Raw genomic sequence first — 72,089 nt, forward strand, 5'->3', positions numbered from 1 at the left:
CTGTTAAGATTTTCTATTTCTTCCTGGTTCAGTTTTGGAAAGTTGTCCTTTTCTAAGAATTTGTCCATTTCTTCCACGTTGTCCATTTTATTGGCATATAATTGCTGATAGTAGTCTCTTATGATCCTTTGTATTTCTGTGTTGTCTGTTGTGATCTCTCCATTTTCATTTTTAATTTTATTGATTTGATTTTTCTCCCTTTGTTTCTTGATGAGTCTGGCTAACGGTTTGTCAATTTTATTTATCCTTTCAAAGAACCAGCTTTTGGCTTTGTTGATTTTTGCTATGGTCTCTTTTGTTTCTTTTGCATTTATTTCTGCCTTAGTTTTTAAGATTTCTTTCCTTCTACTAACCCTGGTGTTCTCCATTTCTTCCTTTTCTAGTTGCTTTAGGTGTAGAGTTAGGTTATTTATTTGACTTTTTTCTTGTTTCTTGAGGTATGCCTGTAATGCTATGAACTTTCCCCTTAGCACTGCTTTTATAGTGTCCCACAGGTTTTGGGTTGTTTTGTTTTCATTTTCATTCGTTTCTATGCATAATTTGATTTCTTTTTTGATTTCTTCTGAGATTTGTTGATTATTCAGAAGGGTGTTGTTCAGCCTCCATATGCTGGAATTTTAAATATTTTTTCTCCTGTAATTGAGATCTAATCTTACTGAATTATGGTCAGAAAAGATGCTTGGAAAGATTTCAATTTTTTTTAAATTTATCAAGGCTAGATTTATGGCCCAGGATGTGATCTAACCTGGAGAAGGTTCCGTGAGCACTTGAAAAAAAGGTGAAATTCATTGTTTTGGGGTGAAATGTCCTGTAGATATCAATTAGGTCTAACTGGTCTATTGTATCATTTAAAGTTTCTGTTTCTTTGTTAATTTTCTGTTTAGTTGACCTATCCATAGGTGTGAGTAGGGTATTAAAGTCTCCCACTATTATTGTGTTATTTTTAATTTCCCCTTTCATACTTGTTAGCATTTGTCTTACACACTGCGGTGCTCCTATGTTGTGTGCATATATATTATAATTGTTATATCTTCTTCTTGGATTGATACTTTGATTATTATGTAGTGTCCTTCTTTGTCTCTTTTCACAGCCTTAGTTTTAAAGTCTATTTTATCTGATATGAGTATTGCTACTCCTGCTTTCTTTTGTTCTCTATTTGTGTGGAATATCTTTTTCCAGCCTTTCACTTTCAGTCTGTATGTGTCCCTTGTTTTGAGGTGAGTCTCTTGTAGACAACATATATAGGGATCTTGTTTTTGTATCCATTCAGCCAGTCTTTGTCTTTTGGTTGGGGCATTCAATCCATTTACATTTAAGGTAATTATTGATAAGTATGGTCCCGTTTTCATTTACTTTATTGTTTTGGGTTCGAGTTTATACTCCCTTTTTGTGTTTCCTGTCTAGAGAATATCCTTTAACATTTGTTGGAGAGCTCGTTTGGTGGTGCTGAATTCTCTTAGCTTTAGCTTGTCTGTAAAGCTTTTGATTTATCCTTCATATTTGAATGAGATCCTTGCTGGGTACAGTAATCTGGGCTGTAGGTTATTTTCTTTCATCACTTTAAGTATGTCTTGCCATTCCCTCTTGGCCTGAAGGGTTTCTATTGAAAGATCAGCTGTTATCCTTATGGGAATCCCCTTGTGTATTATTTGTTGTTTTTCCCTTGCTGCTTTTAATATTTGTTCTTTGTGTTTGATCTTTGTTAATCTGATTAATATGTGTCTTGGGGTGTTTCGCCTTGGGTTTATCCTATTTGGAACTCTCTGGGTTTCTTAGACTTGGGTGATTATTTCCTTCCCCATTTTAGGGAAGTTTTCAACTATTATCTCCTCAAGTATTTTCTCATGGTCTTTCTTCCGGTCTTCTTCTTCTAGGACTCCTATAATTCGAATGTTTGAGTGCTTAATATTGTCCTGGAGGTCTCTGAGATTGTCCTGATTTCTTTTAATTCTTTTTTCTTTTTCCTCTCTGTTTCATTTATTTCTACCATTCTATCTTCTACCTCACTTATCCTATCTTCTGCCTCAGTTATTCTACTATTTGTTGACTCTAGAGTGTTTTTTATCTCATTTATTGCATTATTCATTATATATTGACTTTTTTATTTCTTCTAGGTCCTTGTTAAACCTTTCTTGCATCTTCTCAATCCTTGTCTCCAGGCTATTCATCTGTGATTCCATTTTGTTTTCAAGATTTTGGATCATTTTCACTATCATTATTCAGAATTCATTGTCTGGTAAATTCCCTATCTCTTCCTCTTTTGTTTGGTTTGGTGGGCATTTATCCTGATCCTTTACCTGCTGGATGTTCCTCTGTCTCTTCATCCTGTTTATATTGCTGCATTTGGGGTGGCCTTTCTGTATTCTGGCAGTTTGTGGAGTTCTCTTTATTGTGGAGTTTCCTCACTGTGGGTGGGTTTGTATCAGTGGCTTGTCAAGGTTTCTTGGTTAGGGAAACTTGTGTCGGTATTCTGGTGGGTGGAGCTGGATTTCTTCTCTCTGGAGTGCAGTGACGTGTCTAGTAATGAGTTATGAGATGTCAATGATTTTGGAGTAACTTTGATTTGCCTGCATATTGAAGCTCAGGGCTGTGTTCCTGAGTTGCTGGAGAATTTGCATGGTATGTTTTGCCCTGGAACTTGTTGGCCCTTGGGTGATGCTTGGTTTCAGTGTATGTATGGAGGCGTTTGATGAGCTCCTTTTGATTAATGTTCCCTGGAGTCAGGAGTTCTTTGATGTTTCCAGGATTTGGACTTAAGCCTCCTGCTTCTGGTTTTCAGTTTTATTTTTACAGTTGTCTCAAGACCTCCCCTTCTATACTACATTGTTGATAAAACATCTAGGTTACAGATGAAAAGTTTCTCCACATTGAGGGACACCCAGAGAGTTCACAGGGTTACACGGAGAAGAGAAGAGGGAGGGGGGAGTTGGAGGTGACCTGAATGAGATGAGGTGGAATCAAAAGAGGAGAGAGTGAGCTAGCCAGTAATCACTTCCTTATGAGTGCTCCACAGTCTGGACTGCTCAGAGATGTTCACGGAATTATACAGAGAGGAGGAGACAGAGGAAGGAGACAAAGATGGTCAGGAGAATAAAAGAGGGGAATGAAAAGGACAGAGACAGATCCAGCCAGTAGTCAGTTCCCTAAGAGTTCTCCACCGTCTGGAACACACAGAGATTCACAGAGTTGGGTAGAGAAGAAAAGGGGGAGGGAGGAGACAGGGGCGATCTAGTGGAGAAAAAGGAGAGTCCAAAGGAGGAGAGAGCAGTCAGGCCAGTAATCTCGCTCTCAAGTATAAATGGGTACTGAAGATTGGGTTTTTGAAGGTACAAAATTGATAACAAATACCAAAAAGCAAAGATTAAAAATCTAGAGTAGATGTTGGATTTTCAAAAATACAGTATTAAAAAATAGAAGAAGAAAAAAAACCAAAGTCACAAGAATTATTAAAAAAATAATAAAAAATTAAAAATATATATATACAAAGTTTGCTTTAAAAATAGGGTCTTTTTTGGGGGGGAAGTAATAGTAGGTTATAAAAATGAAAACTAAAGGAGAAATAGAGGACTTAAAAATTAAAAAGTGTTAGAAAAAAGAAGAAAAAACAAACATTGAAAAAAAGAATGATCATAAACATGGTAAAGATATATCTAGGACTTTCTCTGTTGTTGTTGTGGGCAGTGTGGGGTCAGTTCATTTTCGGATAGTTCCTTGGTCCGGCTTATATTTCTCAAGATCTATAGGCTCCTTCCTATGTAATAGGTACTAACGACAGGATTTTAATCTGTTGGACCTGTCACTTTCAAGGCGGTTCCCTCTGTTTTAGCACCTTCTATTTGCTGGTCTCTTCAGTGTCTGATTTCCGCCCTGACACAAGGAGGGTGGTGGAGGACAGTTTTTTAAGACTCACTTGTTCAGTCACGCTGTGGGGAGGGAGGGATGCTGTAAACAAGTAACACTGGTGAGTGCTCACAGTGTCCCAGCCACACTGGGCCTGCCCCCGCTCATGGGGCACACAGCTCAGCCTCTAGGTTGCCCCGGCAGGAATCGTCTGAGGCCAGCCCTGGGCTGCATGCACCTCCTAAGTCTAAGCCACTCAGGGTTAGGCACTCCGGTAGTCCCCAGAGGCACAGACTGGTTGGGCCTGTGTTTTGTGCCCTTCCCAGGTCCGAGTAGCTCAGGTGTTTGGCGAGCGCGGTCGCTGCGACTTATTGCCTCTCCCGTCCCTGCTGCTCAGTTTTCTGGGTGTACAGCTGATGTACTTTCTCAGGCGGATGATGACTGTCCAGAACCCCAAGAAGTCTTAGATAGCAAAGAAGCGTGTTTGCAGTTTCATAGGTAATGTCTCTCTGGGGCTGCGATTGCCCCTTTCCAGCCCTTCCAACTCTGGCTGCCTGTCACTGGAGGGGGATGGTCTGCAGCCGGCTAATTCTGTTCCGTCCTTTGTTCTGTGCGCTGTCCTGGCGGTGTCTTATGTTAGAGCTTTTTGCGTGGTAGTTATCACACAGCCTGGTTTGCTAGCCCAAGTTAGCTCTCTCTGGTTATACTTGGGGCATTAGGCCCGATCCTTGTAAAACAATGCTACCTATGCCTCCCTGCCCAGCCCCCACTTGCTAGTGGTGGATGCAGGCATCTGTGCTACTTCTCCGCTGGGGGGAGAAGAGCCATTGGGCTCATAATCTCTGGGTTTTAATTATTTATTTATTTTTCCTCCCTGTTATGTTGCCCTCTGTGCTTCCAAGGCTTGCCACAGACTCAGCAGTGAGAGTGTTTCCTAGTGGTTGGAAACTTCTCTCTTTTTAAGGCTCCCTTCCTAGGGCTAAGCTCCCTCCCTATCTCTTTTGTCTCTTTTTTTGTCTTTTATATTTTTTGCTACCTGTTTTCAAAGACAATGAGCTGCTTTTCTGGGTGCCTGATGTCCTCTGCCAGTATTCAGAAGTTGTTTTGTGGAATTTACTCAGAATTGAAATGTTCTTTTGATGAATTTGTGAGGGAGAAAGTGGTCTCCCTGTCCTATACCTCCACCATCTTAGGACTGCCCCCCCTTACTTTTAATTTAAAAGGGTCATTCTCCTATTAAAATGTTCTTACTGTGTGAATAGACAGAGAAAATGAGTTAAAGTACAATGACAATGACAATTCAGGGGAATAAGTTAGAAGACTATTGCAACAATTCAGGAAAGAGATGATAACAGCCTGTATTAGGATAGCGCTTAGTGCTACACATGGTCTGTGGCCTAATCCAGGATATATTTTAATAGTAGAACCAACAAGATTTGCTTGAATTGAATAAATATCCCAGATATCCCAACATGTCTGGGATAATTAGTTTGAGGGTTCAAAAATATTCCCCTAAAGTGATATCCCTAATTATATCAACTCCAAGTCTGTATTTGACCAAATTAGCAAAAATCCTAGATCTGCTTCCCCCACATATCTGACCCCAAACCCGAGGGATACCTTTAATAATTAGCAATCTCTTCTAAAGTTTTCAATATTCATGAGTAGTACCAGAATGCAACTGAATCCCTTTCAGAGCCAGCAAAATCCACGACTGCTCTCATATTACTGGGGGTTCTTCCCTCAGTTCATTCTTACCACTTCCATGGTGGACACTCTAAATTAAGCTTCTGACTTAATTTCCCTTTGCAATCTCCCTGGTTATTCTGAAAATCCCTCAGATTCTTCTGAAAAGGGGGCCACCCTATGTCCCCAACCACTATAAATTTTCTACATATGCTCTTCTGGATTCACATTGATGAATATTTACCCTAGATTCTAAAGTATTCAATATCATCAATTATAAAACCTATTTGAATATCTAGAAAGGCATAGTAAGTTCTCCCCTTGGCTTGGTGGTGGAAGATTCCTTGAATTCCATCTTCTGTTTCACACAGTGTGAAAGTGAAAGTTAGTAGCTCAGTCATGTCCGACTCTGCAACCTCATGGACTGTAGCCTGTCACGCTCCTTTGTCCATGGAATTCTCCAGGTAGGATACCGGAGTAGGCAGCCATTCCCTTCTTCAGGGATCTTCCTGACCCAGGGATCGAACCCAGGACACTTGCCCTGCACGTGGATTCTTTACTGTCTGAGACACCTTCAGTTTTGCATAATCAGTTTCAGTATCCCCGTCTGAGACTGAGATGGAGTTTACACTGGAGATCCTTCAAGCAGAACTTGAATGGGAAGAAGAGATGGAAAGAATTAATATTTTGAGCCCCTACCTCAGGCTAAGCCCTGGAATTCTCATTTCATCAACACAACGAAAAGTAGCAAGAAGAAATGTTACTGAATGTTTATAAACTTGAGTCCACTAGCATATGGAAAGCCAAACTACTGACAAAAAGTTTTGGTGAAGGAAAGTGCAAGTGAAACTCATTCGGTCCTATCTTACTCTTTGCGAATATACCCATAGAGTATACAGCCCATAGAAATCTCTAGGCCAGAATACTGGAGTGGGTAGCCGTTCATTTCTCCAGGGGATCTTCCTGACCCAGGAATCGAACCAGGGTCTCCTACATTGCAGGCAGATTCCTCACCAGCTGAGCTACAGAACATGCTGCATTTATTACAGGGCCATACAAGGAGTCATATGGGCTCAAAAGGTCCAGATTCCCCACTAGATTTAAGAAAGCCTTTTTTTTTTTTTTTAAGGCAAAGTGAGAGAAAGAATCACAGGTGTGTGAGCACCTTGTGTATAATTCTCTGATTGATTGATGGTGATATAACAAATTGGTGTCATAGTGGTTAATATGCTCAATCCTCAGACTCCAATCAGTTTGGGGACCATGTTCTCATAGTTCATGAGGTTAACTTCTTACATCTGCTGGAGGTTTTATAGTATTTGCAAAACAACTTGGGAAGTTGTATCAGACACCATTATCGATGTACTTCAGGAAGGAACTAAAGATCCTGTGACTTTGCCATATAGCTGATCCACTGTTTAAATTGTTACCCGTTCTCCTGCCCCAGCTGATATTTTTTTGTCACTACAAATTCACAGTCTTTAAATCAGGCCTTGAGCCAGCCTTTTGTGACTCAGGGGAGACCTGGGAGATTAAAGCTTTTCTACAAAGAAGCAGATGGAGCACATGAGAGGGTGGACAGTTTGGTTTTGGGAAAGCCCTACAGGGTCCAACTTAGTTACTGAAAAATGGAGAAAGATTAAATAAGTGACCAAAGTTTGCATAATTAGAAAGTAACAACAATGGAGTTTGGGTCTGCTTTCCATGTAAATACACACCTTTAAGGAGACTAGTATTGATAGCCATTCCTAAACTTGACAAATCAGCCCCAATTTTTATATCCCTGTCATCTGCAAGGATAATGCCACCTAAATATTTACTTAGAGATTCATGTTTTCTAAAGGGAGTAGACTGGAAGTAGGATCAGACAGCAGAAGCAGGAAAATCTCAGGGTTCACAGGAGAAGAGGATGCTCTTCCTTTCTACCTTTACCTAGGGCTAGCAAAGCCCTACTGGTTGTAGCTGGGCACTGCCCTGAGAGAGAGAGGGAGAAGTCCACTGAAGGCAGGATCCAATGCCTCTGTGTCTTTCCTTGTGTAATATAGTTATTTATAATAAGGAATGTATAGTTGATCTTTGTCCCAATTCATAAAACAGGGTTCTTGAAATGCTTATAAATTCCTAAGTAGTAAGAATGGTAGAAGCACTTTGGTTCTAATGAGGCAAGTCTGGGTAGGCCCCTGGATGGGAAATGGTCACCAGAAAGACAAAACTATGATTAGAAGTTTCATATTTCCAGGCCTCTACTTCCCATTCTCCAGAGAGGGCTGAAAATTAACTTAATAATAGATAAATCCCATGTGAGAAAGCCTACATAAAATCTGAAGAGCATGGGGTTTGGAGAGCTTTCAGTTTGGTGAACACATCCACATATACCAAGAGAGGGATGGACCCCTACTCCACAGGGACAGAAGCCACCCAGACTTCAACCTATGTGTCTCTTCACCTGTCTATTCATCTGTATCCTTTATTACATTCTTTACTCAACTAGTAAACATACGTCTTCCCTGAGTTTTAGAAGTTTCTCTAGCAAGTACATCAAACCTGAAGAGGCAGCTTTCGGGAACTTCTGATTTATAGCCAAGTCATACAAAAGTTGAGGGTAATCTGGGGATCTACTGCCTGAAATTGACATGTGAAGCCAGTGGCAGTCTCCTGGGACTGAGCCCTTAAACTGTGGGACCTGACAGTATATTCAGACAGATACATAATGTCAGAATCAAGTTAAATTTTAGGATACCCAGATAGTACTGCACAATTGCTTGTTGAGGGGAAAGCCCCACACACATCTGACATTGAACCAAAAGCACACTGTTTTATTTTTTTCTAAAACACCTATGTTGTCTCTTTATTTCCTTCTCTTCTTCCTCTCTTTTTATAGGATACAGTGCAGGTGACCCAACATGTGCCACGTGGATGTGTAGATTATTTCAACCTGAAGGTAAGGAAATTCTAAACTCAGAAAGAAACTTTAAAATTCTACCTAACTGCCTAAGAGAACAGAATATAGAGCCTGTTCCAGGAGGGAGATACCACTAAAGATAACTATACAACACTATATATAACTATAGTATACTATGAACTAGGTGCGCTAAAAGAGGGAGGAACTTAGCAAGGCCAGTTTGATCAAAGTCCTCTCTGTGTCCTATTCTGTCCAGATTGACCAGCAAACATTTGTTTAACAAACATTAAATCTCTGTTTTCCTGTGAATTACTTTACTTCCCTTTGAAGTACCAGACTCCTACCTCTTTCTCCTTAGTCCAGTATGATTTATAAATGTACATCACCTTGCCTTACTATCTTTCAAATTTCTTATGCCTATGTTAATTCTCAAGACATATATATTAAACTTGATTTTCTACTGTGGATGTCTTATGTCATTTTAATTATTTGACTAGCCAAAAGAAATAAAAGGGGAAAAAGAAAATACCACCACCCCTTTTTTGTTGACAAGTATCACCCACCTGATTTCAAAAGAAGCCAACAGAGTCCTTTAATGGACATATTCTCTTAGTCAAAGAAGATCCTATTAGAAGGAAAGAATCAGGGGGAAATGTCAGACAAGAGAGACCCAGTGATCTCATTTGCCCTTTTCTCTGTAATCAGTGGGTTAGAGATGCATTGGTTCATGCCAGGATTTTTAGCTGAAGCTAAAAGAAGGGCTGAAATTAGGGTGAAGCAAGTGAGGCACCCAGACTACAAAATTTAAATCTCTCTCACTCTCAAGTTCCCTTGTACCCTAAACTCTTTTCTTGTCTCACCCTAGTTGCAGCCCTGCATGCTCTTCTCTCTCTAGTATCACTGTGGAGGACTGGATGATTTCCTTTTTCCTCAGTTTATTCAGAATAAGGCTATAATTTTTCAAAGAGAACTTAAGTTAAAAACTGGCAAAAAAAAAAAAAAGAAACAAAAAAGCCTGGATAAAACATCTTTCAAAAACATTCACTAGTCATTTAACCAAAGTTCATGTTAAATACAAACATCCTGAAATTGAGAGAGAACTGAAAAAGAAAGCAGAAGTCTGTTTCCTGTATTGGGCGTTGACACGGAGTAACGGAAGGTAAAAGTGTGGTGAAATAAACTTGGTTTCAAATCTGATTTTATTCTAAGGGATTGCTTTTACTCCTTCATTAATTTATACATTTACTGAAATCTTACATATACAGAAAGTTTACTCACCTGTGAGAGAATCTGAGGTGCATCAGACAGACTCTCTGATCTCTAGACCCAAAGCATAGCAATAGAGAAGACACGGGCACTGACACAAAGCCCAGCACAAGAACACAAAAACACACACGTACACAGAAACACTCAGAGGTGCAGGCTGAGCAGTGGAGGCGACTCTGCCGCTAAAGACGCTTCCCTTGATATTTCTTGCTCTGACAGATTTGATCATCAAACAAATTGTATGCTGGGGAAAAGAATTCATACGTGAACGTCTACTTCAGGCCAAGCACTGGGTGAGATTAACCTACCTCATTTTATCCTCATTAATATTCTGCGAGTGGATGGTGCTACTGACACAAATTCATTCCACTCCTCGACTGCTCGTCATTACTTAGGTCCCCCTCTCCACACTCATAAGCAAATATAGCTAGGAACTGCTGGATCCTGGACTCAAACTGATGGCTGACATTTACACTCTGGCCTACTAGAAAACACTTCCATTGCTATTCTAAAAGTAGGAAAAGCTAAGTGTGATGGAAGGGTACCACTTCAGCCCTTCTTATACCTTCTGTGTGTTTCATGTCACTCACTGAAATGCCTGTTAATATTCTCACGAATTACTGAAGACACAGGCTCAAACAGACCAACCATTTTCATATTCAATCATGAAATTTTGTTCATATGGTTCATGCACTACCTTTGGGATACAAAGATGAATAAGACAGATCCCCCACAACTGGGAAGAACAAAGGGAGGTGGGATGTTTGGTGTTGGGGGATGAGAGAAATGAGGCAGACAGGCAGCAGCTATAGTGCACACACTGTGATGGGGCATCGGCAGGTGGAGTCAGGGCTCTGAGAGCAGCACAGACAGCTCAGTCCAGGCCTGTGTAGGGAAGACGGACAGGGGCACCGGGAGTGGAAAGGGGAAATATGAGATGACCTGGGTAGCATTTCTAGAGGTCCTGGGGAAACTGAGTATGAGGTTCTCCTCCAAGAAGACATGTGCAGACATACACAGCTTGAAACAGAGGAACAATGGAGTAGGTGGTACTGTTTACAAGCAAAATTATAATGAATTAAATCATGGGATAAGATAATAATCTATGAAACAAAATGCTTTACATGAGATGTGTAAGGGAAAACAGATTTTTAACATTACTCATCGCAGCACTGTTTATAATAGCCAGGACATGGAAACAACCTAGATGTCCATCAGCAGATGAATGGATAAGCAAGCTGTGGTACATATACACAATGGAGTATTACTCAGCCGTTAAAAAGAATTCATTTGAATCAGTTCTGATGAGATGGATGAAACTGGAGCCGATTATACAGAGTGAAGTAAGCCAGAAAGAAAAACACCAGTACAGTATACTAACACATATATATGGAATTTAGGAAGATGGCAATGACGACCCTGTATGCAAGACAGGGAAAGAGACACAGATGTGTATAACGGACTTTTGGACTCAGAGGGAGAGGGAGAGGGTGGGATGATTTGGGAGAATGCCATTCTAACATGTATACTATCATGTGAATTGAATCGCCAGTCTATGTCTGACGCAGGATGCAGCATGCTTGGGGCTGGTGCATGGGGATGACCCAGAAAGATGTTATGGGAAGGGAGGTGGGAGGGGGGTTCATGTTTGGGAATGCATGTAAGAGTTAAAGATTTTAAAATTAAAAAAAAAAAAAAGTCCCCTGGAAAAAAAAAAAAAAGATGAAAGAAAAAAAAAAAAAGAAACTCAGACCGAGGAATATTTGTCATTCTTCTGCAACTTGTTTGTGTTTACTTTATGGAAAGTATGATTATGCTTTCTTCTTCAACTTTGCTGTAAGGAAATCCAGACTCAGATTTGTGAAATTAAACATGGTTTTTTAATGTAAAAATAAGTAAAAAAAAAAAAAAATTACTCAAAAGCTCTGCTTCCCTTGTAGCTCAGTCAAAGAATCCATCTGCAATGCAGGAGACCTGGGTTCAATTCCTTGGTTGGGAAGATCCCCTGGAGAAGGAAATGGCAACCCACTCCAGTATTCTTGCCTGGAGAATCCCACCGACAGAGGAGCCTGGCAGGCTACAGTCCATGGGGTTGCTAGTCCATGGGGTTGCAAAAGTCAGACACGACTTAGCAACTAAACTACTACAAAAGCTCTAATATAAAATTCAGTTCAGTTCAGTTCAGTCACTCAGTCGTTAGAAAACAGTAAAATTCTCTTTCTCACTATAAACACACAGTATGCTTTTAAGAATTTAGCTCATGTTAGTGTTGAAGTATCCACATCAGCTAATACAATTTTGAAACTTTGTTATTTTCAAATCAATTACACAGGTAGAACAGTAAAGCAGTTAAAGCAAGTTTCCTGAGGAAGACATTCTAAGGTGCCCTTGTCTCTTTTCTGAGATTCTTTCCCTATCCTGCTTCTCCCATGTTCTTTATATGGTGCTCACCCCAGGCCACCATAAATAAACATGCACACGCACCGCCCCCCGCCCCCCACATTAGTCTTCCATTTGCAATAACCTTAATACCCAGGAATCACAATGTAAACACAATTATAAATCACAATTATATAAATAAATATAAATCACAATTATAAATGAATGATTGAATTAATATAAATAAATAAATAAATGAGTAAGATTCCTTTAAATCAGCTGATTTTTTAAAGGAGGTTAAAAAATAAACCCAAAAGTGAAACCAGTTTTTCACTCCCTGCTTGCCATTTTACCACAGAAGGAGCTGAGGTCTAGGCTGGAGATTTCAGTAAGCAAATTGCCAGACTCAGAGAAGGAACCTACTCTGCTTTCTCGCTCATCTCTCTGGAGCAAACTGAAGACAGGAGCTTGGCCTCGGGGAGACAGGTAAGTGAAGGAAAAGGAGAGAATTGGGTAGACAGAGAGATACAACAACATACTCAGAGACTAAGAAAAAAAAAACACAGAAATTGATGGAAATGGAAATAGGGACAGTCAGAGATCAAGGCAGATTGAGGCACAATGAGAACACAAATATGAATCGAACATTCTCATTGTTCCAATAAACAGCTCCAAATCTGAGGGAAAGGGAGTACATTATCAAAAGAGACAAACAATTTGCTAACTTCTATTGTCAAATAAAAATAAATCTACACTGACATAAAAAGGGACTTCATTTGAAAGGATTATTGCAATCAAGGGAAAGAGACTATTGTAATTGAGAAAACAGTTCAAACAGAACTGCAAGCATCTCAAAGGAAAGGTAGAAAGCAATTTTCTTTTGTAGGGAAGGGTCAACAGGCTAGAATGAACACAGAATAGAAGGTGTGTATAAAAGGAAATATTTTTATTCTTAAGAGGGATCATTAAGGAGGGGTTGTATGCTGGATCAGAACGAGGATGGGTCAACCTTAAGGGGGCTAAAAGGAAGAGAAGTTTAATTAATGTTTAGTTTCAAACACTTCAGTTGATCAGGGGGACAAACAGCTCAGTGAAAGTTTCATGAGGCAAAGAATGGAATTTAAAGGGCCTTTGTCTGATTTCATATTTAAAACAAGTAGCTGAGAAAGATCTGCAGTATAACAATAAAGAGAGAAAGAAAAGCAGTTAATTTTTAAATCTTGGGTCTGTGTCTGGCCTCCTTATAAGTAACAGGGGAACACACAAATGAGTCCTACCAAAGTCATATGCAAAACGGGGGCTCTTTGCAGTAAGTTAATTCTCAGAACACAAAAGGTTGCATGGAATTCTTTTAACCATCACTGCTTTCCAAGAGCAAAGGACTCATGAAAAGTTTACTTTATTATGACTCATGTAAGTAAGAGGTGCTATGGTAAATACAGAGAAGAGGGGAACTAACTGGACCTGGAAGAATAAAGGAAGGTTTCACAAATAAGGAGAATTGGGTTAGCAGTACAGTATCCTGGGAAATGCTCATCTAATATAATATTTTGCTAATCTAATATTTGAATTGATATAAAACAGATTAACAGGTCAAAGTTAAGTTTACTTACATACTTACAGAATCCCCACCAAGACTCAAAAATGGTCTGGCAATTGAGGCATATATACTATCTCAAGCTAAGGAGAAGGCAGTAGGGGTCTGGGGCTTCAAAGTGGAGGGGGACAGTTAAGCAGATGGGAAGAGCAAATGATTGGTAAGCAAATGTTTGCGATGCCGTGCAAATATGTCTCTTTTATTAAAAAAAAAAAAAAACCTGCCTCTGGTAATAGCACTTTCTTGTACAGTGTTAGTCGCTCAGTCACTCCAGCTCTTTGCTCCCCGACAAACTGTAGCCCACCAGGCTCCTCTGTCCATAGAGTTCTCCAGGCAAGAATACTGGAGTGGGTTGCCATTTCCTTCTCCAAGACTTTCTGGTACAGGCCCTCTATATAATTCTTTTAGGCAGTTCAAGAAGAGGTAAAAAAGCTTTTCCTGAATCTGCTGGGTCTTAATTGCCTTCTGTTCAGAACAATCCACATGTCAAAGTGCCAGATTTGGAGGTGGCATATCCTGCTGCACCTCAACATACAGGGTTAAAAACACTATGAGATTGAGGAAAGATGACAGAGTACAGCTTTTAAGGGAAGAAAGTGAACTAAAAGTTCAGAAAAGGAAAAAGAGTGGTTGTAATAAGAATCGGTTGGGACTTCCCTGGTAGTCCAGTGGTTAAGACTTCGCTTTTTGAGGTTTGATCCCCAGTGGGAGAGCTAAGATGCCAACTGCTTTGCAGCCAGATAACCAAATCATAAGAGAGAAGTAATATTATAACAGGAGGCTCAGACAGTGAAGTGTCAGCCTACAATGCTGGAAAGCCGGGTTCAATCCTTAGGTTGGGATGATCCTCTGGAGAAGGAAATGGCGACCCACTCCAGTACTCTTGCCTGGATAATCCCATGGACAGAGGAGCCTGGAAGGCTACAGCCCCTGGAGTCACAAAGAGTTGGACACAACTGAGCGACTTCATTTCACTTCATTTCAAAGAAGAAAAGGGGTGACTGGGTTGAGTGTTGCCAGATTGTGAGAGGGATTGAATGTTAAAACCAAGTAATTTGATCATATCATAAACCAATGAGGATTTTCGAGTTTTGTAAACAAGTTAATGACTTACCTATGAGTTTCAGGATGCACTGTGAAAGGTGGACCATACAAGGAAAGATATACAGATTCGAGAGCTTCTTATACAGAGCAGTCAGATAGCGCAAACTAATGCTCGGCATTTAGTAGGTAACTAACAGGGACATAGTTTAGGTGAAGAAATAGGAAAAAATGGCTTGCAAGAAATAAAAGGTGCCCACATCACCATTTGCCCATCAAAATAGAAAAATACTCCCAAAAGGCCCGAGTTAGGAATTCAAAATAAGTTTCTAACTGGATAAGCCATTCAATACCATAGATCCAAGTCCATGGAGGAGCTACAGAAATAGTAAAATCTACTGTAGGAGGTAGAGTTTAAGAGGCAAGCTAACATTTTGTTACTTTTCTCTTTTTTATTAAGATATAATTCACATATAATATTAGTTAAGCTGTACAACATGATTCCATATGTGTATATATTGCAAAATGATAACCCATAGCAAGCCTAGTAAAATCCATTACCACACAGTTATACTTTACTTTTCCTTATGATGAAAAAATTTAAGGTCTTCTTAGAAACTTTCAAATCACAATAGTGTGCTATCCACTACAGTCATCATGCTGCACATAACATCCCCAGGACTCATTCCTTTTATAACTGGAAATTTCAGCCTGTATTCCTCCTTCACCCATTTTCCATTCTTCTCCCCCACCCTCTGGCAGCCACCCATCTGTTCTCTGTATCATTTAGCTCGTGTTTGGTTATGTCATATTTTATCTTAGCTTCCATATCTAAGTGAGATTATATGGTATTTATCTTTGTCTGACGTTTTACTTAACATAATGCCCTCACGGTCAAAACATGTTGTCACAAATGGCAGGATTTCTTTCTCTCTCTCTCTCTCTCTCTTTTTTTTTTTTTTGCTGAATAATATTCCATTCGAAATGTACCACACTTTCTTTATCCATCCATCCATCAGTGGACATTTATGTTGCTTTCAACTTTGGTTATTGTAAATAATGCTGAAATGAACCTGTTCAGGGAAGGCGAGGATCTTTTCAAATTAGTATTTTCTTTTCCTTTAGATAAATACCCACTGGTGTCACTGGTGGATCATGACATTTGCTAGAAACTGGACAAGGCTAGACACTGCATAAAGAACCTAAAGCAGCTCACGATTAGCAGCAGACTCTTTGCACACATATTCTCTAACTACATGATCAAAAGCAGTCTCAGGTTACTCTCCATCCAGTTATCTGATTGTTTCTTTGCTAACACTTAACCTGAGATTATTTTCCTTCTTCAAATATTTTGAAGTTTATGGTCTGCTTCCCTCAGGTAGAGGTAAACACTGTAGAGGCAGGGATCTAACCTACCTTATTCATTAGTCAATAGTAGTACCTAAAACATTTCCTAGCATGCTGAAAGTCCTCAATAAATCTGTGTGAAATAAATGCTGACATTTAAAAAATATTTTCCAAACTTCCAATCAGCAGTACTTGTATGATCTCATTCACTCAAAGGTACATTATCATGATGGGTACAAGGGAGGAGAGATGGTCAACAAAGAGGAGCTCCCAGGTTTAACGGGATAGAAAGCTGGAAAGGCTCCCTGGACTGGATAATTAGAATGTGAATATCAGGCTTCTAGAGAACTTTTTCTAGAAAAAGGTGAGGGCAGAAGTGAAACTAAATAATAATAAGTGGATAGGATGCGTTCAGCAATTTATCTCATCAACAAACATTTACTGAGCCAGAAGTGCTAAATTTGAAATTCCTTTTAGAGAAATCTGGCAATAAAGGAAATATAAAGAAAAGCTTATGGAGGAGGCAAGATCCACTCTATATTTAAACATAATGGGAAGATGTGTGTTTTCTTATCCAAAGTGAAGCAACCACAAAAGTAAAATATTCAAGATATTTTAGACCCAAGATAAAGAAAAAGAAAGAAAAAGCCCAAGGAAGGTGAGTAGCAGCAGGATTTAGAGGACAGGGTTAGTATTGCAGTGAGGTTAGGGATGCCTCTTCCTTAGGGACCAGATGGAAGAACACAAGAATGGATAATAGAGTCTTAATTTGAAGGTGACAACCTTTGAAGATGAGGAAGGTCTGACCACATAGCTTCTACACTCTGTAGAAATGCAAAGGGACATCACCAAATGTGAGAAGAGCCTCAACTAATGCTCTCTTTGATGTAATCTTTCCTGCATTCATAGACCCCTCTCAATGCTTCTGGACTGTTGGTTCAAAGGACCTACTCAGCCTTTTTCTTATTTATCTCTCTAACCCCATTGTCTCGAAAAGTGCCTGGCACTTAGGAGTAGACCAGTAAGTGTAAATTATATGTAAACTTATGAAGATGAGTCATTTGATTGTGGGAAGTGAAGAAGAGAATGAAGAAGAATGAAACTAGACTCTTTTGGGGCCTGAGACGCTGGGAAGATGGCAATAGAATGGATGCGTTGAGAAAACAAAAGGCAGAAAGAGGTTTAAACAAGTTACTGGGTGCAAGCTGGGATGCACTTATGTTCCACCTCAAGGGACTCACCTGCTGGTAAGAAGTACAACTCTGTCCTAGGCTGTTCCCATGCTGGTTTCACATTCCCTTGGGCCCCCAGGGATTCAACTATTTTCTTCAGTCTCCTCAGTTATCCAAAAACATCCTCTACACACTTGGCTGCTCCTGGTTCAGGTCCCAGTTCAGTTTCTTTCTGTCCTCAAGACAATGCCTCATGTTTCAACTGTAGCTAGGGCATTTGCTACTAATTGCTAGGTACATGAAGACAAAAACGTAAAAACCAAGGAAAGGGAAAAGTTCTTCTCTTGTTTTGTGGTTTTACAATGCTCCCAGAAGCCTCACTAGTCTAAAAGCAGATTAGAATATGGGAATAAAATGGTCTCACGGAAGTCACGTCTAAATGTAAGCATATACTCCCACATAAATGAGCCTGTGTTCTTGCACTTGAAAGGTCTCACAAAAGATGGAAACATGTGGCTTCCTCTATCCTAGTTTAAAATTATTTTCTTATTTTTATGTCAATTTTATTGAGAAATGACCTACGCACAAGAAAATGCATCCATTCCAGGTACACATTTTGATGAATTTTGGCAAGTTGAAACCACTAAATCCTTGAAACCATTCCCATGATCAAAACAGAAAATATTTGCATGATCCCCCATAATTTACAGTGCCCCTTTGCAGTCTATTCCTCCCCTCTGCTCCAGTCCTGGGCAAGCAGATATGCTTTGGCTAACTACAAATTAGTTTGCATTTTATGTAAATGGAATAATACAATAAGTATTCTTTCGTTGATGCCTTCTTTCACACAGCATAATAAATTTTAAATTCAACCATGTTATTGCTTGTAAGAGTAGTTATCCATTTCTATTATTAAGCAGTATTTTATTGTATAGCATATTTTGTTTAGCTATTGGATCGGCCAGAAAGTTCATTCAGGGGATGTTACAAAAAACTCCAAAGAACTTTTTGGCCAACCCAGTATCTATCTATTTATGGACATTTTAAGTATTTCCAGTTTTTAACTATTATGCAAAAATCTACTATGAACATCTATACACAAATCATTGTGTGGACAAAAATTTTAATTCTCTTGGATAGATATCTAGAAGTGAAATGTCTCAGTCACATGGTGTGTGCATGTTCACAAGTGCCTAATAATTTTCTGAAATGGTTACTACCAATAGTGAGGCTGTTCTAGCTGCTCTACGTCCTCTCTGACACTTGATATTGTCAGTCTTCTTAATTGTAGCCTTTCTAATGAGTTTGTTCTGTTTTGTCATTGCAGTTTTAATTTGAATTTCATAATGACTAATGATGTTGACCATCTTTTCATGCACTTACTGACCACTCAACATCTTCTTTTATGAAATCAGCTATTCAAACACTTTGCCCTATTCTTACTACATTTTCTTACATATTATTGAACTGTAAGAGTCTTTATATAATTTGGATACCAGTTTTTTGTCCGATATATTCATTGAAAATATCTCTTCCATTCTTTAGTTAGACTTTTAATTGTCTTAATGTAATTTTCATAGAGCCAAATTTTTCATTTTGATTCTCTAGTTGATCAGTTTTTTTATGGCTCATGATTTTAGTGTCCTAAGAAAGTTTTGCCCACTGCAAGGCCATGAATATTAATATTTTCACTCTTCTTTCATTCAGAAGTTTAATAGGTTAATTTTTACATTTAAGTTTTGGTCTATTTTGAGTTATTTTGGGTGCAGTGTGATGAGATATTTTGGGGTGGTATAAAGCAGGGTCGATGATCAGGTTTTTTCCACATGGATGTCCAATTGTCCCAGCACAATTTGTTGAATAGATTTTCCATTCCTCTTTGCAAATCGGTGTAGCATATATGTATGAGTGTATTTCTAGATCCATTTCCATTGACCTATATCTGTCTTCATTAATACCATCTTGTTCCTTGTACCTATATGCAAGTCTAAAATGAGACAATGTAATGACCTCTTTCTTTTTATATACACACCCAAACCACAAACACATGTGCAATTTACTTAGGACAAAAGAGTAAAAAAAAAATTCCTAGTTCTGAGAGAAGACATCTTGAGTTTGAATAGCTCAAAGCTTCCTGACAATCTCAGCAAGTTGGAATTAATAATATTCATGAACTTTAACAAGCTAGAGATCAATATAGATTAGAAAAAAGAACAAATATCTGAACTTTTATAACATCTGTGTCATCAACTATATCCCTTCTACTGAATTTCTGCTAAATATGGCTGAGAGGCCTATTCTCCACAGTCTTCCTCTTTAGAATCTGAGGTGTGATAGAAAGGAAACTTTGAATTAGGGGATGTCACAGAAGATCTTAGAATACAAGTTATCTGATGTTATTTTTCTGTCACATAGAGGTCCACACAACTTTATCTGCGTTTTTCTTAGACAACAGGAAATTAAACAAAAGACAACAGGAAATTAAACAAAGCATTATGCTCTCCTCCTTTTTCACAGGGGACAAGTCATTTAATATTAAGCCTAAGTTTACCTGCTAGTCTCTGAAAATCACCATTTACCAGTGGCCTGACCCTTACCCTAAAGAACTATAAGTCTTCCTCTAGTCCTGTCCAACTGTACCCTCAAATCTGTCTCAGATCAACCATGTTCAGGCTTTTTAGCTCAGGAAATAACAAACAGGTTCCAGGGGTTTTTCCGCATAAGGTCTGAGATTATCTGCTTTCTGTTTATGTGACTATGAAAGATTTGAGCCCAATAACCATAAAACATATGCCTGTGACTTTACCCTAATTAGGAACAACACAGACTAACTTGACAGTCCTCCTGGCATGGAACAAAGACTGCTTTGGTCTCTTCTCCTGGTCTCTTTGATCCTTCCTCCACTGACCAATGACTTCTCAAACCATAGGGAAGATCATGCCATGAGATTAGAGTCTACCAGTATCTATAGTTTAATGAAGTATCCCAAATTGACCACATAAGCATGGCCAGATGGAGTATTACAACACTGCCCATATTCCAGAACAATCTCTCATACTCTTAGCTACTTCTTATCATTAATCTCTCTACTTCCTAACAGTTTACACTCAGACTTACACTAGTCATTACTCAGTTTACACTAGTCATTACTCAGACTTGTGATATTATAAATTCATTTTGGCAGGTACTTATCCTCCTGTATATGGAATCATATTATAAGTATTCTTTTGTATTTGCTTGTTTCAAACTTAAATTTTTGAGATTTATCCATATTGTTGTATATCACTATGATATTGTTTTTATTATTGTATGAATATGTCATTTTTTAGTTATAATGTGACTGTAAAAGGACATCAGGATTGTTTCCAATTTTTCACTTTTATGAATAGTGGTGCTGTGAACATTCTGGTGGATATGTCTTGATGTGTGTTTAAAAACAGTTCTACTGGAATATACATAAGGATGAAAAACTTGACTTATTCCTGTCACTTATTTATATGTACCCATAATTTCTTCTTTCAAAATTTTTGTTATCAACTTTTGTGATACCAACTGAGATTTCTTTATTTCATTTTATTATTTCATTAGTTAGGATGATGGACAGAGAACCCTGCGGGACACATACCATGTGGTCACAAAAAGTGGGACATGACTGAAAATGCACACACAGAGAAAGGAATCACCCTTTTACGTCATTACTAACTTTCATTCTTATCTGTCACATTCAGAAATAAATTTTTACCAGCTTGGTACATTTTCACTCTCATTACCACCAAACACATACACACACACAGAGTATCCTCACCTATACCACCTCATCTGTATTGAGCTAACTAGAATTTTTACAGTTTTTATTGAAGTATAGTTGCTTCATAATATTGTGTTAGCTGCTACTGTATAGCAAAGTGAATCAGCTATACAAATACATATATCCTCTCTTTTTTGGATTTCCTTCCCATTCAGGTTACCACAGAGCACTGAGTAGTTTCCTGTGCTATACAATAGGCTCTCATTTGTTATCTATTTTATACATAGTATGTATATATCAGTGCCAACCTCCCAATTCATCCCATCCTCCTTTCCCCCTTGATATCTATATATTTGTTCTCTACATCTATGTCACTATTTCTGCTTCATAAATAAGATCATTTATACCAATTCTTTCAAATTCCGCATATATGCATTAAATATGCTATTTGTTTTTCTTTTTTTGACTTAATTCGCTCTGTATACAAGTCTCTAGGTCCATCCACATCTCTACAAATGACCCAATTTCATTCCTTTTTATGACTGAGTAATATTTCATTGTATATCTGTACCACATCTTTATCCATTTCTCTGTTGATGGACTTTTAGGTTGTTTCCATATGCTGGTTATTGCAAATGGTGCTGCAGTGAACACATGGGTGCAGGTGTCTTTTAAAATATGGTTTTCTTTGGGTAATTGCCCAGTAGTGGGATTGCTGGGTCACATTTTAGTTCTATTTTTAGATTTTTAAGGAATATTTACACTGTTCTCCTTAATGGGTGTATCAATTTATATTCCCACCAACAGTTCAAGGGGTTTCCCTCTTCTCCATACCCTCTCAAGCATTCATTGTTTGTATGAACTAGATAGAATTTTCATTATAACTGTTTTCAATTTTTACCTTATACAATAAAAATCATTTACACTAGTAGCTTTACTTTTTCCTTTACTAATTTGGTTGACAGATAATCTTAGGATCCAAATCATATTCCTTAAGACTATTAAAAATAGTGCTATAATATCATGTAGCAATACCATGCTGCTACTGGGAACTCTGACATCTGTCTGCTTTCATTAATAACATATCTGTAAATAACCAAGAGTGTTCATTTGCTTCATATTCAAACTCCTTACTATCTATTCTACAAATAGGAGAGTATTTCCAGGATATAGTAAACAGAGTTGTTTCTGTTGTTGTTAACTTCATACAACATTTGATCTAAATTTTCATTATGGACAATCAGGCTTACTACAGCTCTGGGAAATATTCTATTTTATTTCTTTGATAATTTCTGAAATCATCAGAAATTTCAGGTAATTTTTCTGACCATATTAGACTCAGTCACATGTCAGCAGCGTTTCTGGATCTAGCCTACCTGTCTCCTTAAAAAGCTTTGTACCTCTGCACAGGCCTTTCCATTTCTCTATCCTTTGAAGTTAAAGACTTAAAAAATTTAACTCAGCTGAACATTCTAGCACAGTAGTTGAATTTTCATGTGTATTCTTTCAAATACTGAGACAGAAAGACTATCTCCACTGGAAACTAAGAAGTAAAGAGAGTCAATTGATACATCATTATGTTCAGGCCAACAGAAATGGCAAATTTATTTTTTACACTCCCACCCTTTCTCCGCTAAAAATGTTTCCTTAGAATAGAGTTTTATTCAAAATGTGATTTACCACTTGGCAACATTGTAAAATGAAAGTTGAGGTGTTTATAAAAACCATAGTTCCTGACCAACAAGCTGGACCTTCCATGTCAGATTCTCTGTGAGTGGGATGGGAATCCACATTTTTAAGATATCCTCAGGCAAACATCAGTCAATATAAATTCTGACAACAACTACTTTGAAAGATTAACTCATGTTTTTAACTTTAAATTGGTTCAAAACCAAGTCAAGTTCAATCAGTCAGAAGAGTGAGGATATTACAATCCTTAACACTTGCATTAATTTGCTGCAATTTCTGCCTATTTTGAATAGATTCCTGTCTTCTTTAAATCTATCTCTATAATTTGGCATTCAAATATACCAAAACTATATGCTTCCCTGGTGACTCAAATGGTAAAGAAACTGCCTGAAATGCAGGAGACCTGGGTGTGATCCCTAAGTTTGGAAGACTCCCTGGAGAACGGAATAGAAACCCACTCCAGTATTCTTATCTGGAGAATTTCAAGGACAGAGGAGCCTGGCAAGTTATAGTCCATGAGGTCACAAAGAGTCAGACATGACTGAGAGACTAATATTTTCACTTCATTTTCATATGATAAGCAAGGTAGAGAAATCATTGAGAAAATCTTTCCAGCACCACCAAGAATGGGTAAATAATCTACCTCTAGCCCAAAAGTCCTTCCCTGTAGGCAACAGCAAAGTAGACAAGAACTAAAAGAATCTTTTCTTCTCCTCATCCTTGTTCCTATTACACATATCTCTACTCCTCTTTCATTGACACACCAGTATCAGCTCCGAGGCACATAAAGCTACAAGGAATGACTCATTGACATTGGAAACTATTAGAAAAAGTGCCTTATATACAAGTGTTCAATATACACACTATTTTATATGTATTTTTCTCAGAGAATAAGTCAGTGAAGGACAAAAAAGGATCTTCAACAAAGATATAGTTCTATGACTATTACTAGATCCCTGCTGGAACTGACAAAGGTGATTTTTATGTGACTTCAGTGGATTTCTTCCCAGACACTCTAGTTGGAGGTGGAAAGGAAGGATCCTAGTAAACACCTTAACTGTAAAATTTATTTACTCTTGAGGGAAATACTAGTGTGTTCTGGACCTACACACACCTAGTAAAGGCCTCTGCATTCATCTTCAGCAGAGATCATTTTGTTAGGTTACAGTAGATACCTAGGATTCAGTCTTTAGCAAGAACTGAATATATGGATTGATTTGCATGTTACACTTTCTGTAGTCAATATAAAATCTTACTTTTACCACACTGCTTCATGATCAAAGGTTGTGTCCACTGGGGTATAAACCAACGCTCTCAAATCACAGGCAGATCATCTCCTAATGTGGGGATATATCCATAGTGTGTCAGTTCCCTTCAGGGAAAGTCATCTAAAACCTGTATTCTCACACATTCAACTCCTACCCAACACTCAGCACAGTTACTCATGCAGAATGAATAATGACAGGAGCCTGACAGTGTAACAGGACAGACCAACACCCCACCTTTCCAGTGTCAGAGTATCTGTCCAAATCTGAACCAGGCCATCCAGGGCAGACAATCATTGAGAAGTCTACTCTCCTCCCTATGTGTCTTTGTCTGTGCCCTCAAACTGACAGCTCTGAGAATTCTAGGTCAGTAGGCTTCGTCTTAAAGTCTTAGGAGGAAAAAGCAGCAAGAGCTACTGTCCTACATTTTTTTTCCTTCCTAACCTATATGGAGGTCAATGACTATGGGATTTCAAATGCTGAAGAGGCCTTCTTTGGGTTACATTCTCCAACATCTCCTAAAGAAAAGCATCTCCCCATTTTGAGACAACAAGAAAATAATAGAATTGCTAAAACAGTAGCAGAAGAGACACACAGCATCTCCATTAATTTGAGTCTATACCAAAATGTTGAAAGTTATTTTCCATGTTGCAGCAATTTCCATAACTAATATTCCCTGTTATCTCATGGCAGAAGCTTCAGGAGATGGGAAGCCACTTCTGAAAGAACCTACAGGATCAGCCTTCCTGACTGCAGTTGTGCTATGTAGTTTCTAGTTAAAGTAAAAATCAAACAAACAAAAAACAAACCTTGGCCTTAATTTAGACCCTTAAGTCTTGATCTTTCCATTCATTTCCCAAATGTATGTAAGCTTCCCAATCTTTATTGGACTTGACTAATTATCATTAAGCCCTATATTTATTCTCCCTGGAGTGGTGGGTCTGACATTCTACTTTCAGTCTCCATGGTCTCCTGGAGACTGGAACCTGCTTCTACCTTGGGGAGCTTCTCTTCTTCCTACATTTCCGTTCTTGGTCCCATAGGATCCTCTAGTCCTTGGGCTTTATCCATCCCATTCAAACAGCCTTTGTCTCTTTTCATGAAGTTTTCCCTGATACACTTGCCACTTTTCAGGTTACTTTAGTTCATAGGCCAATCTTAACTGAATATCATCTCTTAAAATTTGCCTCCACCACCTGGAATAGGTATAGGCACCAAATGAATTCCATGTACACAATAGCTCAGTTATAATCCTAAGCCACCTAAACTCCAAGCCCTGTTCATCAACTAAGAGGATATCTTGAAGGTTATATGTATCTCCATATAACAGCCATCTTACTTGTTTGGATGGCATACACTCCCTGGGCTATGCTTCTCTCTTACTTCCTTTCTAATCTCTACCTTGATGAACTGAAAAATTGCCTAGAACCTAATCTGCATATGTATTCCTTCCAAGTTCTCTGGTTTAGGTCTTCAAGTCTCCACTAATAGTTCCTCTCTCCAGATTTTCCAAAACTATGAAGCATGCACTTATAAGTCAGAGAATCTGATTCTCCCTTGGCTGCTGCCAAGTCACTTCAGTCATGTCTGACTCTGTGCAACCCCAGAGATGGCAGCTCACCAGGTTCCCCCGTCCCTGGGATTCTCCAGGCAAGAGTACTGGAGTGGGGTTCCATTTCCTTTTCCAGTGCATAAAAGTGAAAAGTGAAAGTGAAGTCACTCAGTCGTGTCCAACTTCCAGCGACCCCATGGACTGCAGCCCACCAGGCTCCTCCGTCCATGGGATTTTCCAGGCAAAAGTACTCGAGTAGGGTGCTGTTGCCTTCTCCACTCCTTTGGCTAGGTGGTGGCAAACTCTTTTAGATCCTCCTCCCCTTCAGTGGGATTTACTTCATTGAGTAACACATCCCTCTGGGCACTGAGATTATGGTGCCAACAGAGACTTTCAAACAATTGAAAGACAGGAGGTGTTAACATTTATTGAGCTCTTCATTTCAGTTCATTTCAGTTCAGTTGCTCAGTCGTGTCCGACTCTTTGTGACCCCATGAATCGCAGCACAATAGGCCTCCCTGTCCATCACCAACTCCCAGAGTTCACTCAGACTCACATCCATCAAGTCGGTGATATCATGCAGCCATCTCATCCTGGGTCGTCCCCTTCTCCTCCTGCCTCCAATCCCTCCCAGCATCAGAGTCTTTTCCAATGAGTCAACTCTTCACATGAGGTGGCAAAGTACTTGAGTTTCAGCTTTAGCATCATTCCTTCCAAAGAAATCCCAGGACTGATCTCCTTCAGAATGGACTGGTTGGATCTCCTTGAAGTCCAAGGACTCTCAAGAGTCTTCTCCAACACCACAGTTCAAAAGCAGCAATTCTTCAGCACTCAGCCTTCTTCACAGTCCAACTCTCACATCCATACATGACCACTGGAAAAACCATAGCCTTGACTAGACGGACCTCAGTGGGCCAAGTAATGTCTCTGTTTTCAATATGCTATCTAGGTTGGTCATAACTTTCCTTCCAAGGAGTAAGCGTCTTTTAATTTCACTGAGCTCTTAGTATATGTCAAATACTGGACGGAGGACTTCACATACTTTACCGCTTGGCACGCAGATGAGGGTAGCTCCATGATTCAAGGCCTACCTAATGACCTCCCTTTGCTGCTAAACAATAGAATGTGGCATAGATGAAGGAATTTTCATGTAAAATTAAGGTCCCAAATCAGTTGATTTTGCTTTAACCAAAAGGAAGATTATCCTGGATAGGCTCAACTTAATCAGGCAGAAGGCCTTAAAAAGAGACTCAGCCCTTCTTTAGAAATAATTTTCCCTCCTGATGACTTACAGAAGTAAGCTATCATGTTGAAGGAAGGCCTATGGAAAAGGTAATGTGGCCAGGAACTGTGAACAGTCCTAAAATCACAAGAAAATTAATTCTGTTAATATGTATAAGCTAAGAGCAGCTTTTCTAGTTGAAACTCTAGATGAAAATACAGGTCAGTCAACACCTGGAGTGCTGCCTTATAAAACCTTGAATACAGCACCCGGCTAAGTCATGCCAGACTCCTGACAGAAATTGCAATATATCTGTGTTTTGAGATACTAAGTTTGCGGTAATCCATCATAAAACAATATAAAAATAATGCGGATTTTGATGCCTAGAAGTGGTACCTAAAAACTTGGAAAATAACTTGGAAATCAGTCAAGTGAGCAGAGACTAGAAGAACTTTGAAAGAAAGCCTATATGTTTTCAACAGTCTATTGGTAGAAATCTAATCTTTAAGTATGCCTCAGTGAGAGTTCAGAAGAAATTGAGGAACATGTTATTAGAAACAGAAGGAGGAAGATTCTTGCTACAAAGTGATAAAAAGCTTTGCAAAATTATATCCTGGAGTTATGTTCAAGAAAATACTTAAAAGCTGGTTTTATACTTAGGGAGACTTCCAAGTAAAGGGTTAAAAGTGACTCTTGAATTCGTTTTTTCTATTTATGATAATATGTGAGAGGAAAATGATAAATTGAGGAAAGAACTGTTAAATAAAATGAAATCAAGACTTATGATTTTGAAATTTCTCACCATCTGTAAGAATTAAAATATTCACAGTCTTCATCTGTTTAGTATGACTGTACAACTTTTCCCTAAAGCTTCAGAAAGATTAAAAGGTGAAAGAATTAGGCACAAAAATAGGCCTTACTATTGTTTTAAGGATAAAGGTTCCCTATAAAACTAGAAAAAAAACTACCATACAACCCAACAGTCCTACCGGTGGGCTATATATACCCTGAGAAAACCATAATTGAAAGGACATCCATACCCCAATGTACACTGCACCACTATTTATAATGGCTAGGACATGGAAGCAAACTAGATATCTATTGACAGGTGAATGGATAGAGAAGCTGTGGTGTACATATACAACAGAATATTCCAGAGCCATGAAAAGGAATGCATTTGAGGCAGTTCTAATGAGGTGGATGAACTTAGAGCTTATTATACAGAATGAAGTAAGTCAGAAAGATAAAAACAAATATGATATATTAACACATATATATGGAACTTAGAAAGACAGTATGGATGAGCCTATTTAAAGGGCAGCAATGGAAACAATCCTAAAAGATGATGCTGTGAAAGTGCTGTACTCAATATGCAAGCAAATTTGGAAAATACAGCAGTGGCCACAGGACTGGAAAAGGTCAGTTTTCATTCCAATCCTAAAGAAAGGTAGTTCCAAAGAATGCTCAAACTAACACACAGTTGCACTCATCCCACATGCTAGCAAAGTAATGCTCAAAATTCTCCAAGCTAGGCTTCAACAGTACATGAACCATCATTCCAGATGTTAAAGCTGGTTTTAGAAAAGGCAGAGGGACCAGAGATCAAATCGCCAACATCCACTGGATCATCAATAAAACCAAGATAGTTTCAGAAAAACATCTACATCTGCTTAGAGACTATGCCAAAGCCTTTGACTCTGTGGATGACAACAAACTGTGGAAAATTCTGAAAGAAATGGGAATACCAGACCACCTGACCTGCCTCCTGAGAAATCTGTATGCAGGTCAAGAAGCATCATTTAGAACCGGACATTGACAATGGACTGGTTCAAAATTGGCAAAAGAGTATGTCAAGGCTGTATATTGTTGCCATGCTTATTTAACTTATATGCAGAGTACATCATGCGAAATGACAGGCTGGATGAAGCACAAGCTGGGTCAAGATTGCTGGGAGAAATATCATAACCTCAGATATACATATGACACCATCCTTATGGCAGAAAGCAAAGAAGAACTAAAGAGCATCTTGATGGAAGCGAAGAGGAGAGTGAAAAACTTGGCTTAAAACTCAACATTAAGCTAGCTAACATCATGGCATCTGGTCCTATCACTTCATGGCAAATAGATGGGGAAACAGTGGAAACAGTGACAGACTTTAATTTTGTGGGGCTCCAAAATCCCTGCAGATGGTGACTGCAGCCATGAAATTAAAAGACGCTTATTCCTTGGAAGAAAAGTTATGACCAACCTAGACAGCATATTAAAAAACAGAGACATTACTTTGTCAACAAAAGTCCATCTAGTCAAAGCTATGGTTTTCCAGTAGTCATGTATGGATGTGAGAGTTGGATTATCAAGAAAGCTGAGCACTGAAGAATTGATGTTTTGAATTGTGGTGTTGGAGAAGACTCCTGAGAGTCCCTTGGCCTACAAGGAGATGAAACCAGTCCATCCTAAAGGAAACCAGTCCTGAATATTCATTAGAAGGACTAATGCTGAAGCTGAAACTCCAACACTTTGGCCACCTGATGCGAAGAACTGATTCCTTGGAAAAGACCCAGAAAAAGACCCAGATGCTGGGAAAGATTGAAGGCGGGAGGAGAAGGGGACGACAGAGGACACGATGGTTGGATAACATCACCAACTCAATGGACGTGAGTTTGAGTAAGCTCCGGGAGTTAGTGATGGACAGGGATGCCTGGCATTTTGCAGTCCATGGGGTTGCATAGTCAGACACATCTGAGCAACTGTACTGAACTGAATGGAAACACAGATATAGAGAATAGATTTGCGGACACAATAGGGGAAGGAGAGGTTGAGATGAATTCAGAGAGTATCATGGAAACACACATTACAATATGTAAAGTAGATAGCCAGTGGGAATTTGCTATATGATGCAGGGAGCTCAACCCAGTGCTATGTGACAGCCTAGAGGGGTGGGATGGTAGGTTGGAGGGAGGTTTAAGAGGGAGGAGACCTGTGTATACTTGGCTGATTCATGTTGATATATGGCAGAAACCAACACAATACTGTAAAGCAATTATCCTCCAATTAAAAATAATAAATAAATAAAAATCATTTTAACTACATCCTCCCAAAAAAAGAGGATAAGGATTGCGTCACAGATATCAACCAAACTAGAAGTCCTCTAGTGAGCTTATGGGTACTATTTCCTACTATTTCAGCAGGAGGGCAAAGCTTAGTAGGGTTTCTCTGGCAAAGGGAAATCCTTTGAGTGCCCATTTAACATAAGCTTATCATTATCTAAAAATTGTAACAATTTTTGGCTTCCCTGGTGGCTCAGAGGTTAAAGCGTTTTCCTCCAATGCGAGAAACCTGGGTTCAATCCCTGGGTCGGGAAGATCCCCTGGAGAAGGAATTGGCAACCCACTCCAGTATTCTTGCCTGGAGAATCCCATGGACAGAGGAGCTTGGTAGGCTACAATCCATGGGGTCACAAAGAGTCGGACACGACTGAGTGACTTCACTTTCACTTTATCATTATCTATAAATGTGGCTTTTGCCTAGAGGAGTGAATCCCACTGACATTTACAGAAGGTCCACAAAGTTCTTGAGAAAATCTGTTCAGCAGAAACACTACTAAGCTGAGGTTGGAGAGAGTGTCTGTTTATGTCTGTCAGATATAGCTGGTTTAGAGTATTGTTCAACTCCCCTATTTGCTACTGGTCTTCTAACTGTTTCTGCGTATGGGAAGTACAGCATTGAAATCTCCTACTATTATTTTAGAACTGTATATTTCTGCTTTCACTTCTCAATTTTTGCCTCCTATGTGTTAGAGTTTTGTTGTTAGGTTCCTAGGTTTATGTCTTCCTGATGGGTTCACATTTTAATCAATATTTAGTGTTCCTCCTTGCCTCTTGTAACAATTTTCAACTGAGTCTAACTTATCTGATCTTAGCACTGATATCTCAGTTCTCTTTGAGTAACTATTTACCTGGAATGTCCTTTTCCATTCTTTTACTTTTGACCTATTTGTCTTGGATATAAAATGAGTCTTTTCTAGACAGCATATAATAGCATTTTGCTTTTTAATCTATTCTGAGACTATTTACTTTCTAATAGAAGAGTCTAATCCATTTATAATTACTGATAATGAACATTTATTTCTGCAATTTTGCTTTGCCTTTCATATGTTTCATATCTTGTTTGTTCCTAAATGTCACCATTAACTGCCTTCTTTTTTGTTTGTATTTTTGTAGTGTATGATTTTGATTCCTTTCTAATTTATTTTTCTGCATATTTAAAAGTTATTTTAGCCTTGGTTGTGCTGGAACTTACAATTAACCTCACAAACATGTAACAATCTATTTTGAGAATATCATATGAACTTCCATAGGAATGTAAAGATTCTGATCCTTCATTGCTCCATCCCTCTCCCCTTTATGTTATTGTGTCACAAATTACATCTTTCTACTTTGTGTGCCCATTTAACATAGGCTTATCATTATCATTTTATGATTTGTCTTTTTGATCAAACTGGGAAAGGAAAAGGAGTCACAAATGAAAAATACACTATTACTGGCTTATAGATTCCTTTACCTGTGTTATTTCTTCACGTGGCTTCAAAGGACACTTACTGTCTAGTGTCCTTTCATTTCCTCCTGAAGGACTCTTTTTAGCATTTCCTATAGGACACATCTAGCATCATCAACTCAATGAAGATGGATTTGAGCAAACTCCAGGAAATAGTGAAGGACACGGAAGCCTGAAAGGCCGCAGTCCACAGGGTCACAAAGACTCGGACACAACTCAGTGAGTGAACAAACAGGACACATCTACTAGTGATGAATTCCCTCAGCATTTGTTAATCTGGGAATGTCTTAACATCTCCTATATTTTTGAATGATAGTTTTGCCAGGTATACAGTTATGGGCTTTGTCTTTCTTTAGGTGCTTTAAATACGTCATCTCACTGCCTTCTGGCCTCCATGGTTTCTGCTAAGATGTCCAGTCTTTTTCTTAATGAGTCTCCCTTAAATAGGACATTCAGTTCTCTTTTGCTGCTTTCAAGGTTTTTCCTTTGTCTCTGACCCTTAAAAATTTTATTAGAACATGTCTCAGTGTGGATCTCTTGTGTTTTTCCTTTCTAAAATTCACTGAGTGACTTGATAGTGTATATTCATGTATTTAATCAAAGTATGACTTGTTGGTCATAGTTTCTTCAGAATTCTTTTACATCCCTTTCTCTCCATTCTCTCCTTAACGAAACTTGCATTATTTGATGTTCTGTTATTGACGGTGTCTCACAGATCTCATAGGCTCCCTTCATTTTCGTTCATTCCCTTGTCTTTATGTTCCTCAGACTGGATAATTTTAAATGACGTGTTTTCAAGTTCTCTGATTTCCCACTCTGACTGCTCAAATCTGATGTTGAAATTCTTAGTGAATTCATTTCCGGTATTGTAATTTTTAACCTAGAATTAGTTTGGTCCCTTTCATAAAATGCATCTCTTTAGAGGTGTACACTGAAGAATATCATTCCCCTGGAGTTATACAATTTTTGTCCATGATTTCCTTTACTATTTTGAGCATATTTAAGCCACTTGAATTAAAGGCCTTTCTGAGTAACTTCTATGACTTGATTACTCATAGTTTCTATTAATTTTTCTATGAATGGGTTTTACTTTATTTCTTTGCAAGTTTTTAAGATTTTTTGTGGAAAGCTGAACATTTTGTATTTTATAATAAGATAACTCTTGAAATCATAACCTTTCTCATGCTCAGGGCTTGTTTTGGTTGGTTCCTGTGGGTTTTGGTTATATGTCTAGCACTTTTCTACCTTTTTCTCTAAAAATATTAGTGGTATGGGTGCTCTTAGAAATGTGTCCTTTATCTTATGGTAAGTTTAGGCATTGTTTGAGTTTTTTTGCCTGGAGACAAAACAAAAACATACCCAAACAAACAACAGCAAGGAAAAAAACACCTCTTTGCATACTGGCTCAGTGTTCAGCATGCCTTCAATGCTTTGTTGTTCAGTCACTCAGTCATGTCCACCTCTTTGCGACCCCATGGACAGCAGGACGCCAGGCTTTCCTGTCCATCACCATCTCCCAGAGCTTGCTCAAACTCATGTCCATTGAGGTGGTGATGCCATCCAACCATCTCGTCCTCTGTCGTCCCCTTCTCCTTCTGCCTTCAATCCTTCCCAGAATCAGGGTCTTTTCTAATGAGTCAGCTCTTCGCATCAGATGGCCCAAGTATTGGAGCTTCAGCTTCAGCATCAGTCCTTCTAATGAATGTTCAGGATTGATTTCCTTTAGGATGGACTGGTTGGATCTCCTTGCAGTGCAAGGAACGCTCAAGAGTCTTCTCAAACACCACAGTTCAAAAGCATAAATTCTTTGGAGTTCATCCTTCTTTACGGTCCAACTCTCACACCCATTCTTTGACATTACTTTTCTTTGGGATTGGAATGAAAACTGACCTTTTCCAGTCCTGTGGCCTCTGCTGAGTTTTCCAAATTTGCTGGCATATTGAGTGCAGCACTTTAACAGCATCATCTTTTAGGATTTCAAACAGCTCAACTGGAACTCCATCACCTCCACTAGCTTCGTTCACAGTGATGCTTCATTCACAGTGATGCTTCCTAAGGCCCACTTGACTTCTCATTCCAGGATATCTGGCTCTAGGTAAGTGATCACACCATCGTGATTATCTGGGTCATGATGATCTTTTTAGTATAGTTCTTCTGTGTATTCTTGACACTTCTTCTTAATATCTTCTGCTTCTTTTAGGTCCATACCATTTCTATTCTTTATTGTGTCCATCTTGACTCCAGCTTGTGCTTCATGCAGCCCGGCATTTTGCATGATGTACTCTGCATGTAAGTTAAATAAGCAAGGTGACAATATACAGCCTTGACATACTCCTTTCCCAGTTAGGAACCAGTCCATTGTTCCATGACCAGTTCTAACTGGTCATTGCTCCATGACTAGTTCTTGACTTGCATACAAGTTTCTTAGGAGATAGGTAAGATGGTCTAGTATTCCCAATGCTTTAAGAGTTTTCCAGTTTTTTTGCAATTCATGCAAAGGCTTTAGTGTAGTCAGTGAAGCAGAAGTAGCTATTTTTCTGGAATTCTCTTGCTTTTTCATGCCCCAACAGATCTTGGCAATTTGATTTCTGTTTCTTGTGCCTTTTCTAAATCCTTCAATGCTTAACCAGGACCTTTACAATTCTGCCTTAGCCTTTAGTTTCTGCTTCTCTTTAAACTAAAGATCATTTAGAGATACAAATCCTACACATAGGGAACTTTTTACTGTTCCTCTTCCCCACAGAATGTCTCTTCTCAATCTTTCTTGCCGAGTTTTCAACATGTCTATGGTTGACCTCACCTTAACATCTTCCCCAAGATAGGAGGGGTTATTTACCTTTCTTGTTTGCAAGGAATGCCCTCCACTTGGCTGCATTCTGATGGAGCTGTGTGCTGCCCAAAGCAAAAGCCAACTGCCTTTCTTCAGTCTTTCAAATAATCCCCAGAGGGCTCCAAGTAGACAAACACAATCTTTGAGATCGGGGTCTGCTCCTTTCCTTTTGAAAGCAGGGACAAAGGTCTCAGAATGGGAACGTGGCCTATAACTTCATGACTCTCAAGCAAGGGAGGAAGGTGGCCCAAAGGCAAGTAAAAGTGCCACAACACTCCCCTCCCATTTGTAAGTTGCCTTTTTCTTGATCAGCACACATAAACCTTTAATTGTTTTCCAGATTTTCAACAAAGTAGATTCTGATGCCTTTTTCCTCATTTATTGTTTCAGTAGAAGGATGGACCCCTGGACTTACTTATCCCTTCATATTTGCAGATTGCTCCCATGTAATTTACTTTTCATAATGGTTGTGCTTAATAACTGTCTCACAAAATCCTGAACATTTAACGATTTTCTCATAAGACAGTATAGGCTGGTTTCACGATACCATGAAATATGGTCACTGAAGGCATAACAGATGTTTACAGAGGTTTCTGAAAAGGCACTAAGAGGGAATCTATAAGAAAAGTTTCCCAAATCAGTCAAGAATTGAAGGCCTATGAAGGCCTATGACTGAGATTTTATTCCTCCCTGAAAATGCTCTTGTATGCTTTTCTAACCATTTTATCACTTATTCTTGTCCCCTACACATATCCCACTTCTAATCTCAACGAGAATTTCTCACAACATAGACCCTTACCTGCTCTAGCTCTCACTTATCAGAACTGCTGAAGATTTTAGGCTCCTTTCAGCAGGCAACGTAATAAAATATTGCAGTATCATAAGATAAATGTCAGATAATATTCTAAATTAAGCCTTTGTAGAGGAAAATGTAGGAACCAAAATTTTATAGGCTGCGTTATCATTTTAAACATTATAGTTATAACTAGAGTCATAGGATATAAAAACAGTACTGAAATGTTTATTTCTAAACTAAACTTCTGTTGCAAGAATGAAGTTGAGACACAGTCTATAGTACATGACAATATTTCCTTATATGGAAAAGTTTTCTATCCTTGCCAAGGCATTACTAAATTAAAAAAAAAAAAAAGAAAAACTATTGTTTCTGGAAAATGAGAGAAAGAAATAAAACTGAAAGTATTTCCACAGCAGTGGGTAGAAGCAAAGGAGGGGCTCACCTTGACAGCTGGGTGATGAATAGGGCTTATATGTGTGATGTCCCACCCAGGGGCACTCACCCACATACACACACAAGATAATCCACCTTATAATCAGTAGTCCTCTTCTTATGATAATATTAAATTTATTATAACATTGTAATAATATTATAATTAATATTATATTGTTATTTATTCTATCAATTTGTGTATGAATTATCTGTCTCCTCACCCTGGTGAGCAAGGACATCTCTGTCTTCTTCAATGAGCAATCTATAGAACCTAGAACATTAGTTACTGGCAAATACCAGTATTGGTAAACACTGAAATAAATGTGGGGCATCCTTGGTTTGGGCTTCCCTGGTGGTCCAGATGGTAAAGAATCTGCCTGCAATGTGGGAGATCTGGGTTCAGTCCCTGGGTTGGGAAGATCCCCTGGAGGAGGGCATGGCAACCCACTCCAGTATTCTTTGCCTGGAGAATCCCCATGGACAGAGGAGTCTGACAGGCTACAGTCCATGGGGTCACAAAGAGTTGAACACAACTCAGTGACTAAGCACAGCACAGCACAGCACAACTTTGGTTTATTTTTGCTCACTCTGGTCTATAATATTTACTCTATTAAACTAGCTTAGATAAACACAAGAAAGGAGAAAAGGGTTTCATTGGTCTTAACAATCAGTAAGATGAAGCAGAGTACAAAAATATATTATTTAACTTAGCAACCAGAGACTGAAGGACAGGATTGTGTGATTAAAAGTCATATGGCACAAACTAAACTTATGAGAAATAGCAAACAGGATGTTCATTAGCTTATTTAGCCATAGTATATTCATATTTGAGGGCTTCCCTGGTGGATCAGATGATAAAGAATCCGCCTGCAGTGTGGGAGACTTGGGTTCAATCCCTGGGTTGGAAAGATCCTCTGGAGGAGCACATGGCAACCCTCCTCCAGTATTCTTGCCTAGAGAATCCCATGGGCAAAGAAGCCTGGTGGGCTACAGTCCATGGGGTAACAAAGAGTCGGGAGCAACTGAGCGCATTATTTGATGACTCAGAGTAAAGAATCTGCCTGCAGTGTAGGAAACCCAGATTCCCTCCCTGGGTTGGGAAGATCCCCTGGAGAAGGAAATAACTACCTACTGTGGAACTGCCTAGAGAATTCCATGGACAGAGGACCCTGGGGGACTATGGTCCATGAGGTTTTAAAGAGTCAGACACAACTGAGCAACTAAGCACAGCACAGCACACAGAGTCAGACTTACTAAGATAATGTTTCAAGTTTTTGGAAATATTATAATGAAAGGAATAAAGAGACTGAGAGCTTAAAGAGGAGACAAATTCCAACTTGTATTTATTTAGAATAGGAATGCCTGAGCATGTCTGGAGGCTAATATGAAACAATCAGGGGCTAAAGACAGATGCAACAAATGGAAATAAGGATAAGTGAAAGAGCAAAGCTCAAAGATGGTGGATGAACCATATGCATTCTCTGGAGAAGGGAATGGCAAACCACTTCTGTATTCTTGCTTTGAGAACCCCATGAACAGTATGAAAAGACAAAAGATATGACACTGAAAGATGAACTCCCCTGGTCGATAGGTGCCCAATAGGCTACTGTAGAAGAGTGAAGGAATAACTACAGAAAGAATGAAGAGACGGAGCCAAAGCAAAAACAAAGCCCAGTTGTGGATGTGACTGGTGACAGAAGTAAAGCCCAATGCCCTAAAGGGCAATATTGCATAGGAACCTAGAATGTTAGGTCCATGAATCAAAGTAGATTAGAAGTGGTCAACCAGGATATGGCAAGAGTGAACATCAACATTTTAGGAATCAGTGAACTAAAATGGAATGGAATGCATGTATTTAATTCAGATGACCATTCTACTACTACTGTGGGCAAGATTCCCATAGCAGAAATGGAGTAGCCCTCATAGTCAATAAGAGTCCAAAATGCAGTACTTAGGGGAAATCTCAAAAACAGACAGAATGATCTGTTTATCTCCCAGGAAAACCATTCGATATCGCAGTAATCCAAGTCTATGCCCCAACCAGTAATGCTGAAGAAGCTGAAACTGAAGTGTTCTATGAACCCACAAGATCTTCTAGAACTAACACCCCAAAAAGATGTCCTTTTCACTTTAGGGGACTGGAATGCAAAAATAGGATGTCAAGAAACACCTGGAGTAACAGGCAAATTTGGCCTTGGAGTATAAAATGAAGCAGGCCAAAGACTAAGAGTTTTTCCAAGAATAAGCACTGGTCATAGCACACACCCTCTTCCAACATACAAGGGAAGACTACATATGAACATCACCAGATGGTCAATAATGAAATCAGGTTGATTATATTCTTTGCAGCCAAAGATGGAGGACTCTATACAGTCAGCAAAACAAGACTGGGAGCTGACTGTGGCTCAGATCATGAACTCCTTATTGCCAAATTCAGACTTAAATTGAAGAAAGTAGGGAAAACCACTAGACCATTCAGGTATGAGCTAATCAAATCCCTTATGATTATACAGTGGAAGTGACAAATAGATTCAAGGGATTAGATCTGATAGACAGAGTGCCTGAAGAACTATGAATGGAGGTTCATGACACTGTACAGGAGACAGTGATCAAGACCATTCCCAAGAAAAAGAAATGCAAAAAGGCAAAATGGCTTTCTGAGGAGGCCTTACAAATAGCTGAGGAAAGAAAAGAAGCTAAAGGCAAAGGAGAAAAGGAAAGATATACCTGTTCAAATGTAGAGTTCCAAATAGCAAGGAGAGATAAGAAAGCCTTCCTCAGTGATCAATATAAAGAAAAAGAGGAAAACAATAGAATGGGAAACACTAGAGATCTCTTCAAGAAAATTAAAGATACCAAGGGAACATTTCATATAAAGATGGGCAAAATAAAGGACAGAAATGGTATAGGCCTAACAGAAGCAGAAGATATTAAGAAGAGGTGGTAAGAATACAAAGAATTATACAAAAAAGATCTTCATGACCCAGATAACCATGATGGTATGGTCACTCATCTAGAGCCAGACATCTTGGTATACAAAGTCAAGTGGGCCTTAGGAAGCATGACTATGAACAAAGCTCGAGGAGGTAATGGAATTCCAGTTAAGCTATTACAAATCCTAAAAGATGATGCTGTGAAAGTGCTTCACTCAATATGCCAGCAATTTTGGAAAACTCAGCAGAGGCCACAGGACTGGAAAAGGTCAGTTTTCATTCCAATCCCAAAGAAGGGAAATGGCAAAGAATTTTCAAAGGACCGCACAATTGCACTCAACTCACACGCTAGCAAAGTAATGCTCAAAACTCTCCAAGCCAGGCTTCTATAGTACATGAACCGTGAACTTTCAGATGTTCAAGTTAGATTCAGAAAAGGCAAAGGAACCAGAGCTCAAATTGCCTACATCCGTTGGATCATAGAAAATGCAAGAGAATTCCAGAAAAATAGCTACTTCTGCTTCATTGACTACACTAAATCTTTGTGTGAATTGCAAAAATTTTGGAAAATACTTGAAGAGATGGGAATACTAGACCACCTTATCTGCCTCCTGAGATATCTGTATGTAGGTCAAGAAGCAACAGTTAGAACTGGACTTGGAACAACAGTCCGGTTCCAAATTGGGAAAGGAGTATGTCAAGGGTGTATAATGTCACCCTGCTTATTTAACTTATATGCAGAGTACATCATGCGAAATGCCAGGCTGGATGAAGCACAAACTGGAATCAAGATTGCTGAGAGAAATATCAATAACCTCAGAAAAGCAGATGACACCACCCTTATGGCAGAAAGTGAAGAAGAACTAAAGAGCCTCTTGATGAAAGTGAAAGAGGAGAGTGAAAAAGTTGGCTTAAAGCTCAGAATTCAGAAAACTAAGATCATGGCATCCAGTCCCATCACTGCATGGCCAATAGATGGGGAAACAGTGTCAGACTTTGTTTTGGGGGCTCCAAAATCACTGCAGATGGTGACTGCAGCCGTGAAAGTAAAAGATGCTTGCTTACTCCTTGGAAGGAAAGTTATAGCCAACCTAAACACCATATTAAAAAGCAGAGACATTACTTTGCCAACAAAGTCCATCTTTGTTGGTGACAAAGTCCATCTTTGTTGGTGACAAAGTCCATCTTTATTGGCGACAAAGTCCATGTTTGTTGGCAACAAAGTCCATCTTTATTAGCAACAAAGTTCATCTTTGTTGGCAACAAAGTCCAAAGCTATGGTTTTTCGAGTACTCATGTATGGATGTGAGAGTTGGACTATAAAGAAAGCTGAGCACCGAAGAACTGATGCTTTTGAACTATGGTGTTGGAGAAGACTCTTGAGAGTCTCTTGGACTGCAAGGAGATCCAGCCAGTCCATCCTAAAGGAGATCAGTCCTGAGTGTTCATTGGAAGGACTGATGTTGAAGCTGAAATCCCAATACTTTGGCCACCTGAAGCAAAGAACTGACTCATTGGAAAAGACCCTAATGCTGGTAAAAGTTGAAGGCGGGAGGATAAGGGGATGATAGAGGATGAGATGGTTGCATGGCATCACCAACTGAATGGACATGATTTGGGTAAATTCTGGGAGTTGGTGATGGACCGGCAGGCCTGGTGTGCTGCAGTCCATGGGGTCACAAAGAGTCGGACACAACTGAGCGACTGAATTGAACTGAACAGGTATACAGGCATATCTCATTTTATTGTGCTTTGTGGATATTGTGTTTTTTACAAACTGAAGTTTTGTGGCAACCCTGCATTAAGCAAGTCTATAGGCATCAATTTTTTTTTTCTCTCCACAATCCCTGGCAACCACTGATCTATTTTATAGTCTCCATAGTTTTGACTTCCACTATTTCATATAGTTGGATTCATAAAGAATGTAGCATTATCAGACTGTTCTCTTTCAGACAGCAATGTGATTTAAGATTCTTCTTTGTCTTTCATAGCCTTATAGCTCAATTCTTTTTTTTTTTTTGCCAAACAATAATAATAACCTAGATGGCATATTAAAGAGCAGAGACATCACTTTGTCAACACAGGTCCATACACTCAAAGCTATAGGTTTTCTATCAGTTATGTACAGATGTGAGAGTTGGACCATAAAGAAAGCTGAATGCTGAAGAACTGATGCTTTCAAATTGTGGTGCTGAAGAAGACACTGTCTCTATAGATTAAGTTGGGAAGAACTGATGCTTTAACAATATTAAACATAAATATCTCTCCATTTATATAGATATTCCTTGATTTCTTTCATCAGAGTTCTGTAGTTTTCCTTATATACATCGTGCACATATTTTATCAGGTTTATATCTAAGTATTTATTTTGCGAGGGTGCTAGTTTAAATGGTATTTTGTTTTTAATCTCAAATTCCAATGGCTTATTGCTAGCATATTAAAAAATAATAGTTTTTGTATTCTAAACCTTATATTCTGCTACCTTGTTGTATTCACTTATCACTTCCAGATTTTTTTCTTGATTCTTTGGCATTTTTTACATAGTGTTATCTACAAACAAAGACATGTTCTATTTATTTCTTCCCAATCAGTATATTTTTTATTTCCTTATCTTATTAATTAACTCTTCCAATAGAATGTGTGATAGGAGTGATGAGAGGGGATATCCTTAACCTATTTTTCTTTAAGAGGACAGTTTCTAGGTTCTTAGCATTAAGTGTAATGTTAATACTAGGGCTTTTGTTAATGTCTTTTATCAAGGTCAGTAAGTTCCCCTCTATTCTTAGCTTGCTGGAAGTTTTAATAATGAGTAAATATTGGATTTTGTCAAATGGGTTCTCTCCATGTGGTTTTTCTTTTCAGTTCATTGTAGTCTATTACATGAATTGATTCTGAACGTTGAATCCACTTTGCTTACCCGAGGTAAATGCTACATGGTTGTGGTATATAACTCCTTTTTACATTATTAGATTTAATTTGTTAATTTTTTTTTTCATAAGAGATATAGGTTTTCAGCTTTCTTTCTTGTAATATCCTTAACTGGTTTTGGTATTAGGGTGACACTGACCTCATGAACTAAATTAGGAAGTATTCCTTCTGCTTCAGTCCTCTGAAAGAGATTGTAGATATTTGGTACAGTTTCTTCCCTAAATGTTTGGTAGAATTCAACAATGAATCCCACTGGGACTGGTGCTTTCTGTTTTGGATGGTTGTTAAATATTGATTCAATTTTTTTTAACAGACACAGGCCTATTCAGATTATTTATTTCCTCTCATGTAAGCTTAATAGTTGGTCTACCAAGGAATTGATACCTTTTTTCTAGGCTATCAAACATGAGAGCAAACAAGTTTTCATAGTACTCTTTTTTTCATCCTCAATGTCTACAGAATTCATATCTATAACCCCTATTTTACTTCTGATATTAGTAATTTGCATCTTCCCTCTTTTCACAGTCTGAATTATTAGGTTTGTTGGTATTTCCAACGAATCATGTTGTACTTTTACTGATTTTTTTTCTATTGATTTCCTGTTTTCAATTTTATTGTTTTTTTAGTTCTTATTTCTTTTCTCTTGCTTATTTGGATTTAATTTTCTCTTCATTTCCTCAGATGGAAACTTAGATTATTGTTTTCCTATACTTATTCTTTAATTATGTATGCATTCAATGTAAATTTCCCTCTAAGCACGGCTTTCACTGTAGCCCACAATTTTGATAAGTTGTATAATAAAATGTTTCTTATTTTATTTTCCTGTGTTAGTTTGACAGTTATATATTCTTGACTCTTATATTTGAGATTGTACTAGAAATTGCAACATATATTCTACAAAATCAATAGAATCTTTGACCTTCCTCTCAAATACCGCAAGGAACTGAGGATCCGTTAAATCCATTTGGCTGCACACTCCAGCCAATGCAACTGCCACCATGTATTTTAAACTCCACTGTTTTATGCATTTTTTTAGATTTTTCCATATATTTATTCCTTTGTTCCTCACCATCTTTTCCTGTATCTCTGACTATTCATTGGTGATATTTTCCTTCTCCTGAAAAAACATACCTTAGTAGTTCCTTCAATGTACGTTTCCAGGTAGCAAATTCTGTTACTGTGCTGTTTTCAATTATGTTTTTCTTCCACCATAATTCTTTAATGATATTTTAAACTCTGTATAGAAACCTACTATCAGCTATTCTCTTTCAGTAGTTTTAACCTTCCATCTGACTGCCTTCTGGCTTCCATCAGTGCTGTTGAGGGCATCATTCTAATTATTATTTGAAGATAAAATCCACTTACCTCAGGCAGTCCTCAGAATGGGAGAAAGTAATACCAAATGAAAAAACCGACAGAGAATTAGTATCCAAAATATACAAGCAGCTCATGTAGCTCAGTTTAGTTCAGTTCAGTTCAGTCGCTCAGTCGTGTCCAACTCTTTGTGACCCCAAGAATCGCAGCACAACAGGCCTCCCTGTCCATCACCAACTCCCGGAGTTCACTCAGACTCAAGTTCATCGAGTCAGTGATGCCATCCAGCCATCTCATCTTCTGTTGTCCCCTTCTCCTCCTGCCCCCAATCCCTCCCAGCATCAGAGTCTTTTCCAATGAGTCAACTCTTCGCATGTAGCTCAATACCAGAAAAATGAACAATCCAATCAAAAAGTGGACAAAAGACATAAAAAACATTCCTCCAAAGAAGACACACACATGGCTAATAAAGACATGAAAAGATGCTCAACATCACTCATTATTAGATAAATGCAAATCAAAATCACAATGAAGTATCATCTCACATTGGTCAGAATGGCCATCATCAAAGTCTATAACAATAAATGCTGGAGGGTGTGAAGAAAAGGGAATGCTCTTACACTGTTGGTAGGAATGCAAACTCGTACAGTCACTATGGACAACAGTGTGGAGATTCCTTAAAAAACTGGGACTAGAACTGCCATACTACCCAGTAATCCAACTGCTGGGCATACACTCCAAGGAAACCAGAATTAAAAGAGACACTGTACCCCAGTGTTCAGTGCAGCACTATTTACAATAGGTGGGACATGGAAGCAACCTAGATTTCCATTGACAGATGAATGGATAAGGAAGTTGTGATACATATACACAATGAAATATTACTCAGCTTTTAAAAAGAATGCATTTGAGTCAGTTCTAATGAGGTGGATGAGCTTGGAGCCTATTATACAGAGTGAAGTAAGTCAGGAAGAGAAAGACAAATACTGTATAATGACACATATAGGAATTTAGAAAGGTGGTACCAATGATCTTACATGCAGGCCAGCAAGGGAGACATAAATATAAAAAACAGACTTTTGAACTCAGTAGAAGAAAGTGAGGGTGGGGTGATTTGAGAGAATACCACTGAAAGATGCACATTACCATATGTAAAATAGATGAGCAGTGCAAGTTTGATGCATGAAGCAGAGCATCCAGAGTAGGTGCTCTGGGACAACCCAGGATAGGGTGGGGAGGAAGGTGGGGAGGGGGGTTCAGAATTGTAGGGGACACCTATATACCTATGGCTGATTCATGTTGATGTATGGCAAACCATCACAATATTGTAAAGTAATTATTCTCCAATTAAAATACATTAATTTTTAAAAATCTGATTGTCTCTAAATGCTTTGCTTTTGCTATTGTATTTTCTGCAGTTTCACTATGATATGTCTGATTGTGAATTTCTTTTGTCTTCCGAGGTGTATGCCATGGTATCCTAAGTGTTGTCTTTAATTTGTCATGGAAGTGTTTCACTCGCTTCAAATTTATTTACCTCTTTCATCAGATATTATTTCACTATCTATTAAATTTCTTAGACAGCAAAGAATTTGTCTTAAAGTTTTATCTAGATATTTTAGATAACTCAGTTGGAAAAGTTGTTCTCTTTTTTCGTTAATTTATGTTTTGGCTGCTCTGGGTCCTTACTGCTGTGCGCAGGCTTTCTCTAGTTGCAGTAAGTGGGGGCTACTCTAGTTGCCATGTGCATATGCACACTGCATATATCTCATCCATATCCTGTCTTCACTTCCTCTGCATATACACCCAGGGCGTCTCATTGTGGTGGCTTCTTTTATGGTGGAGCACAGCCCGAGGGAATACGGGTTTTAGTAGCTGCAGCACATGGACTCAGTAGCTGTGGCTTGTGGGCTCTAAGCACAGGCGCAGATGTTGTGGTGCTCCATCTTAGTTGCTTCGTGGCATGTTAGTTGCTCTGGACCAGGGATCGAACCAGTGTTCCCTGCATTGCAAGGTGGATTCCTAAACACTGTCCACCAGAGAAGCCCAGAAAAACTGTTTTTTGAATTACTGAGTCTGCCATTAAATTTAGATTCAAATTTTAGTGACACTGGGGAAGATGGAAAGCATAAAATCAAAATGACTGTATGATGAGATGACAATTAGAGTGATTCAAGTAAAGACAAAAATAAGGGGAAAATCTAAGGGAGAGCTGGTAGGGGATTAAAAAGAATTGAGATTTAGGAGAGATTGAAAAGGATAATTTGAAAGGACATGAAACTACATTCACATTAGGAGGAAAGATGCATAGGATTATAATAGTGACATTCAGTAGGACAGGAAATACAAGAAGAGAGGAAACCTGAATTATGTGTGAAGTTGAAATGTGTGAAATCTCATCTCATAACATATCTCAAAGACAGTGGGGTTAAAAACGTAACATTGGGAAAACACTGAATACGTGAGTATTTGGTTCTACATACACACATTAAGATGGCATCAGTAGATAAAGAGTGTTTGATTATAGATATATAGTTTATAATATAAAATAGATATATATAATAATATTAACTAGTGTCAGAGGAAGAGTGAGAAATGGGTGACAAGTATAAATCAGCTGAGAAGTGCATTTTATTTATTGAGATAAATTAACATATTATCTTGCATAAGTCTAAGGTATTCAATGTGCTGATATGATACATTTTTATATAGCCATATGACCAAGATAGAGTTAGCTAACACCTCTATCACACCACAGTACCATTTCTTTATGGTGGTGAGAACAATTAAGATAAAGTCTCTTGGCAACTTTGAAGTTTATAATACAGCATATTGTTTACAATCACTATGTATTCTATGTGCTATGCTTAGTTGCTCAGTGTGTCCAACTCTTTGCAACCCCATGAACTGTAGCCTGCCATGCTCCTGTGTCCATAAGGATTCTCCAGGAAAAAATACTGGAGTGGGTTGCCATGCCCTCTTCCAGGAGATCTTCCCAACCTAGGGATCAAATCCAGGTCTTCTGCATTGTGGGCAGATTCTTTACCATCTGAGCCACCAGGGAAACCTAGATATCTAGGACTTATTTATCTACTGATGGCACATTTGTACCTTCAAACAGTATCTTCCTACACCTTCCAACCCCTGGTAACCACCATACTACTCTACTTTTACAAGTTTGACTTTTTTAGATTCCACATGTAAGTGATATTATAAAGAATTTCTCTTGCTTGGTCTGACTTATCTCACTTAGCATAATGCACTCAAGGTCCATCTGTGTTGTCACACACAAATGGCAGGACTTCCCTCTTTCTCTTGACTGTATAATATTCCACAGTGTGTCTGTGTCTGTGTAAACGTGTGCATGCTGTATCACATACCCTTTTTCTATTAAGCCATGGGCTGACACTTAGGCTGTTTCCATATCTTGGCTGTTATAAATAATGATGCAGTAAACATGGGGGTGCATATATCTCTTCAGTATCCTGTCTTCACTTCCTTTGCATATATATCCAGGACTGGAATTGCTGGGTATCCTATTTTTCACTTTTGAGGAAACTCTACAATCTTTTCCATAGTAGCTAAACCAACTTATATTCTCAGCAACAGTACACAAGGGTTCCTTTTTCTCCACACCCTCTCTAGCATTTATTATTTGTAGACTATATGATGATGGACATTATGATTGGCTAGAGGTGATACCTCATTATGGTTTTGATTTGCATTTCCATAACAATTAACAATGTTGAGTGACGTTTCACATGCCTATTGGTCATCTGTATGTCTTCTTTGGAGAAACATCTGTTTATTCTTTGCCTATTTTTTCCTAATATTCTTTTTTTTTTTTTTTACTTTATTTTACTTTACAATACTGTATTGGTTTTGCCATACATTGACATGAATCCAGCACGGGTGTATATGCGTTCCCAAACATGAACCCCCTTCCCACCTCCCTCCCCATAACATCTCTCTGGGTCATCACCGTGCACCAGCCCCAAGCATGCTATATCCTGCGTTGGACATAGACTGGCAATTCGATTCTTACATGATAGTATACATGTTTCAATGCCATTCTCCCAAATCATCCCACCCTCTCCCTCTTCCACAGAGTCCAAAAGTCCGTTATACACATCTGTGTCTTTTTTTGCTGTCTTGCATACAAGGTTGTCATTGCCATCTTTCTAAATTCCATACATATGTGTTACTATACTGTATTGATGTTTTTCTTTCTGGCTTACTTCACTCTGTATAATTGGCTCCAGTTTCATCCATCTCATCAGAACTGATTCAAATGCATTCTTTTTAACGGCTGAGTAATACTCCATTGTGTATATGTACCACAGCTTTCATATCCATTCATTTGCTGATGGACATCTAGGTTGTTTCCACGTCCTGGCTATTATAAACAGTGCTGCGATGAACATTGGGGTACATGTGTCTCTTTCAATTCTGGTTTCCTCGGTGTGTATGCCCAGAAGTGGGATTGCTGGGTCATATGGCAGTTCTATTTGCAATTTTTTAAGGAATCTCCACACTGTTCTCCATAGTGGCTGTACTAGCTTGCATTCCCACCAACAGTGTAGGAGGGTTCCCTTTTCTCCACACCCTCTCCAGCATTTATTGCTTGCAGATTTTTGGATCGCAGACATTCTGACTGGTGTGAAGTGGTACCTCATTGTGGTTTTGATTTGCATTTCTCTAATAATGAGTGATGTTGAGCATCTTTTCATGTGTTTGTTAGCCATTCGTATGTCTTCTTTGGAGAAATGTCTATTTAGTTCTTTGGCCCATTTTTTGATTGGGTCGTTTATTTTTCTGGGATTGAGCTGCATAAGTTGCTTGTATATTTTTGAGATTAGTTGTTTGTCAGTTGCTTCATTTGCTATTATTTTCTCCCATTCAGAAGGCTGTCTTTTCACCTTGCTTATATTTTCTTTTGTTGTGCAGAAGCTTTTAATTTTAATTAGATCCCATTTGTTTATTTTTGCTTTTATTTCCAGAATTCTGGGAGGTGGATCATCGAGGATCCTGCTGTGATTTATGTTGGAGAGTGTTTTGCCTATATTCTCCTCTAGGAGTTTTATAGTTTCTGGTCTTACATTTAGATCTTTAATCCATTTTGAGTTTATTTTTGTGTGCGGTGTTAGGAAGTGATCTAGTTTCATTCTTTTACAAGTGGTTGACCAGTTTTCCCAGCACCACTTGTTAAAGAGATTGTCTTTACTCCATTGTATATTCTTGCCTCCTTTGTCAAAGATAAGGTGTCCATATGTGTGTGGATTTATCTCTGGGCTTTCTATTTTGTTCCATTGATCTATATGTCTGTCTTTGTGCCAGTGCCATACTGTCTTGATGACTGTGGCTTTGTAGTAGAGCCTGAAGTCAGGCAAGTTGATTCCTCCAGTTCCATTCTTCTTTCTCAAGATTGCTTTGGCTATTCGCTAATGTAGCTATCCAATTTTCCCAGCACCACTTATTGGAATTTTCTTTTTTCCATTGTTTTCTCACCTGTTTTGTCATAGATTGTTGACCATAACTGTGTAGGTTTATTTCTTGGCTCTCTATTCTGTTCCATTGATCTATGTGTTTGCTTTTATGTCAGTGTCATGCTCTTTTGATTAACGTAGCTTTTAGTGAGTCTAAATAGGAAACATGATACATCCAGTTATTTTTTTCTCCAGTCAGCTTGCAAATGAGTCTTTTGTGGTTCCAAAAAACTTTTTAGAATTAATTTGTCCTACTTTTGTGAAAGTGTCCTGGGTATTTTGATAGTGATTGCATTAAATCTATAGATTGCTTTGCATAGTATGGACATTTTAAACAACATTAATCCTTCTAATCAAGGAACACAGGATATCTTTCCATTCCTTTTTATCATTTTCAAATTCTTTCATCAGTGTTTATAGTTTTCAGAATATAGGTCTTATACCTTCTCGGTTAAGATTATTCCCTGGTATTTTATTCTTTTTAGTGTGATCATAAATGGGATTGTTCCCTGAAACTTTTTCCTGATAGTTCATTATTAGTGTATACAAAAGCAACCAATTTCTGCAAATTAGTCACAGGATTCTGCCTATTAACATGCCACAGGCTAACTGAGTGTCTTTTCTTCCTACAGCCATGGACACAGCAGAGACTAGGCCCAATGAACCCCTGTTTAGAGGCAAAAATAGGGAAGATCTCCAAGAGATGCTCAGAGAGATAGCACTGGCAGTTCAGCACTAGTTGTCAAAGCTGCAGGAACACCTGGGTGTGACTTCTGCCCATGCTTTACAACACCTAGAAGAAAAAGACCACCAGAAACTGGAATGCCAGGTGCCACATTCCTGGGAGAAAAAGGCCCTGGAGAAACTGCTTAACCTGTCACACTCAAATACTCTTTTAGAGTTACAGGAGTTTGGGGTGGAATCATTAAAGAAAGGGAAGATGGAGGCAGAACAGGCACTGCAGGAACAAAGAGAAATGCTGTCAGAACAGAGGCAACAACAGGAAGAGGCAGTGAGGAAAAAGGAAGCAGTGCTGAGGCAAACAGTGGAGATCCCCAAAGAGTTCTGGCCATCTCCTGAAAATGCCCCAGGAGAAGTCACGGAAGATATGCAGAGACAACTCAAGGTCATGGAGGGGGCACTTTCTCACAGCAAAAGTCTCCCAGATAGAGAGCTGGTGAGATATGCATCTGGAGGACTAGCCCTACAGGGAATTTACAAAACCAGTGACCAAAGGTGTCTCCTAGAGAAGAAAGAGGAGCTACTCTGTGTCCCCAAGGAGTTTGTACTCTGTGGCCCTAAACAGGGTACACGGGTGGAAATGAAGGAATTTACATCTTCTCAAGAAGAATCCATGTTCACTCAGACTGTAGAGAAACTGGGCTTCAGTATAACAGCCTTAGCAAAGGGTGGAGGTTGGGGAATTAGCCTGGAAGCTGGTATGGATCAGAGCATGCATTCAGAATCCAAGAAAATACAACAATCACATTCTACACACTCTTATTTCTGCTCAACCAAGTTCAGCTATATCCCACTGGCCTCCTTCCACTTTCCCATTGACCAGCTCCAACTTTCCAATGCTGCTCTCCAAGATTTAAAATACATTGAAGACCTTTTGAGTCAGTCAGAAGATCCAGACAAACTTTGCTTGCTGAGGCATAGGACTGAAGCCTTCTTCCAGAGGTATGGGTCTCATGCTAACCAGGGCCCTCTGCACCTGGGAGGAATCTACTGGTGGAAAGCTGTTTCAGAGGGTTTCCAAAAAGAATGGCTGGCAGAAGTGAAACAGCAAGCAGCAGAGGCCCTGAATATTTACATGAGGGGCAGTCCCAGTGGCTTTGGAGTGAACATTGGTACAGGTCTGGATATGTCAGACTCTCATTCGAAAAAAGCCTCTCCGAGAACAAACTTCCAAAATCTCCAAACCGAAGTCCAGTTATCTGTGGCCCAAACAGGTGGCCCACCAGAAGCAAATGGCTTTTTAAACTGGAAAGCTGGTCTAGTTGCCCATAATCAAACCTGGTGTGTCATTGACCGTGGACTTCAGCTGGTACCTGTTTGGGATATTGTCCTCTCTAGCCACAGAAGTGATTTTAAGGATCCTCGTAAATTAGCTAACTGCCTGAAAGACGAGTATGCTATTCTGACTGAATTCACTGCCCAGATCCAGGAGGGAGAAGAATTACTTTGTGTTGAGAAGGAGGCTAGGATTTTCCTAGAGGATGTGAAATCCTGGAAAGTTTTTCATCCTGAAGAACAGCTTAAAAGGCTGATAAATTTCATGCAAACATTGATTCAAAACATTAAAAGTTATACCACTTGGATTAATACATACCTCAAAGATAGGGGTCTGCAGAATTTTCTGGTAAACACTGTCAACTTTTGCAAAAAATCTGCCATTTATGGAACTAAATTTATTAAATCTCAGTTGAGCCATCTTTTGGATCCTCACATCTATGTAGTAACAAACTTTCTTCAGGTTCATTCCATTATGGAGTGGATATTTCAGTCAGAACCAAAGGAAGAGAATGTCCATATCACCCAATTTTCTGATTTAATTGAAATATTTAAAAAAACACAGAATGACCTTAGGGATGTAAAGGCAGGTTCTGAATCCACAGAGTTGGTGGAAGAAGCTCAAAGAAAGCTGACTTATGAGGTCAGCTTGTCTCTTGCCTGCTTCTTGAAATACCTCCGAGAAACAGGGAAGATGGACACACACGTCTTGCTTCTTTTGATAGCATCTGGTGCAGGATATCATGTGGTTCACAATACATTTCAGTATCTCCTGGGACATGATGAGTTACACTTCTTATTGGATAAAATGCAAACTGTGCAAAATAAATACCAAGAGCTTAAAAATATTTGCAACTACAGGGCTCAGGCATTCCTGGTGCTCACAGGTCTGACAGCAACAGCAGGCATCAAAGCTGTTTCTCCAGAGGAGAAAACACAACGCTTGGCATTGATCAAAGACCACATGGGACAATCTTTGACTAAAGAAGTTGTATATGTCCTCACCAAACCTGGAGGTCATGATTGGGAAAACCTAGAAAAAGACTTGAAACTGCTCATTGATGGGAGTTATGATCCTGCTGTCTCTTCATTGCAAGTGGAAGAGGTGAGAAAACAATTGCAAAGTGTCTTCCCTGAAAAGAAAGAGCTCCATGAACCACATGATAATGAAAAGAAAATGGAGGAAGTCATAGAAAATGGAGCCTTCCAAGACTTACTCCAGCGTCTAGGCCTAGAACATTACTACCCAAGAAAAATGAGCAGAGCTAACTTCCAACTGATCCACAAGACTTCTGTGTACAACACCCAGCCCTGCTCTGAAAGAGAACTTCCCTTCTATTTCCTACAGAAGCTATTGATGCTGGATTATGGGCTGAGATACCTGATCATCAAACATGAAGAATACACAGAGAACCAAGTCTATTCATGTACCTCAAATGAAGAAAAGGAGGCTTTTGATCCATATGAAGATCTACCTGAAGAGAGTGTTTGTCCTACTAAGCCTTCAGCAGCCACTAATGTCAGATCCTATGTTCACCCTATGGATATTCAGATGGCAATTCTTCACTGTGCAGATGATTTTGCCAGACAATACATTTTGGACAAACTTTCCATTTGTCAGTTTGCCCTCCCCCTTCTCATACCTAATCCTTGCAATGGTCAAATTGAATTCTCTCTCTGGTCTCTCAGACAAATTCGAAGGAGCTGGCAGCAAGTAGGGATATCAATAAAAGAGGAAAAGGACAATTACACGAATCAACAGATGTGTCGCGTTTCTGCCCCCATTGTGTCCTTTGTTAGAGTTGGAACGGGCTTCTCTGCCTCCAAATCGCAGATCATGAACTGTCTTCTCAGTGAACGCAAACATGATGTCTTTTTTCACCGACATTGCAAAGGCAGCAGCAGGGACTGTCTCTTGATGGGAGGAGTGGTGGAAGTCGCCTGGTTCTGTCCTGGGGGGGAAGAGCAGGACAGATTTGACAACTGCTTGACCTTTACCAATCTTCATGGAGATGCAAAGGAACATGAGAAGCAACTCGCCTTTTTGCAGGAAGTCTCCTCTATAATTGTGGTCCTCATGTCAACTTCTGATGACAATAAAGGAAACCGAAAAATAGTCAGTGACATGTGTCAGGCAGCAAAACCTTTAATCCTTTTGCTTGATGATAAAGGAAAAATCACAGTCAATAAATCTGGCTCAAGAGTGAGAATTGGGACCCGGAACAGAAATGAGGCGGAATTAGTAGGTGAGGTCACAACTACAATCAGACATTTGCTGAAGCTCTCGAACACTTCACTCAGCTTGGAGAACTGTGCCCACATTGCTCGCAAGCAAGGAATGCTTATTGATGAAGACCAGAGAGATTGCAAGGAAGCCAAAGAAAAGGCAGAGAATCTAATGACTCTACTGGGAAAAATGAAAATACCTCAGGTCAAGGAACACTTACTACCTCTTCAGGGAAAACTGTGGCAACGTTGGTGTAAAAAGGACAAAGAACTCTATCATCTGAGAGAAAAGGGGAATCGCAGCATTGAACAACACAAAAGTGAGACTGAGGCAGAAAAACAAATGATAAGACATGAACAGTTCAGTAAAGCCTTTCCTCTCAATGCTTTAATGCGTTCTGTCCTTGAAACTCTCCAAAATCATTCAGAAACTCACACCAAACTCTACTTCCTCCAATGGTTGAATGTAGCTTTGGACAAGCTGACTACAGGACACTTGGAAAATCTAAAGGAGAAGAAAAAGGCATTGGTTCAAACAGAAAAGCAAGAGGCCACAAAGAGTAGCTCTCTGAAAGACTGGCAAAAAGAGATAGAAGCTATTTCCAGAGAGATTGATGACTGTACCTTGGGAATTGAGCACATTCTCAGAGAAGCTGGCCAGATCTATGAAGCTCTGGAAGAAGCTTCACCCATGAAAGATACCCTATTTCTCTCCCTTCCCCACATTGCTGCAGATCTGATGATATCTGGTGTTCCCATTGAGCTGATGGATGGGGATGTTTCATATGTGCCCCTGAGGTGGGTGGCAGCTGTTTTTGACAAGCTCTCTGAGAAACTTGGAAACAAGCGGCTCTTTGTTCTCTCTGTCCTTGGCCTGCAGAGTTCAGGGAAGTCCACCCTGCTGAATGCCCTTTTTGGGCTGCAGTTCACTGTCAGTGCTGGGAGGTGTACCCGGGGGGCCTACATGCAGCTTCTGAAAGTGGAGGAGACATTCACAGCCGAACTGGGCTTTGACTTTGTGCTTGTTGTGGACACAGAGGGACTTCGAGCCCCAGAACTCAGCAACAAGTCCCAGAATCATGACAATGAGTTGGCAACCTTTGTCATCGGACTTGGAAACTTGACTCTGATCAATATTTTTGGGGAAAATCCATCAGAAATGCAAGATATTCTACAAATAGTTGTCCAAGCTTTTCTGAGAATGAAACAAGTAAAAATCTCTCCCAGTTGCCTCTTTGTCCATCAGAACGTAGGAGAAGTTACAGCTAAAGACCAAACTATGGAAGGCAGAAGGCGGCTAGAGCAGAGACTGGACAAAACGGCAGCAATAGCAGCTGAAGAAGAGCAGTGCTCCGATGTAACCTGCTTTAGTGATGTCATTAAGTTTGACGTCAACACCCAGGTCTACTACTTTGCTCACCTCTGGGATGGCAATCCCCCAATGGCCCCACCCAATCCTCGCTACAGCCACAATGTTCAGGAACTCAAAAGCAGAATTCTTGTGACTGCCCAACAGGAATCTAGGGGAAGCATCATGAAGATATCAGATGTAAAACTCCGAGTTCAAGATTTGTGGAGAGCCCTACTGAATGAGAACTTTATCTTCAGCTTCAGGAACACTCAAGAAGTCATGGCCATGAGCAAACTGGAAACCATGTATAACTCCTGGACGTGGGAGCTGAGGAGTCATGTGCAGAGATTACAGGACCAGCTGATCAACCAGATTCAGAATGGAAAAATCCAGACACTCGAAACATATACCCTGGAGGCTCCAGTTACAGGGGTATTTGAACTCATCTTGCAAGAACTTGAAAAATATTTTAATGAAGACCCAGATAGTGAGGTGCTGGTTCAGTGGAAAAAATTTTTTGAAAATAAACTAATAACCCTTAAAGAGGCACTAATTTTAGATGTCCAAAGAAAAGCCAATGAACTTATTAGTTTTAAAAAAAGTCAAGAAGAACTGGATAACAAAAAGTCAGGTTATGAAAAGGAATTATTGGAAAAAAGCCGGAATTTGGCTTTATTGCTAAATGGCACTGAATTGAGCAAGGACGAGCTCCATGAGAAATTCAATTCAGTTTGGGAAAAATGGGTCTCTGATGTTTCCTCAAGTCTCCCTCCAGCTGTAGAGCCTCAGATTGAAGTGGATTCTGAAAACATCCTTTTGGAATATTTCAAAAAGGAAAAATACATGGTAAGCATAATGGAGAACTATTCTGGAGAAAAGTTTAAAATCAGCTATGACCAACATGTTAAGATGAACAAGAAATCTTTGGGACTCTTTACAATCACAATGCAGCCCCACGATATACACTCCATAAACATGACCACTGACTGCATTATTTCAAAAGTTAATGAAACTGTTAACAAAATATCTCAGCAAAAGCATGATTACAATCCAAATTACTTCCATGAAATCCTGAGAATAATAGAAGAGGAGGTGAAGTCTGCAACCACTCAGAAGAGAAGATACACATTTACAAGAAAATATGAAATAGACTTATCATTGTGTTTATTCCAAAGAGCATCAGTGAAGTTTAAGGAGATGCACGAGGCATTCAAGAAGGCTAATGATCCTGTAAACTATCTGCAAAGCAAGAAAGATGATTTCTTCATGAGCTTTAAGATCTCTTGTCAAGGAGCAACTTCAATTAAAACATTTGTTGATTTTCTGTGGAAGAAACTCACACCTGCTGTCTCCAGCACCATAAGAAAAAACATGGCCCTCAAAATTGCTGGGGACATTCGAACCACCTGCCGGGCATTCAATGAAAACAGAGCTAACCTGGAGAAACACATTCTCATATCTCTGGCAGAAGAGGAAAATTTTGATACCTACTGGCAGTATCTTCAAAATCCAGAATCATTTTTTAAGAATTACATTGAAAACCATGTTAAAAGATATTTTTCTGACACAGGACATGAAAAAATAAAGACTTTTCTACAAATGAGTTTAGATGACATCAAGAATGCCATCCTCTCAGCTGTACATGCATCTACAGCAAGAGATAAAGATAAAAGCAGCACAGTGTCTGGGTGGTTAGATTTGTTCTGTGATCACCTGGGAAGTACCTTGATCTTTCCACGAAAAGACTTGATAAGCATTGAACTCCAGGAGATAAAAGATATTGAGTTTATCAAAGAGGCCATGAGTAAAGCTTTGGATCCTGAAATGAAGAAGGTAGAACAGAACTATTTGTCTGAACTTGTAGAAGAAATGATTCCTGAAATCCAGAAAATGCTCTCTGAACATCTCTGTGGCTGCTGGAAACAGTGTCCCTTCTGTAAAGCAATTTGTACAAACACAATCCCTACCCATGAAGGAGACCACAGTGTTCCCTTCCACCGTCCAAAGGCTCTCAGTGGATGGAGGTGGCATCAAACAGACCATTTTGTCATTGATTACTGTACTAGTCTGGTAGCAAGTGATTTGAAGTTTATTTTGAATGATGACAGGAGAATCCCATATAAGACCTACCGACAAGCAGGAGGGGAATATGCCACATGGAGCATCACCCCAGACACATCCACCCAGCCATACTGGAAATGGTTTGTCTGTCACTTCAGATCAAAGCTAGAAGAAAAATATCACCTAAAATTTATCAATGAAGGTAAAATTCCTGATGCCTGGAAGAAAATCACAAAGCAAGATGTGCTTGATGACTTGAAAAAACATTAATCCTCAATGAGCAGATTAGGGTTCCAGTATCTAAACAAAGAAGGCAGATTACCAGAACAAGCCTAAAATACCACTCACTCAGAATAAAAACTTTCCTTATTTCAATTTTTTTCAAATGAAATGTCTAAAACTAAATCAATCATAGCAAGAGTTGAAGATTTCTTGAGTCAGAACCTTATTTTTCTTTGCCTCAATTCCTTCTTGATAAACAGCTGATATATATGAGTACATGATAAAATCAAATAAAGTACATTTAATATACCAACTGCATATTTTATATTATTATTCTGAATGTTTTTATTTTTAAATATATAATGTTATATAAAGTTTCAAGAAAGTCATTTTCATAGAGGGAAATTAAATCCATTGCAGATGGCTACAAAATCTACAGAATAACTGCACAAATATTTTGATCAATGTACAGTTATTGACTGAAAGTTACAAATTCTTTTCATTTCTAAGTGCATTTTTTTCACTCTGTGAAATTGTGAGGAAAAGTTATTAATGCTTGAATGCAAAAACATTCATAGGAAATTCAAGATTTCCAATTCTCAAATTTAATGCCATTTAGAGCCATTCTATTACAGGAATTGAAAAAAACAAACAAACAAACAAACAGACACTTGGCCAGGATAGAGCCTGCATCAATTCAAGAAACAATATTAAACAAATATGAAAAATAGAACTTATATAACTTTTTCTAATTTAACCATTTTCTCTTCTTCCTGGGCACTTTGGCACTTGCCTGTGCATGTTTTTGTTTGTTTGTTTGTATGTTATCTTTTTTAGTCTTATCTAATTGACCATCCATTCTTTTTCATTGTCTGCAATTTACACTTAGCCTCAAGACTTTGCTTGGGACGTACATTTTTGTTGTTGTTCCCTTTAATGCAGGTACCTTTCCAAGAAGATAGACAGTTTACAAGGTGCTGTAATATATCTTAATTGACAAGATCTTAATTCAAAAAAGTCAACACACTATGTTAATTCATTTTGTACTTAAACTTTCATTTCAAAGAATAAAATAATGCCATTTGTAGCAACATTGGATACAACTATAGATTACCATATTAAGTGAAGTAAGTCAGAAAGAGAAAGACAAATATAACATACATGTGCAATCTAAAATATGGCACAAACAAACCTATCTATCAAACAGAAACAGACTCATAGATACAGAGATTAGACTTGTGGTTGCCAAGGGGGAAGAGGGCAGAAGGAGAGGGATTGACTGAGAATTTGAAATTGATATATGCAAACTATTGCTTTAGAATGGATGAACAGCAAGGTCCTCCTGTATAGCACAGGCACTGTATACAGTCTCCCGGGATAAACCATAAAGGAAAAGAATATTTTACAAAGAATGCCTATATGTATAAAACTGCTTCACTTTGCTGTACAGCAGAGATTGGCACAACATTGTAAATCAACTATACTTCAATAGAAAAAAAGCAATATAAGTTCTCTTTTTTTAAGATATAAATTATATAATCTTCTCTAATGTATTTTACTGCTTTTTAATGCAGCCTAAAAAATAGTATAATAGCAGTAACAGAAAAAAAAAGTCAAGTTACAGTTAGTGGTGTATATTAGTGTCTTTAGCTCATTTTAAAGTTATTGAATGACCAAATCACCTTTGAAAGGCAGTTGGTACTGAGAAATATCATGGGTTTCTGGCTTCTTATCCAGCTATTGGAGCCCATCTTATATGCAGAAGCGAGTAGTTTCTGTAAAGCCTTATTGATGTCTTGAAGAAGAAAGTACTTAGTATTTATGTCATCAGTTCAGTTCAGTTCAGCCGCTCAGTCTTAAATAACCTTTTCTAATTTAACCATTTTCTCTTCTTCTTGGGCACTTTGGCACTTGCCTGTGCATGTTTTTTTAAAAGGGTAAAGAAAAAAATCACAAGAGTTTAGGTATTCAGAGTCTAGAGCTCTGTACAAGTCTGAGAAGGACCTGTTTATCAAACAAGATTTATGACCAAGGAAAAAGGGCCATTTTAATCAAGGCTGTGAACCAGGTCAGGGCTTCCCTTGTAGCTCAATCGGTAAAGAGTCTGCTTGCAATACAGGAGACCTGGGTTCGATTACAGGATCAGGAAGATTCCCTGGAGAAGGAAATAGCAACCCACTCCAGTATTCTTGCCTGGAGAATCCCATGGGCAGAGGAGCTAGCTACAGTCCATGGGGTCACAAGAGTCGGACACGTCTTAGTCACTAAACCATAGTGATAATTCAATAAGAAATATTTCTGTGTATTAAAATGTCAGAAAATGCTTATCTCCAATCAAGCACCTTTGTGACTTTTCACACTATTTGAGCCATAGAGTCATGATCAGAAATAAAAATTAAGAACATTTTGAAGTCAATCAAGGACCGGAGAGAGGAGGAAATCTCCACTCTGCAAACCTATACCTTCTGAAACAATGACTTATGCTAGGTTCTCAAAGGTGATGATCTGAAGGAATCCTGATGCAAAGAAAAAAGTTACTCATGTCTGACATAAGGCCATTCATTGGCTTCCCTTTAAGAGTACACTCTCTACCCCTCCACAGCCTGTATAAAAACATACAGTACAAAGAAGAACAATCAAAGGACTTGGATCTTCGGCTGGGAGACAGGCGTGCTCACTCTGCTATCTGTGCCTGAAGCATACTCTTTAGTTTCAGGTCAAATGACCATGTCTCCAAAAGAAATCATGAAACAGAAAAACTATATAGAAAGCAGATGGTCTTGAATAGATGGATTTTCCTTTTGTTCTTTAAAAATAGTCTCACTGAGAGTTGGAGGAGCCTCCGAATAGGATAAAGTTGAAATAGGATAAAAACAGAACCCATGCACAATATAGCACCTGTCTCTGACATCACTGCATTCTTGACAACTGTGCATGTTAACATTTGTTCAGTGCTTTTTATATTTGTTCAGTAAGTCCATTAAAAGTTTTAACTAACAAGCATTATAATTAACTTTTATTTTCAGGCAAAATTCTTGTGTATAAACAAATAATTTTTTTACCAATGCCTCAGGCATTTAAGTAGTGATTACTAAATGCAATTCTGAGATGGTGTCAAGAGTTCCCAACAAAATGCTTAGACATAAGTTGGGAATGAGGGTAGATGGGAACATATGAATGCGTTTTTCTATTATAGTAGTGGAGAGTAAAGTGCCATCAAGGTGAGCTCAGGATCAGTGTCAATGGGTTGAGGTCAGTGATGGAGATCTTAGGAACACTGGAGTAGGGTGATAGAGTTCATAGGGATGAGAATCATATAGTCATCAAAAGTGGGAGATGCCAGGCCCAGGGTAGGTTCAGGGATTAGAGATGGCCAGCATTATAAGGTCATTGAAGGTAAGGTTAACATGATCAGTAGAAAGTCTCTCAGAGTCACTGAAAATGTGGATCATGGAAACAAAGGAATCGGGGGTCACCATATCAACAGACATAGGGAAATTCCAGAGTGATTTACGCAAGACAGGACAAATCCTGCAGGAATGGGACTAGGAGAGTGATGGATTCTAGCACAAGATAAAGAACACAAATACAATGTGAGATGCTTCTCAGGGGCACCAATGGTGAAGAACTCACTTACCGATGCAGGAGATAAAAGAGATGGTGCAGTTCAATCCCTAGGTTGGGAAGATCCCCTGGAGAAGGAAATGGCAACCCACTCCAGTATTCTTGCCTGGAAAATTCCATACACAGAGGAGCCTGATGGGCCACCATCAATGAGGCCAAAAAGAGTTGGGCATGACTGAGCACCAGCACATGCTTTTAAAAAGATGGAAATTTACACTAAGTAGATTTTCACTTAGGTCTCTAAGTGAATGAAGTGTACTACAGACTATTACGGACTAATTATTTTTGTCATCCCTAAATCCATAGGGATTTAAGACAGACTTATATGTCTTTTCATTTGGAGGAGATATCAAGATTCAAGGCAAAAGGAGAAGAGGGCAGCAGAGGATGAGATGGTTAGATAGCATCACTGAGTTTGAGCAAACTCCAGGAAACAGCAATAATAGTAGTTAGCATGGAAGCTGGGGCTACCTGCTCATGATCACTAGTGTGCTCTACTCCTGAATAAGATGCTGAATTTCTCCAAGGTCCATGGGATACAGATTGGATCCTCTGCCCAACAGAGTTTCCTCACCCCTTCTACCGCTCATCGCTCACATGGCTCACTCTGCCCATCCCTCCAACACCCGACCCCACGCACCCCTCCAACCCCTCCCACCCCTCCCACACTCCACCCCTCCCACCGCCCACTTCAGCAGAGACCACTGGAAATATACTGCCAGAACCGGGAATGAGGGGAAAGTCAAAGAGCTTACCCTGGGATATCAGCAAAACAGGTCATCAAACAGTACACTGTCAGGTCATTAAGTGTACAGGGGCATTCTGAAGACTCCACAAAAGCACAACCACAAGCAGCAGCTATTGTATATTCAACAACTAAAACAAATCACAAATAGCATCAGCTGCCCTTCAGCTCTCATCCCTCAAACCAAATCATAAGAGTAGGAGGAGGAAAGGAAGTAAAGAAACAAGAAAAAGAAAACAGGCCATGACACACTTACTTCCTCCAGTTCTATGAAATTGTAAATCAGGCCTGAATTTGATGCAGGTGGTGAAAGGTAGTCAAAGAGCCAGATTAGGATTTAATGAGAGATGGAAGTTTTGATAGTAGATAGGACCAAACTTTCTAATGCCTGAGACTTTAGATATTCTAATACCAAAAGTGTCAAGAAAAGTCACCTTCCCAGGATATTACCAGGAATGGGTGTGGGGAGAACCAAAATAACATGGCGGCAAGCAAGGGCAGAGATAAATAAAGGAATATTCCAATTATACACCACTGAGTCCTGCTCATTCAATAAACAGGTTACACACAGATGAAGAAAAATGAGGAAGAAGGGCAAGAGGAGAAATAAACTGGCAACACAGATGAGTCTCTTCTGGAAAAGGAAGGGACTGCTTCCAGGAGATGTTTCAATTACTTCTCATTATTAACTAGTATAATATTGTGATATAATAATAAAGATATATGCAGTCTTTGTCCAGGTTTCTGGAGCAGAGCTCCTAGAATTCTTGGAACTTCATGAGTTACAGGGATGAGAGGAGCCTCTTGTTACTCCTAAAAAGTCCCTGTCGAGAATACTTGAGTTTATGTTAATGAGGTGACTCTGTATGAGCTCCCTAGATAGTTTCAGGATGGAGGTTGCCTGCCAAAACACCATGTGATAACAGGGTTGGAACTTTCAGCTCCAAATCCTCTCACACCTCCAGGAGGGAAACTGGATAGAGACTGAGTTAATCTGGGGTTGCCAATGATTTAATCATGCTTATGTCATGGGACCTCCATAAAACCATAAAGGAAAGGGTTTGCAGAGCTTCTAGGGTGGTGAACACCCCCACATGCAGAAAGGTGGTGTACCCCAACCTCCACAATCACAGAAGCCATTGTATTCAGGGGACTTCCACACCTCATATTATTTGCCTCTTAATCCGGTTCTGCATGTATATATTTTCTAACATATTTTATAAGGATACATAGCTACATATCCTATATGTATATATTTAGCTGTAAATAAGAAAAGTTCTTGATTCCCAAGTGCAGTCACAGCAAATTTTCAAACTAGAAGACTGGGTCATGGGAATCCTATACTAACACATATATATGGAATTTAGGAAGATGGCAATGATGACCCTGTATGCAAGACAGGGAAAGAGACACAGATGTGTATAACGGACCTTTGGACTCAGAGGGAGAGGGAGAGGGAGAGGGTGGGATGATTTGGGAGAATGACATTCTAACATGTTTACTATCATGTAAGAATTGAATCGCCAGTCTATGTCTGATGCAGGATGCAGCATGCTTGGGGCTGGTGCATGGGGATGTCCCAGAGAGATGTTATGGGGAGGGAGGTGGGAGGGGGGTTCATGTTTGGGAATGCATGTAAGAATTAAAGATATTAAAATTTAAAAAATAAAAAAAAATAAATTAAAAAAAATAAAAACAATGTTCCAAATTAGGGAAAAAAAAAAAAAAGAGACAAGTCAGATACATTGTGGGTTGGAACAACAGACTGGTTCCAAATAGGAAAAGGAGTACGTCAAGGCTGTATATTGTCACCCTGCTTATTTAACTTATATGCAGAGTACATCATGAGAAATGCTGGACTGGAAGAAACACAAGCTGGAATCAAGATTGCCAGGAGAAATATCAATAACCTCGGATATGCAGATGACACGACCCTTATGGCAGAAAGTGAAGAGGAACTAAAAAAGCCTCTTGATGAAAGTGAAAGAGGAGAGTGAAAAAGTTGGCTTAAAGCTCAACATTCAGAAAACGAAGATCATGGCATCTGGTCCCATCACTTCATGGGAAATAGATGGGGAAACAGTGTCAGACTTTATTTTTGGGGGCTGCAAAATCACTGCAGATGATGACTGCAGCCATGAAATTAAAAGATGCTTACTCCTTGGAAGAAAAGTTATGAACAACCTAAATAGCATATTCAAAAGCAGAGACATTACTTTGCCGACTAAGGTTCATCTAGTCAAGGCTATGGTTTTTCCAGTAGTCATGTATGGATGTGAGAGTTGGACTGTGAAGACGGCTGAGCACCAAAGAATTGATGCTTTTGAACTGTGGTGTTAGAGAAGACTCTTGAGAGTCCCTTGGACTACAAGGAGATCCAACCAATCCATTGTGAAGGAGATCAGCCCTGGGATTTATTTGGAAGGAGTTATGCTAAAGCTGAAACTCCAGTACTTTGGCCACCTCATGGGAAGAGTTGACTCATTGGAAAAGACTCTGATGCTTGGAGGGATTGGGGGCAGGAGGAGAAGGGGATGACAGAGGATGAGATGGCTGGATGGCATCACTGACTCGATGGGTATGAGTCTGAGTGAACTCTGGGAGTTGGTGATGGACAGGGAGGCCTGGCGTGCTGCAATTCAAGGGGTCGCAAAGAGTTGGACACGACTGAGCGACTGAACTGAACTGAGGGACCCAATATTTGCAATTGCTATCCAAAGTGGGAGGGCAATCTTATGGGCCTGAGCCCTTAACCAGTGAGGTCTGAACTAACTCCAGGTAGTTAGTGTCAGAACTGAATCAAATTGTAGGACATCCACTTGGTGTCTGCACCTAGCTAGAGAACTGTTTGGTAGGGAAAACCCACATTTTTAGTGTCTGAAGTGTTCTATGGCTTTGAATAGATCTTAGTAATTATAACTAGATTTACATTGAAGAAAGTAAGGAATATCACTAAGCAATTCAGGTATGACCTAAACCAATTCCTTACAATTATATAGTGGAGGTGACAAATAGATTCAAGGGATTCGATTTGATAAATAGAGTGCCTCAAGAACTATGAATGGAGGTTTGTATCATTGTACCCGAGGCAGTGATCAAAATCAGAGCCAAGAAAAAGAAATGCAAAAAAGGAAAATAGTTGTCTGAGGAGGCCTTTCAAATAGCTGAGAAAAGAACAGCAGCTAAAAGCAAAGGAGAAAAGAAAAGATACATCCCTCTGAAGGCAGAGTTCCAAAGAATAGCAAGGAGAGATGAGAAAGACTTTCTAAGTGATCAGTGCAAAGAAATAGAGGAAAACAATAGAATGGGAAAGACTAGAGATCCCTTTAAGAAAATTAGAGACACCAAGGGAACATTTCATGCCAAGATGGGCACAACAAAGGACAGAAGGAATATAGACCTAACAGAAGCAGAAAATATTAAGAAAAGGTGGCAAGAATACGCAGAAGTACTAGACATACAAGATCTTAATGACCCAGATAACCACGATGGTGTGATCATGCACCTAGAACCAGACATCCTGGAGTGCCAAGTCAAGGAGATCTTAGAACAAAGCTAGTGGAGGTGACAGAATTTAAGCTGAGCTATTTCAAACCCTAAAACATGATGCTGTTAAAGTGCTGCACTCATTGTGCCAGCAAATGTGGAAAACTCAGCAGTGGCCACAGGACTGGAAAAGGTCAGTTTTCATTCCATTCCCAAAGAAAGGCAATGCCAAAGAATGCTCCAACTACTGCGCAGTAGGACTCATCTCCCTCACTAGCAAAGTAATGCTCAAAATTCTCCAACCTAGGATTCAACAGTATGTGAACCAACAACTTCCAGATGTTCAAGATGGATTTAGAAAAGACAGAGGAACCAGAGATCACATTGCCAACACCTGCTGGATCATAGAAAAAGCAAGGGAATTCTAGAAAAACATTTACTTCTGCTTCATTGACTATGTTAAAGTTTTTAGCTCTGTGGATCACAACAAACTGTGGAAAATTCTTAAAGAATGAGAAAATGAAACCAACTTACCTGCCTCCTGAGCAACCTGTATGCAGGTCAGAAAGCAACAGTTAGAATGGGACATGGAACAATGGACTGATTCACAATTGGGGAAGGAGTATGTCAAGGCTGTATACTGTCACCCTGCTTATTTAACTTATATGCAGTGTACATCATGTGAAATGCCAGGCTGGATGAAGCACAAGCTGGAATCAGGATTCCTGGGAGCAATATCAATAATCTCAGAAAAGCAGATAACACCACCCTCATTGCAGAAAGTGAAGAGGAACTAAAGAGGCTCTTGATGAAAGTGAAAAGGAGAGTGAAAAAGTTGGCTTAAAACTCAACATTCAAAAAAAGGAAGATCATGGCATTTGACCCCAGCACTTCATGGCAAATAGATGGGAAAACAATGGAAATGGTGACAGACGTTATTTTCCTGGGCTCTGAAATCACTGTGGATTATGACTGCAGCCATGAAATTAAAAGATGATGGCTGTTGGAAGAAAAGTTATGACAAACCTAAACAGCATTAAAAAAAAAAAAAAGCAGAGACACTACTTTGGCAACAAAGTCCTATAGTCAAAGCTATGGTTTTCCCAGTAGTCATGTATTGATGTGAGAAAGTGAAGTCGCTCAGTCGTGTCTGACTCTTTGCAATCCCATGGACAGTAGCCCACCAGGCTTCTCTGTCCATGGGATTTTCCAGGCAAGAGTACTGGAGTGGGCTGCCATTTCCTTCTCCAGGGGGTCTTCCTGACCCTGGGATCGAACCCAGGTTTCCTGAATAGCAGGCAGACGCTTTACCCTCTGAGCCACCAGGGAAATAGCAAGGAGAGATAAGAAAGCCTTCTTCAGCAATCAATGCAAAGAAATAGAGGAAAACAGCAGAATGGGAAAGACTAGAGATCTCTTCAAGAAAATTAGGGATACCAAGGGAATATTTCATGCAAAGATGGGCTCGATAAAGGACAGAAATGGTATGGACCTAATAGAAGCAGAAGATATTAAGAAGAAGTGGCAAGAATACAAGGAAGAACTGTACAAAAAAGATATTCATGAGCCAGATAATCATGATGATGTGATCACTAATCTAGAGCCAGACATCTTGGAATGTGAAGTCAAGTGGGCCTTAGAAAGCATCACTACGAACAAAGCTAGTGGAGGTGATGGAATTCCAGTTGAGCTCTTTCAAATCCTGAAACATGATGCTGTGAAAGTGCTGCACTCAATATGCCAGCAAGTTTGGAAAACTCAGCAGTGGCCACAGGACTGGAAAAGGTCAGTTTTCATTCCAATTCCAAAGAAAGGCAATGTAAAAGAATGCTCAAACTATCGCAAAATTGCACTCATCTCACATGCTAGTAAACTAATGCTCAAAATTCTCCAAGCCAGACTCAGCAATACATGAACCGTGAACTCCCTGATGTTCAAGCTGGTTTTAGAAAAGGCAGAGAAACCAATGATCATATTGCCAACATCCGCTGGATCATGGAAAAAACAAGAGAGTTCCAGTAAAACATCTATTTCTACTTTATTGACTATGCCCAAGCCTTTGACTGTGTGGATCACAATAAACTGTAGAAAATTCTGAAAGAGATGGGAATACCAGAGCATCTGAGCTGGCTCTTGAGAAATCTGTATGCAGGTCAGGAAGCAACAGTTAGAACTGGACAGGGAACAACAGACTGGTTACAAATAGGAAAAGGAGTACATCAAGGTTGTATATTGTGACCCTGCTTATTTAACTTCTATGCAGAGTACATCATGAGAAATGCTGGACTGGAAGAAACACAAGCTGGAATCAAGATATCAATATCCTCAGATATGCAGATGACAACACCCTTATGGCAGAAAGTGAAGAGGAGCTAAAAAGCCTCTTGATGAAAGTGAAAGAGGAGAGTGAAAAAGTTGGCTTAAAGCTCAACATTCAGAAAATGAAGATCATGGCATCTGGTCCCATCACTTCATGGGAAATAGACAGGGAAACAGTAGAAACAGTGTCAGACTTTATTTTGGGGGGCTCCAAAATCACTGCAGATGTTGACTGCAGCCACGAAATTAAAAGATGCTTACTCCTTGGAAGAAAAGTTATGACCAACCTAGATAGCATATTCAAAAGCAGAGACATTACTTTGCCGACTAAGGTCTGCCTAGTCAAGGCTATGGTCTTTCCTGTGGTCATGTATGGATGTGAGAGTTGGACTGTGAAGAAGACTGAGCACCAAGAAATTGATGCGTTTGAACTGTGGTGTTGGAGAAGACTCTTGAAGGTCCTTTGTACTGCAAGGAGATCCAACCAGTCCATTGTGAAGGAGATCAACCCTGGGATTTCTTTGGAAGGAATGATGCTAAAGCTGAAGCTCCAGTACTTTGGCCACCTCATGTGAAGAGTTGACTCATTGGAAAAGACTCTGATGCTTGGAGGGATTGGGGGCAGGAGGAGAAGGGGATGACCCAGGATGAGATGGCTGGATGGCATCACGGGCTCAATGGACATGAGTCTTAGTGAACTCCAGGAGTTGGTGATGGACAGGGAGGCCTGGTCTGCTGTGTTCATGGGGTCACAGAGTCAGACACGACTGAGCAACTGAACTGAACTGAAGAGCTGAAACATAAAGAAGGTGAGAGCCGAAGAATTGATGCTTTTGAACTGTGGTGTTGGAGAAGACTCTTGAGAGTCCCTTGGACTGCAAGGAGATCCAACCAGTCCATCCTAAAGGAAATAAATCCTCAGTATTCATTGGGATGACTGATGCTGAAGCTCCAATTCTTTGGCCACCTGTTGCAAAGAACGGACTCATTGGAAAAGACCCTGATGCTGGGAAAGATTGACGGCAGGAGGAGAAGAGAATGACAGAGGACAAGATGGCTGGATGGCATGATCGACTCAATGCACATGAGTTTGAGCAAGCTCTGGGAGATGGTGAAGGACAGGGAAGCCTGGTGTGCTGTAGTCCATGGGATTGCAGAGTCGGACACAACTGAGTGGTTGAAGCACAACAAAATCCATTTGGGATGTCAAGAGCATTATTATCTCCATCCTATTTCTTTGCAAATTTCTTTTGTAAAATATTCTATTCTCCCTCTTGACAATGAATGCCTTTCACAGACTAAGGGAAAGTCCTAATCATGCCATCTTCATCTACATCCTCATCTTCAATTTTGTTGTGCCTGATAACGACAAACCCTGTGCACTTTTCCTTCATCTCCAGACTCTAAGCCTTTCATGTTTAAGGAAGTCTGAAGATTAGAGGGAAACAGACTGGTAGAAACTGCCTGGTCACAACATATCATACTGGTCTTAAATTCTCAACATCCTTATTTATTTCAAAAATACCCTTACTGTACTGAGGAATGACACTTTTGAAGCTTGATCATATATTCAGCACAATTTAAAGAGCACCTATTATGGACAGAGGGCTTCCCTGGTGGCTCAGATGGTAAAGTGTCTGCGTGCAATATGGGAGACCCAGGTTCGATCCCTGGGTTGGGAAGATCCCCTGGAGAAGGAAATGACAACCGACTCCAGTACCCTAGCCTGGAAAATCTCATGGACAACAGGAGCCTGCTAGGCTACAGTCCATGGGGTCGCAAAGAGTCGGACATGACTGAGCGACTTCAGTTCACTTTATTATGGACAGTGTACTCTGACATTGTACCAATCAGAGTACACTGCCCATGATCCTCCACTATTAGTTTCCTATTGCTACTGTAACAAATTACCACAGATTTGGTGACTTAAAACAACAAGTTAATTCTCTTATAGTTCTAGAGGTGATATGTCCAAAACTGGGTCTTATGGGGCTAAAAACAAATTACTGTCAAAGCTGCATTCCTTTTGGAGGCTCTAAAGGAAAGTCTGTTTTCTTGCCTTTTCCAGCATCTAGAGGCTGCCCTCCTTCCTAGGCTCACAATCTCCTTCCATCTTCAAAGTTGTCAGTGACCAGTCAAGTTGTCCCGATGCAACATCACTCTACCTCTGACCCCCACACCTCCCTCTCATAAGGACCCTACTGATTACATTCATCACAACTGGATAACCCATAATAGTCTCCCAATCTCAATATCTTAGTCACTTCTGAAAAATTCTTTTTGCCATGTAAAGCCATATATTCACAGGTTCTGGGGATTAGAAAATGGATATCTTTTGGGGGGTAGTCCTTTATTCAATATATCACACCTCTTCATAGAATGAAAGAGAAATAACTCTTGGAGAGTCAGGAGGCTATAAAAGATGTGATTTTTAAAAAACCTATTTTTAACTGAAATACAAGAGTTATACTACCAAAACCAACAACAACACAAATTACACGTGTACAGCTCATGGAATTATTCCATAACAAACACATCAACTTCACCAACACAGAGGAAAAGTTACAGATCATACCAACCTCCTAGAATCATCTCCCTCACAACATGTCCTCTTCTAATAACTATACCCTCTATTCCAGAGGCTCAACACCATAGATGAGTTCTGTTTTTGAACAGGCAAATTGAATGATTCAGTGTAATTGTTTTCTGTCTGACTTCCATTCACTCAACAATGTTTGGGAAGTTTATCTGTTACTAAACGGAGCTACAGTTGGGTTTTTCGTCATTGTATAATATTCCATTATATATCACAATTCATGTATCCATTATACTACTAACAAACATTTGAATTTTCTTCAGCTTGTGTTTATTGAAATACTGCTGCTCTAAGAATTCTTGCACACGTCTTTTGTTGCATTTACTCACACATTTCCATTAGGTATATACCAGGAGAACAATTTTTGGGTCATAGTTTATCTACATACCTAGATATCTCTTCAACTTTAGGAGAGAATTCCAGCCAATTTTTAAAGTAGCTGTACAAATTCAAAACATTACTAGCAATATATGTGTGTTTCCATTGCTTCTCATGTTTATTAACACTATTATCACTCTTTTATATTTTAGCTACTCTGGACTATGTAGTACTAATAATGCACTATAATTTGCATTTTCCTGATTATGCTGGACTGGACTTCCTTCATTCCTTGTGACTATTTGAATATTCACTCTTATAAACTGCCTGCTCAAGTCTTTCATCCATATTCATTTTGTGGTCATTTCATAGTTCTTTCCATATTCTGCATGTAGGCACCTTATCAGATGTATGTGTTGCATAATGACTTCTTTACCAAAAAAAAGTACATAAAATTGAAATTTGAATGTCAATTGATTTCTTATGGATCCAGCTCTTATTTCCAAACTTGTAACTATCAATTCACCCAATACAGGTGCCCCCTAAGCACATAAAGCAAATATTAACAGGCATAAAGGGAGAAATGAACTACTAATACAATAAAAGTACAGGAATTTAAAAGCCCACTTACATCCCTGGACAGATGATCCAGGCAGAAAATCAATCAAGAAATATGGGTCTTAAACAATGCATTTGATCAGGTTGACTTATTAGAGACACAAAAATATTTCATTCAAATAAACCACAATACATATTCTTTTCAAGTGCCCAAGGAATATTCTCAACAGTAAGTCATATGCAACTCCACAAAACAAGTCTTAGTATTATTAAGAAAACTAAAAGTATATCAACTATCTTGTCTGACCACAACTGGATAAAACAAGAATATAACAACAACAACAACAAAAAAAAAAACTAGAAAAACCATAATCTTGTGGTCTAAACAACAAGCTACTAAACAACAAAAGGTTCCTTGAAGATATCAAAGACAAAATTTAAAAAACAATCTCAAGACAACTGAAAATGAAAACACAATGCTCCAAAACCTATGAGGCAGAACAAAAGAAGCTCTAACAGGGAGGTGTATAGTAATATAAGCCTACCTAAAGAAAACAAACAAACAAAGCAGTCTCAAATAAACAAACCACCCTTATACCTAGAGGAATGAGAATAAAAAGTGCAAACAAAACCTGAAGATCATAAAATAAAAATGATAAGCTTGGAGAAGAAATAATTGAAATAGAGACTGAAAAACAAGTGAAAAGATCAAGAGATCAAGTGAAAAGCTAGTTTTTGATGAGACAAAATTGATAAACCTCTAGTGAAATACATCAAGGAAGAAAAAGAGAGACAAAATAAATGAAATCAGTAAAGAAAGTGAAGCCATTAATAATTGTGGTTTTGCATTGCTCAACTTTGCTGTTTTTAGATATTGGAATACATTCTTAAATAAATGTGGTTATATTGCACATCATTTTAAAGCTCATTTCTCACTTTATGTTATCTTGCTAATGACATTACTTTCTATGTATTTTATATTTATTTTAGACTATGGAAATTATATTAGACAAAAAGCAAATTCTAGCAATTTTCTTATTCAAATTCAAAATGGGTTGTAAAGCAGCAGAGACAACTTGCAACATTAATGCATTTGGCCCAGGAACTGCTAACTAATGTACAGTACAGCAGTATTTCAAAAAGTTTCCAAAGGAGACAAGAGCCTTTAAGGTGAGGAGAGTAATGGCTGGCCATTGGAAGTTGACAATGACCAATTGAGAGCCATCATCAAAGCTGATCCACTTACAACTACACATAAGTTGCTAAAGAACTCAATACCGACCATTCTATGGTTGACTGGCATTTGAAGCAAATTGGAAAGGTGAAAAAGCTCAATAAATGGGTGCCTCATAAGCTGACCAAAATCTTAAAAAACCATTGTTGTGAAGTGTCAGCTTCTCTTATTCTACGCAATAACAATGAACCATTTCCCAATCAGATTGTGATGTGCAATGAAAAGTGGATTTTATACAACAACCAGTGATGACCAGCTCAGTGGTCAGACTGAGAAGAAGCTCCAAAGTGCTTCCCAAAGCCAAACGTGCACCAAGAAAAGGTCATGGTCACTGTCTGATGGTCTGCTGCTGGTCTGATCCATGACAGCTTTCTGAATCCTAGTGAAACCATTAGTAAATCCGAGAAGCATGCTCAGCAAATTGATGAGATTCACCAAAAACCTGAAAACCTCAATGCCTGCAGCCACCACTGGCCAATAGAAAGGGCCCAATTCTTCCCCAGACAATGCCCAACCGCATGTCGCACAGCCAACACGTCAACTGGTGAATGAATTGGACGACAAAGCTTTGCCTCATCCTCCATATGTGCTCAGTCGTGTCCAACTCTTTGTGACCCCATGGACTGGAGCCCACCAGTGGGCTGTCCACATGATTTTGCAAGCAAAAATACTGAAGTGAGTTGCCATTTCCTACTCCAGGGGATCTTCCCAACCCAGGAATTGAACCTGCGTCTCTTGCATTGGCAGGCAGATTCTTTACCACTGCACCACCTGGGAAGCCAAATATTCACCAGACATCTTGCTAACTGACTACCACTTCTTCAAGCATCTCAACAACTTGTTGCAGAGAAAAGACTTCCACAACCAGAAGAGACAGAAAAATCTTTCCAAGAGTTTTTCAAAACTCGAAGCATGCAGTTTTACGCCACAGGAATAAATAAACTTATTTTTCATTGGGAAAAACGTGTTGATTGTAATGGTTCCTATTTTGATTAATAAGGATGTGTTTGAGCCTAGTTACAATGCTTTAAAATTCACAGTCTGAAACCACAATTATGTTGCACCAACCTAATAATATTGGAGAGTTTCCTAAAAGACTATTTATATTCCCTAAGAATTTATTTCACATATATATTTATTCCTGTGGTTCCTCCCACGTCTCCTGCATTGCAGACAAATCCTTTACCATCTGAGCGACCAGGGAAGTCCATAATATTGGGGAGTTTCTTAAAGTTATTTATTTTCCCTACAAATTTTTTTATATATTTTTTTCCCTTGTGGAAATATGACCACAGTGGATAACTGGTAAGCGTAATGCCTTTTGAAGAATTCCCAGGTTTTGTTATGAGAGATT

The 72,089-nt window shown here is 39.1% G+C and overlaps 1 protein-coding gene across 1 annotated transcript; it reads left to right on the forward strand.

The window, feature by feature from the left end:
* The first annotated feature begins 12,424 nt into the window (after positions 1–12,424).
* Positions 12,425–56,168, forward strand: LOC138420279 (interferon-induced very large GTPase 1-like). Its single transcript, XM_069553380.1, has 2 exons — positions 12,425–12,559; positions 48,612–56,168. The coding sequence occupies exon 2, from the start codon at positions 48,920–48,922 to the stop codon at positions 55,901–55,903; it is 6,984 nt and encodes a 2,327-aa protein (XP_069409481.1). The 5' UTR covers positions 12,425–12,559; positions 48,612–48,919; the 3' UTR covers positions 55,904–56,168.
* Positions 56,169–72,089: the final 15,921 nt, after the last annotated feature.

The sequence above is a fragment of the Ovis canadensis genome, chromosome 15 (assembly GCF_042477335.2).
Source record: "Ovis canadensis isolate MfBH-ARS-UI-01 breed Bighorn chromosome 15, ARS-UI_OviCan_v2, whole genome shotgun sequence".
NCBI classification, from domain to species: domain Eukaryota; kingdom Metazoa; phylum Chordata; class Mammalia; order Artiodactyla; family Bovidae; genus Ovis; species Ovis canadensis.

What these genes read in the sequence shown, in the direction of transcription:
- LOC138420279 (XM_069553380.1), top strand. Translation starts at nt 48,920, where the DNA reads ATGGAGGCAGAACAGGCACTGCAGGAACAAAGAGAAATGCTGTCAGAA.